Source organism: Mesoplodon bidens (genome assembly GCF_964165515.1).
Source record: "Mesoplodon bidens genome assembly, chromosome: 9".
Lineage (NCBI taxonomy): Eukaryota > Metazoa > Chordata > Mammalia > Artiodactyla > Ziphiidae > Mesoplodon > Mesoplodon bidens.
In genome coordinates, this window is record NC_138166.1 from 95,805,673 (window position 1) to 95,876,807 (window position 71,135).

General features: G+C 38.5%; 1 protein-coding gene and 2 pseudogenes across 3 annotated transcripts; all 3 read left to right on the forward strand.

Moving 5' to 3' along the window:
- Positions 1-12,728: 12,728 nt before the first annotated feature.
- On the forward strand, positions 12,729-36,589 carry LOC308622786 (olfactory receptor 2A2-like; annotated as a pseudogene). The gene is made up of 2 exons: positions 12,729-12,935; positions 35,883-36,589. The product of its transcript is annotated as an olfactory receptor 2A2-like (transcript).
- An 11,120-nt stretch (positions 36,590-47,709) lies between these two features.
- Positions 47,710-48,632, forward strand: LOC308622617 (olfactory receptor 2A7-like; the record flags this gene model as incomplete). The annotated part of the gene is given in 4 exon segments (XM_081244152.1): positions 47,710-47,808; positions 47,812-47,872; positions 47,875-48,089; positions 48,093-48,632. Coding segments are annotated over 4 exon segments (915 nt in total).
- A 10,681-nt stretch (positions 48,633-59,313) lies between these two features.
- LOC308622619 (olfactory receptor 2A1/2A42-like) lies at positions 59,314-60,449 on the forward strand (annotated as a pseudogene). Its single transcript has 2 exons — positions 59,314-59,628; positions 59,846-60,449. The product of its transcript is annotated as an olfactory receptor 2A1/2A42-like (transcript).
- The last annotated feature ends 10,686 nt before the right edge of the window (positions 60,450-71,135 follow it).

The following is a 71,135-nucleotide window of genomic DNA, read 5'->3' on the forward strand; positions in this document are numbered from 1 at the left end:
GTCTTTCAATCTGGGTAGTGAGGAACCGCTTCAACCACGGGCGGATTTAAGCAGCGGGAAAGCAGCACGAGGGTGCTGTGCTTACGGAAAAAGAAGACTGTAGGTGGGAGAGCTCTTCTAAAAAGGAGTTGTCGGGCTTCCCTGGTGGCGCAGTGGTTGAGAGTCCGCCTGCCAATGCAGGGGACGTGGGTTCGTGCCACGGTCTGGGAGGATCCCACATGCTGCGGAGCGGCTGGGCCCGTGAGCCATGGCCGCTGAGCCTGCGCGTCCGGAGCCTGTGCTCCGCAGCGGGAGAGGCTACAGCGGTGAGAGGTCCGCGTATCGCAAAAAAATAAAAAAATAAAAAAAAGGAGTCGTCATAAAAGACCATGGAACTTTGGTAGAAACATCCAGTATTTTGCTAAGCTTGCTGCCCAAAGTCACCAATGTCCTCAGTCAATTATGGCCTTTGAGAAGTACAGCAGCCGAAAACCTCAGCTTTCCCAAGTCAGCGGAGTTTCCGTTCCAGCTCTGAATCCGCAGTGGGGTGAGGGAAAGACTGAAGGTAAGTGCCTGAAACTTCTTTCACCTCCAAAATCTTCCTTTATTTTAGGGCATAGTTTGTGTTATTCAAAGGGCTACCCTAATATGGCTTCTTTATAACTGGGAGACTGCTCTTGGGCGCTTAAAGGCATCAGCGCTTGGAGGATGTCCACAAAAGGGGACAGTGGTTATTTCGTGCAAGATGAGGTTTTGTTTTTTAACTTTGCTAATGAATGGTTTGAATTTCTCCTGGAGGGAAATGGGATGCATTGATAATAACTTTGGTAATTTGTGCCATTTACATGGTGAATAGAACACAAATCTGAAACATTTGGTTAAAGTCTCTGTTTATTCATGAACTTAAAAAGTGAAATTCACTAACACACATTGTGAATAAACCCTACTTCCTTAGCTGTAGAAAAAGCTATTTCTTTTCTGAAGGCTTTCTCTTGTATAGCTGTTTTTAACTAGTTGACTCAGAGTCCTGAGAAAATTTCTTAAAAATGGGCTCCTATGGTTAGCATGTAATGCTTAAGTATTTTTCTTAATCTGTACAAACTCTTCATTCTGGAGTTAGCTTTGTATTTTCCACTAGTTAGGATGGGCAGAATTTTCCCTCAGTCTCTGGTATTCAGAAATTGTGTGTGTGTGTATTTTCCTCCAAGGCTTAAATGCTAAGTATTTTTTTTTCTTTCCCACAAAGAACATGTGGATCATTAAGGCCAGAATTATTTTCAAAATAACATCTCTATGCTTAGTTGTGATTCCCTTATAAGTCACTTGGTCTCTATTAATGTCTCTCTTATAACCTTCTTTAAATTTTTGTTTTTTTATTCATACTTGTTTTCAAAACCCTGTAAGTGATATCCAAAGTTCTAGTCCATCAAATCCAAATTCTAGTCATAGGCATTCAAATTTCATCTTCTGGTAGCACAGGTTTCATTTCTCATGACCTCCCATTAGGGTGGTCTTCTCACTGTTTAAATAGCGAGACCCCTTGTTTGTTGATTATCACTTCATGTCTTCATTCCTGTTGTTTTCCATGCTGGAGTGGTCTCCACCTCTTTCCTAATGACAACTGCCTGCCATGGCACAGGGCTGCCTGCCACCAGCCCTGTGAGGACCATTGTGGCAGTTTGACCCCCCCAAAACACCTCAACCAACCACTTGTTTCACGAAATGGAACACAAAATACTTCTCTCTAACATTGGACAACCCTTCTGCCTTTGAGTGTCCCTAAACTGCTCCCTTACCTCCTTGCAGCCAGCCAAGAGCTACCAAATGTCCTTAAAACCCAATTAGAAAGACTCTTCCTCTTAAAAAAAAAAAAAAAAAAAATTCCCACCATAGTAGAATGTTTGCCAATCAGAGACTTGTCTCAGTGTTTCCTTTTTTTACTGTATAAAACCTACTCTCGGGCTTCCCTGGTGGCGCAGTGGTTGACAGTCCGCCTGCCGATGCAGGGGACACGGGTTTGTGCCCCGGTCCGGGAGGATCCCACGTGCCGCGGAGCGGCTGGGCCCGTGAGCCATGGCCGCTGAGCCTGCGCGTCCGGAGCCTGTGCTCCGCAACGGGAGAGGCCACAACAGTGAGAGGCCCGCATACCGCAAAACAAACAAACAAAAACTTACCCTCCTTGCTAACAATTTTGTACCCCTACTGACATAAAAGCAATAGAAGATGAGTTTGAGCCTAACGTCTACAAATAAACAGCCTTTTAAAATTGTGCCCCAGACTTAATTTCGTCTTTGACACCAACCATCTAAATCCTATCAACTTTTCGGAAGCAGTTTTTGTTCTAACCTCTCTGTAGCTCTCCAGCACTCAGTTTCCCCTTTCCTGTGTTATATGCCCCACGCCCCCTCCCCACAGCCTCCCCCCACTCCCCCCGCAGGAATTGTAAAGTAATAGTGAGGAAGTGAAGGGAGAGGTGCTGTTATCTCCTCTCTTTTCCTCCCTGTGTTTTCTCTCCATCAACTCTCTCCCTCTCCCTCCCTTCTTCTCTACTTCTTTTTTCTTTTAAAATCTCCATATACCTAGAACTGAACTAAGCCTAAACACACAACGTCCTGTCAATCAATGTTTTTGAGCATGTTCATACTCATCTCCCAGGGCAGTGAGAATAAAGCCAACCAGATTACCATGTTATTTTACATATACAATATTTAGTCACAGTATAGAATTTTTAATATCACTTTGACATTATTAGGAGAAACTTCAATATTTCAAACACTCGTGTAAATAATGTTAAAAGAAACTTAAACTTTTTAAATAGTCTAAAAAAACAATATTTCTGTCCATTCTAGTAATCAATTGATCTTTACCCTTAGTGTTTGAATAGTACTATAGTGAAGTAAATATTTTTGAATGAATGCATGTATGAATAAATGACTGAATGAATGGAGGAATACCCATAGAATATGCTTATAAATGAGGAAAAGGACTTGTAGATAGGAAAGTATAGGCGTTTGGGAGGAGGAATAAAAATAGAAATTGAATAGCAATCAAGGCCAGTATGGTGTCACAGATCTGCAATTCTAACCCTCTGTTTTGATAGGCATTATAGTTAATGCTTATCAGTTGCAAAGGAGGCAACTTGATTTATATTATACTTAGCAATAGCCCTGCAAACAGTAAAATGTATCTAGTGTCCTAGAGGAAGTGACTTTATTCATGGAAATTGCTAAGAATCCTGAAGAGAGAAAGTGCAAATAACAAGAAGTTATTTTTTTAGTGTAAAACATTATCATAATAACATCTAGAAAATATTCCCTAGCCGATTATTGATTTTAAAAATAGAAACACATGGGCTTCCCTGGTGGCGCAGTGGTTGAGAGTCTGCCTGCCGATGCAGGGGACGCGGGTTCGTGCCCCGTTCCGGGAGGATCCCACGTGCCGCGGAGCGGCTGGGCCTGTGGGCCATGGCCGCTGAGCCTGCACGTCCGGAGCCTGTGCTCCACAACGGGAGAGGCCGCAACAGTGAGAGGCCCGTGTACCGCAAAAAAAAAAAAAAAATAGAAACACTGTTTCTAAATGTTTATAACCTTCGTTATTACTTTATATAATATTATACACACAGTAGGGGCTGAAACAGAAACTTTTTAAATGCTGCAGGGTAAACTGTATTAAAAGTTTCTTCCAGCTCTGATTAGTGATTGATTCTCATAACCTTCTTTGTTGAGGTTATATTCTTTACTATAATTTTCTAAAATAATTTGCCTTTCTTTCATTATATTTTAAATTGAAATATACTTGACATAGAACATTTTGTAAATTTAAGGTGTACAATTTTAATTTGTTACATTTATATGTTGTCATGTGATTGCTATTGTAGCAATAATTAGCACCTCGATCACATTACATATTTATCCTTTTTTTATAGTGGTTAGAATAATTAAATTCTAGTAGCTTAGCAAGTTCGATTATAATACAATATTGTTGTCTATATTAACTATACTGTGCATTAGATCTCTAGGGCTTAATCACTACTTGTTAAATTTGTACCCTTAAGCAACATCTGTCCTATCCCTCTGCCCCCATTCCCTGGTAACCACCATTTTACTCTCTCTTTATGAATTTGGCTTGTTCAAATTCCCATATCAGTGATATCATACTTGTTTTTCTCTGATTTATCTTACTTAGCATAATGTGCTCAAGGTCCATCCATGTGGTTGCAAATGGCAGGATGTCCTCCTTTCTCATGGCTACATAATATTCCATTGTGTATATATACCACATCTTCTTTATCCATTTATCCACTGATGAGCACTTATGTTGTTTCCATGTCTTGGCTGCGGTGAATAATGCTGCAGTAAACACGGGAGTGTGTGTATCTCTTTGAAATCCTGTTTTCATGTCCTTTGGGATTATAACCAGAAATGGAATTGCTGGATCATATTATAGTTCTATTTTTAATTTTTTGAGGAACCTCCGTATGGTTTTCCATAATGGTTGAACCAACTCCAATTCCCACCAAGAGTGTACAGAGGTTTCCTTTTTTTCCCCACATCCTCTCTAGCACTTGTTATCTCTTACCTTCTTGATGATAGCCATTCTAATGGGTGTGAGGTGATATCTCATTGTAGTAAAAATAATAATAATAATAATAAGCATTGGTCAGTAGGACTAACAGAGGAAGAACTCCCCCAGATTCTTTGCTCCATAAAAGCAAGAAAGGCACTGACAAAATTTGTCAATCAACTTTTTTAAAAGTCTAGAAATTAAGAAATGCTTGATAACAGGCAAAACAGGCACTCTTGACAAGAGAATTAAGGCATGAAGGTGACGCTTATAACTGGGGCCTTTTAAGTGGCTTTAAGGTGTAAGATTTTGAGATAGGAAGTCAGAGGACCTGCTGAGTCACGCTAATGTACAGTAGGTAAACATTCTTTGAGAAATTCATTTATGTGTTAACAGCATATAAATTGTATTGAAATCCCTTGGCCTGATGAGGATGTAAAGATGATGGATCATCTTTAGTATCATCACTCTGAATTCTTTTTCAGGTAGACTGCCTATTTCCTCTTCATTTGTTAGGTCTGGTGGGTTTTTACTTTGCTCCTTCATCTGCTGTGTGTTTTCTCTGTCTTATCATTTTGCTTAACTTACTTTGTTTGGGGTCTCCTTTTCGCAGATTGCAGGTTCGTAGTTTCCTTTGTTTTTGGTGTCTGTCCCCAGTGGCTAAGGTTGGTTCAGTGGGTTGTGTAGGCTTCCTGGTGGAGGGGACTAGTGCCTGTGTGCTGGTGGATGAGGCTGGATCTTGTCTTTCTGGTGGGCAGGTCCACGTCTGGTGGTGTGTTTTGGGGTGTCTGTTGCCTTATTATGATTTTAGGCAGCCTCTGTGCTAATGGATGGGGTTGTTTTCCTGTCTTGCTAGTTGTTTGGCATAGGGTGTCCAGCACTGTAGCTTGCTAGTCATTGAGTGGAGCTGGGTCTTGGCGTTGAGATGGAGATCTCTGGGAGATTTTCGCCATTTGATATTACGTGGAGCTGGAGGTCTGTGGTGGACCAGTGTCCTGAACTTGGCTCTCCCACCTCAGTGGCACAGCCCTGATGGCTGGCTGGAGCACCAAGAGCCTGTCCTCCACACGGCTCAGAATAAAAGGGCGAAAAAAAGAAAGAAGAAGATAAAATAAAATAAAGTTATTAAAATGAAAAAATATATATATATATATCGTTGCTCCCAAAGTCCAGCTCTCCAATTTGGGATGATTCCTTGTCTGTTCAGGTATTCCACAGATGCAGGGTACATCACGTTGATTGTGGAGATTTAATCCGCTGCTCCTGAGGCTGCTGGGAGAGATTTCCCTTTCTCTTCTGTGTTCGCAGAGCTCCCGGGGCTCAGCTTTGGATTTGGACCCGTCTCTGCGTGTAGGTCGCCTGAGGGCGTCTGTTCTTTGCTCAGACAGGACGGGGTTAAAGGAGCAGCTGCTTGGGGGCTGTGGCTCACTCAGGCCCCGGGGAAGGGAGGGGTACGGATGTGGGGCGAGCCTGCGGCGGCAGAGGCCGGCGTGACGTTGCACCAGCCTGAGGTGCCGCCGTGTGTTCTCCCGGGGAAGTTGTCCCTGGATCCCGGGACCCTGGCAGTGGCGGGCTGCACAGGCTCCCAGGATGGGAGGTGTGGACAGTGACCTGCGCTCGCACACAGGCCTATTGGCGGCGGCAGCAGCAGCCCCAGCGTCCCACGCCCGTCTCTGGGGTCCGCGCTGTTAGCCGCGGCTCGCGCCCGTCTCTGGAGCTCCTTTAAGCGGCGCTCTTAATCCCCTCTCCTCGCGCACCAGGAAACAAAGAGGGAAGAAAAAGTCTCTTGCCTCTTCGGCAGGTCCAGACTTTTCCCCGGACTCCCTCCCGGCCAGCCGTGGTGCACTAACCCCTGCAGGCTGTGTTCACACTGCCAACCCCAGTCCTCTCCCTGCGATCCGACCTCCGAAGCCCGAGCCTCAGCTCCCAGCCCCCACTCGCCCCGGCGGGGAGCAGACGAGCCTCTCGGGCTGGTGAGTGCCGGTCGGCACCGATCCTCTGTGCGGGAATCTCTCCGCTTTGCCCTCCGCACCCCTGTGGCTGCGCTCTCCTCCGCGGCTCCGAAGCTCCCCACCTCCACCACCCCCCCTCTCCGCCCGCGAAGGGGCTCCTAGTGTGTGGAAACCTTTCCTCCTTCACGCTCCCTCCCACTGGTGCAGGTCCCGTCCCTATTCTTTTGTCTGTTTATTCTTTTTTCTTTGGCCCTACCCAGGTACGTGGGGAGTTTCTTGCCTTTTGGGAGGTCTGAGGTCTTCTGCCAGCGTTCAGTAGGTGTTCTGTAGGAGCTGTTTCACATGTAGATGAATTTCTGATGTATCTGTGGGGAGGAAGGTGATCTCCGTGTCTTACTCTTCCGCCGTCTTGAAGCTCCTCTCGATGTTCATAGATTTTGAAATCAGAGAACTCTTTACGGAATTCAGTGTTGATCACACAATTTGGGGAATGTGCCTATGACTCTCATTTTTTATTTCTACAAAGTGACTTTGTAAAGAGATATTGTCCAGATTATTCTCATCAAGTGGTTTCCCAAAACTTAATTTTTCTAGGAATAAGTAAATTAAATCATACATATCTAAAACTAATTATAGGAACCCCTGAAAGAAATATTTATTTGCTCACATGGATTGTAAGTTCAAGGAAAGAGATAAGTCCATGTTTCAATCTTGTTTAATAAGCTAAGATAAATTTTTCTCTTGAAAGATAGGAAAAAAGTTATTATAATCATCTTAAGAATATTCATATACAAACTTTATATATATACAATCTTTCTATAAATCTATATATGTATATAACTTATGTATATGTATACACACATTTATTTGGATGTATCTGGAAGTAGAATCCATAGGTTATTATGCATGTGTTTAAAAACAGTGTATACTTCCAGAGTTTTCCAAAATGGTTGCGTTAAATTACATTCTCATCAGTAATGTATCCTTGGTTTGTACACTTGCCAAGGCCTTGTAGTTTCAAACTTGTGAATTTTAGCCATGCCTTGTGAGTTTTATTTTTATCTCTTTGGTGACCTAGGAAATTTAGTATCTCCTAATATCTTAATGTGCTTTGGGTCATTTAGATGATTTTTCATGTGAAATGTAAGTTCAAGTATTTTGCCCAGTTGAAATTAGATTATCTATCTTTTCATTAATGAGTTGCAGAAATTCTTTTATATTTTGAATATGAGCCTTGAATTTATTATACATGTTATATATATTTCCTTCTATTCTGTGGATTGTGTTTTCACTCTCTTATTTATGCCTCTAGATAAATAGCAGTTTATTTCTTAGTTTTATAAATCTTTTATGCTGTTTCAGTTCCACTAACTCCAAGGTCATAACTATATGCCATTGTCTAATATTCTACAAAGCCTGTTTTTGTCTTTCATACTTAGATCTATTACCTACCTGTTTTGCTTTAGTTTCTTCACTCAGATAGCCAATTGATCCAGCATTATTATTGAAAACACCAGTGCCTTTGTCTTGGTTCCAGTGTGCTTGTGGGGTGATGGCATGTGCATGTCTGTATTTCTGGTTTAACCATGCTATTTCACGAGTCTATTTATTTATCTTTGTCCCATTACAACATTGACTGACTGTATAAAGTCACTGTAACTTTATAGGTCTCAGTATTTCATAGAGTATGTCCTTCTCCTTCATTTTTCTTCAACATTGACTTGACTCTTCTCGATATTTCATAATTTCTCATGAAACTTATAAATAAGATTATTCAATTTCTGCACATAAAAATACTTCCTTAATTTCTGATTTAGATTTCATTGAACCTATAGATTAATTTGGAGAGATCTATAATCTTTACAAAATATTCATTCATTCCATAAAATGTTATGCATGTTCCAGATTTTTAGAAATTTGCTTATTTGGTAAAATAGATTATCTACAGAGATTTTAATATTTTCAACATGCACAAGTGTGTTGTCAGTAAAAAGTGAAATTTATTTTTTGAATTATTTTATTGAAGTATAGTTGATTCACAATGTTATATTAGTTTCAGGTGTACAACACAGTGATTCAATATTTTTGTAGATTATACATCATTTAAAATTATAAAATATTGGCTGTATTCCCTGTTCTGTACAATATATCCTGTAGCTTATTTATTCTACACATAGTAGTTTGGACCTATTAATTTCCTACCCCTATCTCGCCCCTCTCCCCTTCCCTAATCCATCCTTTATTTAGAATGGTCTTAAATAAAGTTTGCATGTGGCTAGAAAGGTGTACTGGTTATACCTTAATTGGCACAGAAAATGAAATTTCAGTCTTTAATGTTTGTAAACCATATACTTCAATTTTCAACCCTTTATTTTAACTTCCCACTTCAAAATGTGGAGATTAGTTTTCTTATTATTCCTTCTCATAATTCTTCTGCCATACTAGCTCACACTTGTTGAGTGCCTATTTCATCTAGAATTCTACAAGTTATTATATGAGACATAAAGCATGTACATGACATAGTACCCACTCATGAGGCTCTTACAACCATTTAAGTCATCTCACTTAAAATAAATGACAGTTGGTATTAACCCCACCTCATCTTGATTTTTTACATTGATCTTCCTAGTGAGATTATGACTCTTTTTACTGTCATAATTGTCCAAGCCTGTTACATTAATCTATGCTTCATAGTAATCTCCTCTAATTGCCTAGGAAAGAAAAAGATACTTGGTGGTAGGAAACTTTTGGAGGCAATGGATATGTTTGTAACATAGATTATGGTGATGGTTTCATTGGTAATACTTATTTCCAAGGTCAACTTGTGTACATTACATAAGTACAGCTTTTTATATGCCAATCATAACTCAAAATGTTTAAAGAAAAAGACCCTCTTAATAGACTGCTTGTCACCTAGACATTTAGTGATGAGAGGAATAAGCAAGACTGCCATCTTTGTACACTAATTGATTACAGGCATACAAGAAAATCTCTCAGATGAGGAGCCTTATGTCTTCACTGCCCTCTGGGACACTCCTTCACGCTTATATAATGAGATTAGTGAATAAGCATAGTACTTTTGAATGACCCATATGCATTTTCCAGTTCAATATATGCCTGCTTCAAAATTTACATTTGCCTAAACCTGATGTTCTTCACAGCGATATATAATTTCCAGAATATTTTAATTACTAATTACTTCCAAAATATACTTCCATAAGTCCAAAAGTATGAATTAGAACTATATGTATCATCTATCTTAAGAGATTTATGTCATATCATCTGAGAATATGTTAGTTTTGTAGAAACCATGCTTTGGCCATGAGTGATCAAAGTCACATCACAGTTTGCAATATTTTGTATTTAAAAGCCATGTTGTTAATTATATTAAAATATTATTTAACTTGTGTGACTATATTGGTAAAGACATCTCTGTGTGATGTATGGTGTAGGTCTTAAATGTCAAGTCATTCCTTCTTGTCATTCATCTAGGAAACAGGAGTATCTCTTCAAGCCCCAAAGTGAAATTAAGAAGAAACAATAGGTTAGAAGCAATGTGAGACATTTGTATGGTAGGGTTAATTCAATCAAATTATGTACAAAGATGTCTAAGGGGGAAATGCTAAATAGTGGGTGTTGGGATAGTTACTTCCACATGGAACCATTTGGATCCTGGGCAGTAAGAAACACAGACAAATATGATTTTAATCATAAATTTGTAATCAGAGTAGATAGCTCAAGGTTATATGTAGACTAAGAGGACAGATTTAACCCAGTAAACAAGAAGCTACATTTTTTGTAGTCAGATGATACTTAGACTTCATGAAATTTCACTTTCCATGAACTATTCTTGTTCTTCCTTGGTATTTGCTATGAAGCTGAGATGAGGATGAACCTAAGGAAATGCATTTTATACCAGATTTGACTAAATTGTATTAAAGTGTAAGAGTCAACATGGTAAAAGTAGAAAAGTTGAAGTGGGACAACTTCATAGGAAAGGTGAACTTGAGATTAGAGGCATGATTGTTAAATTAGAAATCCTTTACCATTTAATGGTTTCTTGCAGTGATGATATGTTTTGATTTTTTTGAGCTTGTTTGCTTTTCATAGATGGTGATGGTGGTGGATATAGATAAAAAGATGATAGGTAGAGAAAGAGAGGGAGATTTGACTGAGAACTTCCATGTCTAGGAGTATATGACAAGAAAATAATAAAAAAAACACAAAAATATATGTATAAAATTTAATCAATGGCATTACAGTACATACAACCTAGTTAGAAGGTAATGTATTAAATCAGTTAAAATATCTGTATGCAATAAAATAGTATGCGAATGTTTAAAGTATACTGTATAGAAATAGTTTGACATGGAAAATGTACATAATATGATTTAAATGAAAGAATAATGTTTATATAATTTTAATTATATGAAAATGTAAGTAGAGTGAATAATGGAAAACTATATGTACAAGTTATTAGCAATGATCACTCTTGGCCATAGATTTCACATGTGTATTATCTCTTAAGCCTTTTATTGAATATTGTGTTTTTCTAAGACTTAGGAAAATGATGTCAAAATCTCATATGAGGTAGATGCCACTTTGTTCACACAATGAACCAGACTATTGAAACTTTGTTAAGTGTAAAATTTCTAAAAGCCTATAATTATCTAAATACAAAGAAAAACAAAAAGTATAAACAAGATAATTTTGAATTCGAAATGTACTTTTGCCTAAAAAAATCTACCATATAATATTGATATCATTTTCTTTAATGGTAATGTTGTATTAGTGGTGTTTTCCAAAAGAAGTCAGTAAAGGTGTATTACGATTAAGCAAGTGAAGTTGAGAATCCATTATCCCTTTAACAACTTAGGTACTCTCCCAAATTATATACGCTCTCTATTAAATGAGGATATTAGAAATTTGGCAACAATCCTGATAAAAATATTACTTTACGTCCAATAAATCCAGATACTGTTTTGAAAATATGATTCTTCAGTAAGGAACCAAATATTTTTGGTGAAATAACTGATTCCAAGCTGAAGTGAGAAATCTACAGGATGGGTATGGATAATTTGTTAAGCCAGCAGGAAGAAAGTACTTAAAATTATGAATTAATAACTCTATAATGGAGATAACTTGGACACACCATCTTAACCAAGTAATCCACATTAGCATCACCTATATTGAGAGTAATTAACAGTATCTCTATTCATGAGAGGCTTTAAGATTAAGAAGGATATATTTTTTGCTACCAAAAATTTATAGTCTGAACTTAAAACATGGACAATCAATGGAAAACCCCAATTGAGAGACATTATACAAAACAAGAACTAATCCCCGTCAAAAATATCAGTGTTAAGGAAAGAAAGACTGAATAACTATTTCAGAGTAGAGGAGGTAAAATATTTTATTATTTTATTGGATTTCAATCTTGGACCAGAGGGGCTGAAAATGCTATACCTAGAATAGTGAATCATGTTAATATCTCCTGATTTTGGTAATTATACTGAAAATAAAGTAGGGAATATCCTTGTTCTTGGAAATAATAAACAGTTTAGGGATAAGTTGGCCTTATGGGTGCACTTAACTCTTATGTGGTCCAGAGAAAATTAACAAAATATATACAGAGAAAAAGAAATGATAAAGCAAACATGAAAAAAATTGGTAAAGTGTATATACTAGTATTGTTTATAATTCCTGATACTTATCTGAAATTTTGAATTACTTTAGAATAAGAAGTAAGAAAAACAAAAAGGCAGAGAAATATTGAAGAAAAAACTCAGTGAAGTAGGGAGAAGCATAGAAGCCTACTTCGAATTCACTTCAGATAAATAACTCCAGTTTTCATTGTTATCCAGCTCTGGCCTTTCCGCCACACTTCACTCCTTTACAGACTGTCATTAAGAATGGAGGGGGGGGCTTCCCTGGTGGCGCAGTGGTTGAGAATGTGTCTGCCAATGCAGGGGACACGGGTTTGAGCCCTGGTCTGGGAAGATCCCACATTCCGCGGAGCAACTAAGCCTGTGTGCCACAACTACTAAAGCCTGTGCACCTAGAGCTCGTGCTCTGCAACAAGAGAAGCCACCACAATAAGAAGCCCGTGCACCGCAATGATGAGTAGCCCCCGCTCACTGCAACTAGAGAAAAGCCCGCACGCAGCAATGAAGACCCAACGCAGCCATAAATAAATAAATAAATAAATAAATTTATATTTAAAAAAAAAAAAGAATGGAGGGGAACCAATCATGGGTCACAGAATTCATCCTGGTGGGATTCCAGCTCAGTGAAGACATGGAATTGTTCCTGTTTGTTATCTTCTTCCTATTTTATATCTTCAACCTGCTGGCAAATGGCATGATCTTGGGATTCATTTCCCTAGACCCCAGACTGCACTCCCCCATGTACTACTTCCTTTCTCATCTGGCCATCACTGACGTATCCTATGCTTCCAGCAATTTACCCAATATGCTGGAAAACCTAGTGAAACACAAAAAAACTATCTCTTATTTCTCATGCACTATGCAGATGGTTTTCTATCTGGCTTTTGCTTCCGTGGAGCACCTGACTTTGGTGGTGATGTCCAATGACAGGTATGTGGTGATCTGCCATTCCCTGCAATACACTGTCATCATGAACTGGAGAGTGTGCACGGTCCTGGCCATCATTTGCTGGGCACGTGGATTTCCCCTGGCCCTAGTACAAGAAAGTCTCTTTCTAAGGCTGCCCTTCTGTGGGCCCCAGAAGGTGAACCACTTCTTCTGTGAAGTCTGATCTGTCCTCAAAGTGACCTGAGGTGAAACCTGAATCAATGAAATTTTCCTCTTTGCTGATGGTGCGTTTATCTTAACTGCACTCCTTTCTCTGATGCTGGTCTCCTACGTGCGCATCCTCTGGGCTATCCTGAAGATCCAGTCAAATGAGGGCTGCAAGAAAGCCTCTTCCACCTGCTCCTCCCACCTCTGTGTGGTTGGGTTCTACTTTGGCATCGCCATGATGGTTTATGTGGTCCCTGGCAATAGTCAACGAGAGGAGCAGCTGAAGATCCTTTTCCTGTTTTACACTGTCTTCAACCCATTACTGAACACCCTTTTCTACAGTGTAAGGGATGCTCAAGTGAAGGCTGCTTTCCACAGAGTATTGCAGAAAAGTAGAACAATATGACACAAGGCACAATTATGGTTTAGTGAATTTTTACCCTAGAACTCAAGAAAATTTTCCAACAAAATACATGACTTAAGGATGAGAATTATCCAAGAGCAACATCACAAAGATGGGAGAATAGGAATCCCCAAGCCCCCCCTTCCTCCATGAAGATGACATAATATAGATCAAATTGCCTTTCTGAGAACACCAGAAACCACATAGGAGTTCGCAGCACCCCAGACTAACAGAAAGCCAAGAAGAGATAGAGTGAAGCTTTTAGGCAAATTTATGGTATTTTATTGCCATATCCACCTCGCCTCCCTGACCCACTGTGTTAGGATCTGGAGAAAATTCCCAACTCCCAGCTCTTTCTCAAGAGGGAAAGAGAAGGGTAGACCGTGCCTACTACATTCTAGCTTTTCGGGTGGTGGTGGAGCCTGCGAGCTTGTTTTCCGTCATGCCTGACTCAGAGCCCTGATGGGAATGGCAGTGGCAGTTTGGACTCCATGTTTCGACCACTGAGAAACATAGCAAGCACCCAAGTTTTTACAGTAATACAGAGATGTTTGAATTTTTACAATTCTAATAGATGTGCAGTGGTATCTCATTCTTGTTTTAATAGAAAATTCCCTGATGACATGTGATGTTGAGTGTGTTTGCAAGTGCTTCCTTGCCACCTGTATCTTTTTTGGTGAGGTATCTCTACATTTTTGCCCATTTTTATGTAATAAACTTTATTTTTTAGAGTAATTTTAGATTCACAGCAAAATTAAGTGGAAAGTACAGAGATAACCAATATACCCCCTGCCTCCACACATACAAAACCTCCCCCATTATCACCATCTCCCCACAGAGTGGCACCTTCATTATCATTCATCCACCTGCATTGACACATCATCATCACCCGAAGTCTGCACCTTACATAAGTTTTCACTCATGGTGTTGTATATTCTCTATGTTTGCACGAGTGTATAATTATGTGCATCCACCATTATACTATCATACAGAGTAGTTTCACTGCCCTAAAAAATCACCTCTTCTTCCTCCCTCATTACTAGTCCCTGGCAACCACTGATCTCTTAATTGCCTCCATAGTTTTGGTTTTTCAGAATGTCATATAGTTAGAATTATAAAGTATGTAGTTTTTTCACATTGACTCCCTTCACTCAGTCCTATGGATTTAAGTTTCTCCTATGTCTTTTTTTATACGCTTGATAGTTCATTTCTTTTTAGTGCAAAATAAGATTCTGTCGTCTTGATGCACCACAGTTTATCCATTTACCAACTGATGGACTACTTGAGTGCTTTCAAATTTAGGCAATTATGAATTTAACTGCTTTACACATCTCTGTACAGGTTTTCATGTAGACATACGTTTTCAGATCCTTTGGATAAATACCTAGTAGTGCAATTGGTAGATCATAGATTAGAGTATGTTTATTTTTTTAAGAAGTTGTCAAACTGCCTTTCAAGGTGGCTGTACCATTTTGCAATGAATGAAACTGACTTCACCCCAGCAATATATGAAAGTTCCTGTTGATTCACATCCAAATCAGTGTGTGGTGTTGTAAATATTCTGAATTTAGCCATTCTACTAGGCATATAGTGATATTTCATTGTTGTTTTAATTTGCATTTCCCTGATGACAAAGATATGTGGCATCTTTTCATATGCTTATTTGCCATCTGTTTATCTTCTTTGAATAGATGTCTGTTAGGGTTTTGACTTTAAGTGTTCCTTGTATATTTTGGAATCAAGTCATTTTTCCTATATGAGGAAAGATTGTCTCCAGTATGTGTATTGACTTTTTATATTCTTACCAGTGCTTTTCACAGAGCAACAGTTTTTAAATTTAATTAAATACAATTTATCAACTTCATTTTTAGAGTTGTTGATTTTCAGTTCAGGGTTTTCATTTTGTATTTTAGAGGGAAGAAGGGTGGATACTTGTTCTAAATCTCTTGTGGTTCACCCTGAGGCAAGACTTAACAGTGAATATGGAAAGCAGTAATCATATGAGTAAGGCTTACAGATAACTCTCCTACTCTAAAGCACAGGAGCTCGGTAGACTGACTGATGCTTTTACATCCCTTATTAACTTACACGAAATTAGTAGTTGAATCTACAGCTTGGAACAGAGAAAGGGTGAATAAATGGTCAAGTAAAGGAAATTTCTGAGAGCCTGAATTTGCCTATATTTACTGGGAAATAAGTCCAAATGAGAAATAACAGATAAGGACTGTATCCCAAGGATCCAGTAAGAGAAAAAAATAGAACCAAACAAAATTAAGTGTTTATTGCCAGTAGGTGCACTGCAAGAAACACTAAACAAAATATTTTTCCCATCTGAAAGAAACGTTCCCTGATGGTAATGGGTATAATTATTTTCTCTGAGATTTGAGAATACTTTCTCTTTGGTTTTCGAAGTGCGACTATAATATCCCCAAGCGATGTTTTGGTTACACTTATCCTGCCTCTGATTTGCTGAGCTCTCTGCATTCATGAGATCATAACTTTTATCATGCTGGGAAATACTCCAGAATAATTCCCTCAAAATTTGCATTTGTGCCATTTTATTTTTTTAATTTTAATTTTAGTTTTATTGAGATATAATTGACATACAGCTCTGTGATATAGAGCATAATGATTTGACTTACATACAAAGTGAACTTTTTAATCACATAAGTTTAGTAAACATCCATCATCTCATAGAGATAAAAAATCAAAGAAATAGAAAAAAATTTTTCCTTGTGATGGGAACTCTTAGAATTTACTCTCTAAACAACTTTCATATATAATATAGAGCAGTGTTAATTATATTTATTATATTGTACATTACATCCTTAGTACTTATTTATCCTAGAACCGGGAGTTTGTAACTTTTGACTGCCTTCACCCAATTCCCCCAGTCCCCACCAGCCCATATACGGTAACATCAAACCTGATCTCTTTTTCTATGAGTTTGGTTGGTTGGTTGTTTTTGAAGTATAATTGACCTATGACACTATGTTAGTTCCTGCTACACAACATAGAGATTTGATATTTCTATACATTTCAAAATGTTCACCAGCATAAGTCTAGTTATAATTTATCACTATACAAATATATTGTTATTGAGTATATTCCCCACACTGTACATTTCATATCATGACCCATTTATTTTGCAACTGGAAGTTTGTACCTCTTAATCCCCTCCATCACTTATTTCTTTCCTCTTCCCTCCCTCCTTCCCCTCTGGCAACCACCTGTTTTTTCTATGTATCTATATCTCTGTTTCTGTTTTATGTTTATTCATTTGTTTTGTTTTAAAAATTCCACATATAAATGAAAACATGCAATATTTGTCCTCTCTCTGACTTCTTTCACTTAGCATAACAGCTCTAGTTCCATCCATGTTGTCAAAAATGGCAAGGTTTCATTCTTTCTTATGGATGAGTAATATCCATTGTGTATATATACTATATCACCTCTATCCATTCATCTATTGATAGGCACTCAGGTTTCTTCCGTATCTTGGCTATTGTAAATAATGATGCTATGAACATTGGTGTGCATGTGTCTTTTCAAATCAGTGTTTTTGTTTTCTTTGGATAAACATCCAGAGGTGGAATTGCTGGATCATTTGGTAGTTCTATTTTTTTTAACATCTTTATTGGAGTATAATTGCTTTACAATGGTGTGTTAGTTTCTGCTTTATAACAAAGTGAGTCAGCTATACATATATGTATATCCCCATATCTCCTCCCTCTTGCATCTCCCTCCCACCCTCCCTATCCCACCCCTCTAAGTGGTCACAAAGCACTGAGCTAATCTCCCTGTGCTATGTGGCTGCTTCCCACTAGCTATCTATTTTACATTTGGTAGTGTATATAGTGTATATATGTCCATGCCACTCTCTCACTTCATCCCAGCTTACCCTCCCCCCACCCATGTCCTCAAATCCATTCTCTATGTCTGCGTCTTTATTCCTGTCCTGCCCCTAGGTTCTTCAGAACTTTTTTTTTTTTAGATTCCATATATGTGTGTTAGCATACAGTATTTATTTTTCTCTGACTTACTTCACTCTGTATGACAGTCTCTAGGTCCATCCACCTCACTACAAATAACTCAATTTCGTTTCTTTTTATGGCTGAGTAATATTCCATTGTATATATGTGCCACATCTTCTTTATCCATTCATCTGTCGATGGTCACTTAGGTTGCTTCCATGTCCTAGCTATTGTAAATAGAGCTGCAATGAACATTGTGGTACATGACTCTTTTTGAATTATGGGTTTCTCAGGGTATATGCCCAGTAATGGGATTGCTGGGTCGGGTTGTATGGTAGTTCTATTTTTAGTTTTTTAAGGAACTTCCATACTGTTATCCATAGTGGCTGTATCAATTTACATTCCCACCAACAGTGCAAGAGGGTTCCCTTTTCTCCACACCCTCTCCAGTGTTTATTGTTTGTAGATTTTTTGATGATGGCATTCTGACTGGTGTGAGATGATACCTCATTGTAGTTTTGATTTACATTTCTCTAATGATTAGTGATGTTGAGCATCCTTTAATGTGTTTGTTGGCAATCTGTATATCTTCTTTGGAGAAATGTCTATTTAGGTCTCCTGCCCATTTTTGGATTGGGTTGTTTTTTTGATATTGAGCTGCATGAGCTGCTTGTAAGTTTTGGAGATTAATCCTTTGTCAGCTGCTTCATTTGCAAATATTTTCTCCCATTCTGAGGGTTGTCTTTTCATCTTGTTTATGGTTGGTAGTTCTATTTTCAATTTTTTGAGAAGTCTCCCCATTGTTTTCCAGAGTGGATATACAAATTTACATTCCCACCAACAGTGCACAAGGGTTCCCTTTTCTCTACATCCTCGCCAACACTTGTTATTTCTTGTCATTTTTATAATAGCCGTGCTAACAGGTTTGAGATGATGTATCATTGTGGTTTTGATTTACATTTCTCTGATGATTAGTGATGTTGACCACCTTTTCATGTGCCTGTTGGCTATCTGTAGGTCTTCTTTGGAAAAAAGTCTATTCAGATCCTCTGCCTATTTTTTAGTCAGGTTGTGTGGTTTTTTGATGTTCAGTTGTATGAGTTTTTTGTATATTTTTAATATTAACCCATCATTGGATATATCATTTGAAAAATATTTTCTCCCATTTAGTACGTGGCCTTTTCATTTTGTTGATAGTTTCCTTCACTGTGCAAATGATTTTTAGTTTGGTGCATTCCCATTTGTTTATTTTTGCCTTTGCTTCCCTTGACAGAGGGGACACATCCAAAAAAATCACTAAGACCATTGTCAAAGAGAGTACTGTGTATGTTTTCTTCTAGAAGTTTTTTTTTTAACTGAAATATAGTTGATTTATAATGCAGTATTAATTTCAGGTGTAGAGCTTAGTGACTGAATATTTTTACAGATTCCATTAAAAGTTATTACAAGAAAATGGGTCTAATTACCTGTGCTATGCAATATATCCTTGTTGCCTATCTATTTTATATATAGTAGTTTGTATCTGTTAATCCCGTATTCATAATTGGCCCCCTTCCTCTTTCCTCTCCTCCTTGATAACCACTAGTTTGTGTTCTATATCAGTGAGGCTTTTTTTGTTATGCACATACAGTCATTTGTATTGTTTTTTAGATTCCATGTAAGTGATACCATACGGTATTTGTCTTTCTCTGTCTAACTTATTTAACTAAGCACAATAGCCTCTAGGTCTATTCATGACACTGCAAATGGCAGAATTTCATTCTTTTTTTATGGCTGAGTAATATACCATTGTGTGTGTGTGTGTGTGTGTGTGTGTGTGTATACCATAACTTCTCTTCATTTGTCTGTCATTGGGCACTTGTGTTGCTTCTATATTTTAGCTATTGTAAACAATGCTGCTATTGGGGTACATGTTTCTTTTTGAATTAGTGTTTTCATTTTTCCCAGATATATACCCAGCATTGGAAATGCTGGATTACATGGTAGCTCTGTTTTTAGTTTTCTGAGGAAACTCCATACAGTTTTCTATAGTGGATGTACCAATTTACATTCCCACCAACAGTGTACAAATGTTCCCTTTTCTCCACATCCCCTCCATCATTTGTTATTTGTAGACGTTTTGATAATGGCCATTCTGACTGGTGTGAGGAAGTACCTCATTTTGGTTTTAATTTGCATTTCTCTAATAATTAGCAATGCCGAGCATCTTTTCATGAGCCTGTTAGCCATCTGTATGTCTTCTTTGAAAAAAATGTCTATTCAAGGCTTCTCCCCGTTTCTTGATTGGGTTGTTGGTTTGTTTTTTTGTTTTTTTGTTTCCGGTATGCGGGCCTCTCACTGTTGTGGCCTCTCCCGTCGTGGAGCACAGGCTCTGGATGCACAGGCTCAGCGGCCATGGCTCACGGGCCCAGCCGCTCCACAGCATGTGGGATCTTCCCAGACCGGGGCACGAACCCGTGTCCCCTGCATCGGCAGGTGGACTCTCAACCACTGCGCCACCAGGGAAGCCCACAACCATTGATCTTTTAAATATCTCCATAGTTTTATATTTTCCAGAATGTCATATAGTTGAAATCATATAATATGTAACATTTTCAGATTGGCTTCTTTTACATAGCAATATTCATTTAAGTTTTCTCCACATTTTTTGTGGCAGATAGACCATTTCTTTTTATCACTGAATAATATTTTCATTGTATGGATGTTTGTTTAACTGTTCACCTGTTGAAGGACATCACTGTTACTTGCAAGTTTTGATAATTATGAATAATGTTGCTATAAGCATTTGTTTACAGGATTTTGTGTGGACATAAGTTTTCACTGCCTCTGAGTGAATACCAAGTAGTGCGATTTGTAGATTGTATAGTAAGAGTATGTTTAGTGTTTTAAGAAGCTATCAAACTGCCTTCCAAAGTGACTGTACCATGTTGCAATGAATGAAAAAGAATTCCTTCAGCAATGAAGGAAAGTTCCTTTTGGTCCACATCCTAATCAGTGTTTGACGTTGCCTGTGTTTGGATTTTAGCCATTCTACTAAGTGTATACTGATATCTCATTGTTATTTTAATTTGCATTTTCCTGATGATATAGATGTGGAGCATCTTTTCATATGCTTACTTACCACCAGAATATCTTCTTCTTCTTTTTTTTTTAATATTTCAGTAAATCTTGGATCTTGCTTTTGTGTGTGTGTGTGTGTGTGTGTGTGTGTGTTTACGTCTTTATTGGAGTATAATTGCTTTACAATGGTGTGTTAGTTTCTGCTTTGTAACAAAGTGAATCAGTTATACATATACATATGTTCCCATATCTCTTCCCTCTTGAGTCTCCCTCCCTCCCACCCTCCCTATCCCACCCCTCTAGGTGGTCACAAAGCACAGAGCTGATCTCCCAGTGCTATGCGGCTGCTTCCCACTAGCTATCTATTTTACGTTTGGTAGTGTTGAATATCTTCTTTGAAGAGCTGTCTGTCAGGGTTTTTGGCCCTTTTTAAAAAATTTTTTTTTATTAGTTTCTGCTTTTTAACAAAGTGAATCAGTCATACATATACATCTGTTCCCACATCCCTTCCCTCATGCATCTCCCTCCCTCCCACCCTCCCCATCCCACCCCTCCAGGCAGTCACAAAGCACCGAGCTGATCTACCTGTGCTCTGTGGCTGCTTCCTACTATCTATCTACCTTACGTTTGGTAGTGTATATATGTCCATGCCTCTCTTTCGCTTTGTCACAGCTTACCCTTCCCCCTCCCCATATCCTCAAGTCCATTCTCAAGTAGGTCTGTGTCTTTATTCCCGTTTTACCCCTAGGTTCTTCATGACATTTTTTTAAAATTCCATATATATGTGTTAGCATACGGTATTTGTCTTTCTCTTTCTGACTTACTTCACTCTGTATGACAGACTCTAGGTCTATCCACCTCATTACAAATAGCTCAGTTTCGTTTCTTTTTATGGCTGAGTAATATTCCATTGTATATATGTGCCACATCTTCTTTATCCATTCATCCGATGATGGACACCTAGGTTGTTTCCAGCTCCGGGCTATTGTGAATAGAGCTGCAATGAACATTTTGGTACATGTCTCTTTTGGAATTATGGTTTTCTCAGGGTATATGCCTAGTAGTGGGATTGCTGGGTCATATGGTAGTTCTATTTTTAGTTTTTTAAGGAACCTCCATACTGTTCTCCATAGTGGCTGTACCAATTCACATTCCCACCAGCAGTGCAAGAGTGTTCCCTTTTCTCCACACCCTCTCCAGCATTTATTGTTTCTAGATTTCTTGATGATGGCCATTCTGACTGGTGTGAGATGATATCTCATTGTAGTTTTGATTTGCATTTCTCTAATGATTAATGATGTTGAGCATTCTTTCATGTGTTTGTTGGCAGTCTGTATATCTTCTTTGGAGAAATGCCTATTTAAGTCTTCTGCCCATTTTTGGATTGGGTTGTTTGTTTTTTTGCTATTGAGCTGCATGAGCTGCTTATAAATTTTGGAGATTAATCCTTGGTCAGTTGCTTCATTTGCAAATATTTTCTCCCATTCTGAGGGTTGTCTTTTGGTCTTGTTTATGGTTTCCTTTGCTGTGCAAAAGCTTTGAAGTTTCATTAGGTCCCATTTGTTTATCTTTGTTTTTATTTCCATTTCTCTAGGAGGTGGGTCCAAAAGGATCTTGCTGTGATTTATGTCATAGAGTGTTCTGCCTATGTTTTCCTCTAAGAGTTTGATAGTTTCTGGCCTTACATTTAGATCTTTAATCCATTTTGGGCTTATTTTTGTGTATGGTGTTAGGGAATGATCTAATTTCATACTTTTACATGTCCCTGTCCAGTTTTCCCAGCACCACTTATTGAAGAGGCTGTCCTTTCTCCACTGTACATTCCTGCCTCCTTTATCAAAGATAAGTTGACCATATGTGCGTGGGTTTATCTCTGGGCTTTCTATCCTGTTCCATTGATCTATCTTTCTGTTTTTGTGCCAGTACCACACTGTCTTGATTACTGTAGCTTTGTAGTATAGTCTGAAGTCAGGGAGCCTGATTTCTCCAGCTCCGTTTTTCGTTCTCAAGATTGCTTTGGCTATTCGGGGTCTTTTGTTTTTCCAAACAAATTTTGAAATTTTTTGTTCTAGTTCTGTGAAAAATGCCAATGGTAGTTTGATAGGGATTGCATTGAATCTGTAGATTGCTTTGGGTAGTAGGGTCATTTTGACAATATTGATTCTTCCAATCCAGGAGCATGGTATATCTCTCCATCTATTTGTATCATTTTTAATTTCTTTCATCAGTGTCTTATAATTTTCTGCATACAGGTCTTTTGTCTCCTTAGGTAGGTTTATTCCTAGATATTTTATTCTTTTTGTTGCAATGGTAAATGGGAGTGTTTTCTTGATTTCATTTTCAGATTTTTCATCATTAGTGTACAGGAATGCCAGAGATTTCTGTGCATTAATTTTGTATCCTGCTACTTTACCAAATTCATTGATTAGCTCTCGTAGTTTATTGGTAGCATCTTTAGGATTCTCTATGTATAGTATCATGTCATCTGCAAACAGTGACAACTTTACTTCTTCTTTTCCAATTTGGATTCCTTTTATTTCCTTTTCTTCTCTGATTGCTGTGGCTAAAACTTCCAAAACTATGTTGAATAAGAGTGGTGAGAGTGGGCAGCCTTGTCTTGTTCCTGATCTTAGTGGAAATGGTTTCAGTTTTTCACCATTGAGGACAATGTTGGCTGTGGGTTTGTCATATATGGCCTTTATTATGTTTTGGAAAGTTCCCTCTATGCCTACTTTCTGCAGGGTTTTTATCATAAATGGGTGTTGAATTTTGTCGAAAGCCTTCTCTGCATCTATTGAGATGATCATATGGTTTTTCTCCTTCAACTTGTTAATATGGTGTATCACATTGATTGATTTGCGTATATTGAAGAATCCTTGCATTCCTGGAATAAACCCCACTTGATCATGGTGTATGATCCTTTTAATGTGCTGTTGGATTCTGTTTGCTAGTATTTTGTTGAGGATTTTTGCATCTATGTTCATCAGTGATATTGGCCTGTAGTTTTCTTTCTTTGTGACATCCTTGTCTGGTTTTGTTATCAAGGTGATGGTGGCCTCATAGAATGAGTTTGGGAGTGTTCCTTCCTCTGAAATTGTTTGGAAGAGTTTGAGAAGGATGGGTGTTAGCTCTTCTCTAAATGTTTGATAGAATTCACCTGTGAAGCCATCTGGTCCTGGGCTTTTGTTTGTTGGAAGATTTTTAATCACAGTTTCAATTTCAGTGCTTGTGATTGGTCTATTCATATTTTCTATTTCTTCCTGAGTCAGTCTTGGCAGGTTGTGCATTTCTAAGAATTTGTCCATTTCTTCCAGGTTGTCCATTTTATTGGCCTAGAGTTGCTTGTAGTAATCTCTCATGATCTTTTGTATTTCTGCAGTGTCAGTTGTTACTTCTCCTTTTTCATTTCTAATTCTATTGATTTGAGTCTTCTCCCTTTTTTTCTTGATGAGTCTGGCTAATGATTTGTCTATTTTGTTTATCTTCTCAAAGAACCAGCTTTTAGTTTTATTGATCTTTGCTATCGTTTCCTTCATTTCTTTTTCATTTATTTCTGATCTGATCTTTATGATTTCTTTCCTTCTGCTAGCTTTGGGGTTTTTTTGTTCTTCTTTCTGTAATTGCTTTAGGTGCAGGGTCAGGTTGTTTGCTCGAGATGTTTCCTGTTTCTTAAGGTGGGATTGTATTGCTATAAAGTTCCCCCTTAGAACTGCTTTTGCTGCATCCCATAGGTTTTGGGTTGTCGTGTCTCCATTGTCATTTGTTTCTAGGTATTTTTAAATTTCCTCTTTGATTTCTTCAGTGATCACTTCGTTATTGAGTAGTGTATTGTTTAGCCTCCATGTGTTTGTATGTTTTACAGATCTTTTCCTGTAATTGATGTCTAGTCTCATAGCATTGTGGTCGGAAAAGATACTTGATACAATTTCAGTTTTCTTAAATTTACCAAGGCTTGATTTGTGACCCAAGATATGATCTATCCTGGAGAATGTTCCATGAGCACTTGAGAAAAATGTGTATTCTGTTGTTTTTGGATGGATGTCCTATAAATATCAATTAAGTCCATCTTGGTTTTGGCCCATTATTAAATTGAGTTATTCATTTTCTTACTGTGTGTGTGAGGGTTTTTTATTTTACATCTTTATTGGAGTATAATTGCTTTACAATGTTGTGTTAGTTTCTGCTGTATACCAAAGTAAATCAGCTATACGTATACATATATCCCCATATCCCCTCTCTGTTGTGTCTCCCTCCCACATTCCCTATCCCACCCCTCTAGGTGGTCACAAAGCACCAAGCTAATCTCCCTGTGCTATGCAGCTGCTTTCCACTAGTTATCAATTTCACATTTGGTAATGTATATATGTCCGTGTCACTTTCTCACTTCGGCCCAGCTTACCCTTCCCCCTCCCCATGTCCTCAAGTCCGTTCTCTATGTCTGCATCTTTATTCCTGTCCTGCCCCTAGGTTCTTCAGAACCTTTTTTTTTTTTTTAAGATTCCATATATATGTGTTAGCATACAGTATTTGTTTTTCTCTTTCTGACTTACTACACTCTGTATGATATGACAGACTCTAGGTCCATCCACCTCACTATTTGAAATATATTTGAGTAACTCACTTCCATTTCTTTTTATGGCTGAGTAATATTCCATTGTATATATGTGCCACATCTTCTTTATTCATTCATCTGTCGATGGACATGTAGGTTGCTTCCATGTCCTCCTGGCTATTGTAAATAGAGCTGCAATGAACATTGTGATAAATGACTGGTTTTGAATTATGGTTTTCTCAGGGCATATGCCCAGTAGGGGGATTGCTGGGTTGTATGGTAGTTCTACTTTTAGTTTTTTAAGGAACCTCCATACTGTTCTCCATAGTGGCTGTATCAATTTACATTCCGACCAACAGTGCAAGAGGGTTCCCTTTTCTCCACACCCTCTCCAGCATTTATTGTTTGTAGATTTTTTGATGATGGCCATTCTCACCAGTGTGAGGTGACACCTCATTGTAGTTTTGATTTTCATTTCTCTAATGATTAGTGATGTTGAGCATCCTTTCATGTGTTTGTTGGCAGTCTGTATGTCTTCTTTGGAGAAATGCCTATTTAGGTCTTCTGCCTATTTTTGGATTGGGTTTTTTGTTTTTGTGATATTGAGCTGCATGAGCTGCTTGTAAATTTTGGAGATTAATCCTTTGTCAGTTGCTTCATTTGTAAATATACCCTCCCATTCTGAGAGTTGTCTTTTCATCTTGTTTATGTTTTCCTTTGCTGTACAAAAGCTTTTAAGTTTCATTAGGTCCCATTTGTTTGTTTTTGTTTTTATTTCCATTTCTCTAGGAGGTGGGTCAAAAAGAATCTTTCTCTGATTTATGTCATAGAGTGTTCTGCCTATGTTTTCCTCTAAGGGTTTTATAGTATCTGGCCTTACATTTAGGTCTTTAATCCATTTTGAGTTTATTTTTGTGTATGGTGTTAGGGAGTGTTCTAATTTCATTCTTTTACATGTAGCTGTCCAGTTTTCCCAGCACCACTTATTGAAGAGGCTATCTTTTCTCCATTGTATATTCTTGCCTCCTTTATCAAAAATAAGGTGACCATATGTACGTGGGTTTATCTCTGGGCTTTCTATCCTGTTCCATTGATCTATATTTCTGTTTTTGTGCCAGTACCGTACTGTCTTGATTACTGTAGCTTTGTAGTATAGTCTGAAGTCAGGGAGCCTGATTTCTCCAGCTCTGTTTTTCTTTCTCAAGATTGCTCTGGCTATTTTCAGGGTCCTTTGTGTTTCCATACAAATTGTGAAATTTTTGGTTCTAGTTCTGTGAAAAATGCCATTGGTACTTTGATAGGGATTGCATTGAATCTGTAGGTTGCTTTGGTTAGTATAGTCTTACTGTGTTTTAAGAGTTATTTGTATATTTTGGAATCAAGTCATTTCTCCAATATGTGCAAAGATTTTCTTCAGTCTTTGGCTTGACTTTCCATAGTTTTAACAGTGTCTTTCACAGAGCAAAATTGTTTTTTTTTTTTTTTTAATTTTAATAAAGTGCAAGTTTGAATGATGAAGAGTTTTTCATTTTTTAGTTCGTTTACATTTTTTCTTGTTCAAAGACATGATTGATGACTTTCAAGTTCTTTATATGCTCAGATAAAAGCCAGAAATCACCAATTTCTCTTTCAATTTTTTAGAGTGCCCACGGTAGTTAGAAGTGGACTTATTTTCATAACTGAAAATAAAGCATTATCATTCCTATGTTACGTTCTTATTCCTACTGAAACATATACAGATTTAGAGGCTTAGGACAACGAAAATGTATTATCCTATATTTCTAGAAGTCTTGTGTCTGAAATGGGTCTGCTGGTTTTTCTTCTTTCTAGAGGCTCCAGTGAATGATTTGTTTCTTTATTTTCTACATTTTACAGACTCTGCCTACATTCTTTGATTCCATTTTCAAAGTCAACTTCATGTTCCCTCCTCTCTGACCTCCTGCCCCCCTCTTACAAAGACTTTTGTGGGCCTCCCTGGTGGCGCAGTGGTTGAGAGTCCGCCTGCCGATGCAGGGGATATGGGTTCGTGCCCCGGGAGGATCCCATATGCCGCGGAGCGGCTGGGCCCATGAGCCATGGCCGCTGGGCCTGTGCATCCGGAGCCTGTGCTCCGCAACGGGAGAGGCCACAACAGTGAGAGGCCCGCGTACCGCAAAAAGAAAAAAAAAAAAAAGACTTTTGTAATTATAGTGGGCCCTTGTGGGTAATCCCTGATAATCTCTGCATTTTGAGATCTTTAACTAAATTACATCGGCAAAATTTCTTTTATCTTGTAAACTCACATACTCAGAGCTTCCTGGAACTAGGATGTCATCGTCTTGGGGGCCGGACATTATTCTGTGTAACAGATTCCCCAAAAGACGCAGCTGTTGTTAGTAAAGATGTTAACTCTCAAAACTTTAATAGTGAATTATAAAAGAATATGTTATCTCATTTGGTTCTCATTACTAAATAATGTCAACAAGATAATATGCTAACGTGTCACAGTAATTCTACAAATCTGCTTTGTCTATCTCAACTGCCAGGTCACCTGATTTACCTGCTCTGCTTTCCACTTGTAAAGCATATTTGAAAGAACTAATCTGTGTTTCTTGAATATTCATGTTTATACCTTATATGGACGTAAATGTGCTAGGAAAAATGAAAGTAATGTCGACACCTTCTTATACGACCTGCCCAGTGCAGCAGCACTTGAGAAACCATTCTACAACTACTAGATAGTAAAAAACATTTTGAAGAAATGTTTGAGAGTAAATTTATATAAGCTTACAACAAGAAACAGAAAGAGAATTTATTCTCTTCCGAGGTTATGAGTCATACCGAGGGAAATATGTGTAGGAATTCTGGAGGCTTATGAGGTTGGTGAGAGTTGGTAAGGATTGAGGAGAACAGGTGAAGCTTTTCTGAGAGGTCATTTTAAGAGCTTTTGAAAATGAGCGTACGTTCAGTAGTTAGAGCAGAGGATTTGTTATCTGCATATGTAATTCATTCTTGGCACTGGCAGTTGATAGAGTGGACAATATATTTATTTCTCTAATTTCATAATGCACACCTATAACGTGACGACAACATATTAATCAATTCACAAGATTAAATAAAATACCATGTGTGGTGTATATACCTGAGGTTCTGAAACACAGTAAACACTAATCAACACGTGTCATTATGATAATCTCACCGCTTTGCATCCCAGTCTCATTCTTCAGTAGATGAAAATATGCATCTACTTGAGGGGACTTATTCCCCTTAGAAGTGGCAACACAGGCTCTATAGGCACCTGTTTATTGGATATTAGGGAGATACAGATCTTAATAAACCACCAGAGGGATAAGAAGTTTGAATTAGCAAAGCTATTATATGGCCAAGTGTTATGTCCTCTAAACTGTGATATTTGCCTCAGGTTATAGCCTTTGAGATGTTTGAAAATATATTTACATTCTATGATAACATATCTGCTCCTGACTTTCCCCAAAACATTTTCTGCACAAACAATCAAACACAAGTGATATTTGTTTTCCTCCAGGGAGAATGTTCATCAAAACTTTTTTCCCTCAGGAAAGATGTTTATAGGTGTAATGACTAATGGGGCCTCCTTGGAAAATCTAAATTCTCAAGAGAGTTATGAGAATTGTTTGTATTGAACCAATTATAAAATACAACCTTTGGCAGATGCAAACTATTACGTTTAGAATGAGTAAACAGTAAGGTCCTACTGTATAGCACAGGGAACTATATCCAATCTCCTAGGATAAACCATAATGGAAAATAATATTTTAAAAAAAGAAGGTATATATGTGTATAACTGAGTCACTTTGTTGTACAGCAGAGACTGGCACAACACTGTAAATCAACTATGCTTCAATTTTTTTAAAAAAGAAAAAAACCCAAACTTTGCTCCCAAAAGTGGAGAGAATAACAGCTTTATTATTCTCCATCATCATCAGAAAGTGAAGTAAACATTTTCAACTCTGGGATTTCTCACTATGGAGACTACTATAAAGAGGAATAGTCTACTTTCTGTGGGACTGTCTGTAGGTTAAGGTTGAATCTTAAGGTAACAGCCAGAACTAACACTATCATATGTAGATGAGATTTATTTGCACTGGTAGGTGGTTTGGGATAAGGATTATTGCAGTAGAATGAGGAGGCAGCAGAATTCACCTGGGCTATGGTGAGAGAAAAATTATATCATGGATGTCTGTTTCTCTGAGCCAGAGTTTGTATTTAGTGCAGCTGAACTCATAAATGAAGACGTTCTCGTGGGGAGCACTTCCTAGCTGAGCTGTGAGCACAGGAATCCTGAATCTATTTCCCAACGTTCTCCACATCATCTCCAACAATGTGACTAAGAATGGAGTCCAGAACTGGCACTAATGGAAAGGAGACAAAGAAAACGAGAGCCTCCTTGTCAAGGCTGTGGCCTCTGCATGTGGCTTTCTGAACTCAGCCACAGAGATGAAAGGACTTCACACACCTAGACGAAAGTATTGATGTGCAGTTGTTAAATAACTTATCCCAAAATCACTGAATGGAAAGATAAGGATAATTGTATGTAATTATGGATACTTCCACAAGTAAAATTTTCATAACATTTGCTACTAATCTTGGTATCACTGAGTAACTAGCAATCAGCCTAAAAACAATTGTCCTAGTGATAGTGTCTATGAGCAATATTTTATTGCCTTTCATGAAACAATGAAATAGTTAAGTGTGACTTGTAGTTATTTCTGAGGTATATTCTCCCACTTTATTCATGAGTGTTGGTATATATCATACTCTGATAGCATCCATCTTTTAAGAAAATGTTTTTCTGGTTCCATAATAGGATAGGATGAAAGCCAGTGCTTCTGGATTTTCTAAATCGACCATTGAGGTGGAGATATATAGTAAAATTCTTTAGTGCAAGAAACATTTTTCAGAGTTTCCTGTGTTGTATGTTCAGTGGAAACCACTGCCCAGGTGAGGAAGTGATCTTACTGTTTTTTATTTCCATGAGTTGATGCACTTAAATTGCATCAGTTAACAAATTGCACTGTCATTCAGCCATCAGTGCTTTTATGTTTTCTTCTCTCTCCCATTGCTGTAACGGTATCAGTGTTCTGTGATATCTTAACTTTTATTTTTAGCTTTAATTTCAATTTGAATTTAAAAAGTAATATTAATATAATGTTAATAAAAATGAGGAATAGGGCTTCCCTCGTGGTGCAGTGGTTGAGAGTCTGCCTGCCGATGCAGGGGACACGGGTTCGTGCCCCGGTCCGGGAAGATCCCATGTCACGGAGCAGCTGGGCCCGTGAGCCATGGCCGCTGAGCCTGCGCGTCCGGAGCCTGTGCTCCGCAACGGGAGAGGCCACAACAGTGAGAGGCCCGCGTACCGCAAAAAAAAAAAAAAAAAAAAGAGGAATAAATGATTAATAATTCAAAGTAGAAAATAACCACAATTGAAAGAAAAATGGGAAGTAAGATGGTGATGTATGACGCAAATGTTCCTCATCAGTAGAAATAGGTCATCTTTATTTAAATTAACAAGTTTTCAGTTTAGAGATTAAATATATTTTAATTATTGCTGATTGCTTTCAATAGTGTCTCAAAACATTATATATTCCTGTTGTTTCTTACTCAGTTCTAAGCTCTAGAAAATTAGTTTTGTAGCTAAATTTAGTATCACATACTTAATACACTGTTACATGGAATCCTCCATCACTTGATTGTATGTATGGAAAATAAAATGTCGAGGACTTCATGTGAGCTTTTGCTCATAAAAGGACACCACCCCATCTTAACTGATGCTTCTCTCAGTTTCTTAGTTTAAAACCTTCAAAGCTCTGCCATACATTGAAACTGAGATTTCAAACGTACTTAAACAGTTCTTCCTCTTTTAATTAATAGAACTCCCTCTTTAGATTTCTCCAAATTGTAAATACAAAGCAGTTATTACCTATAAGATGCATTTAAGTGTTATATAATTTTTCTGTAGGTTTCCAGTACTCCAATATTACAGACTGATTCCAGTTTACCCTTAGAAAACAATATATTCAAACTGATTAGTTGAATTATTATAGTTTTTCAAATAAAATTATTGTCAAATTATTAACACCTAATGGTAAAAACTTTCTTTAAAGCAAAAATCACAACTTTGCAAAACAGGATTTACATATCAGCCTTCAGTGTATGTGTTCTTCATTGAATCGACCCTCATTCATTTAAGAAAAACAGTGTCTTTTACATCATAGTGAACTATGGTGACCGCTCAAAAAGACAAAATGATGTATATGATAATACATATTCCCAGGATATATTTTATATGGTAAATACAACATGTGAATTCAACTGAGTGGCTTTTTTTTTAAATCACACTTCTCACTATTTCATCTTTGACTATGTCCTAAAAAATAACCAGACATTTATAGTGATAATGTAATTATTTTTACAGATATCTTTGACCAATATTGCACATTTAATAGCAGTTCATAGCAACTCCTCATTCATAAAGAGCTAGTGCACAGAGCAGCCTTGAATCCACCAGTGCAGAAAGGACCATGTCATCTTTACCCAGACTTTTACATGAGCCTACCTAGAAAGGATGAGCTGGCTGCCTGCCTTGTTCCTTATGGTAATTCTTTTTGTGTAAGCAAAGAGAGCTGTTTAACCAAGCAAGAAGTCAAGGCTCAGAACATCACAGGACTGTCCTGCATTTCAAGGCATCCCTTTGATCTTCTGTAAGTAAGACAGTTGTCATTCATTGGATAGTGAGCATCTACGCATGTGTCCAAAATGGCTCTCACCATATTCTCCAATCGATAGATGCCTTTATTACATCCAGAAAAAAATATACAATCATTGCCAATACAGTTTCAGTACTCAGATCATACTACTTGCATGGGTTTTAGAAAACTAAGACAATCATATATCGGAAGAAGAATAATTTTAGTACAAGTGAGTTTAACTCACAATGTACTATTTACAGGTATACTTCATTTTATCATGATTTGCTTTATTGTACTTCACACATACTGTGTTTTTACAAATTGAAAGTCTGTGGCAACACTCCATTGTCAGATGATGGTTAGAATTTTTTAGCAATAAAGTATTTTTAAATTAAGGTATATACATTTTTAGACATAATGTTATTTTGCACTTCATAGACTATAGTATAGTGTAAACATAACTTTCATATGCACTGAGAAACCAAAAAAAGAATGTCTGACTCGCTTTATTGTGATATTTGCTTTATTGCATTGGTCTGGGACTGAACCCACAATATATCTGAGGTATGAACTGAACCCATAGTATAACCAAGGTATGCCTGTATTATCTATGTGGAAAATTTGCTGTGACTATGCAAAGTAAAATGACATCTACCATGGGTGTTTAAATGCTATGTTGCTATGCTAAATAACAGAACATGATAAATTTATTCTCTTCTGTGTAGCTGATAAGGTCCAGCTGAAAAGTCTTTTTTAAAATAGATCTTTATTGGAGTATAACTGCCTCACAATACTCTGTTAGTCTCTGCCGTACACCAAAGTGAATCAGCCACACGCACACACATGTCCCCATATCCCCTCCCTCTTGAGCCTCCCTCCCACCCTCCCTCTCCCACCCGTCTAGGTATTCGCAAAGCACCGAGCCGATCTGCCTGTGCTACGCTGCTGCTTCCCCACTGGCTAAGAATAGTCTTCCTTTTGATGTCAGTTACATAAGGAAAAATTCTTAGATTAGACCCTAAAATTGAGAGGAAAATCACTACATTGGATAGAGTTTTAAAATAGTTTTATGTATGAGCAATGGTAAATGTTTCATAACAAACTTTCTAAAGGGGGAGGAGGGAGCCTTACTTACAGTTTCAAGCCATCAGTGTGTCGTCACCATGCACAGAGTGGGAAAGGCAAGAGAACAGTCAGTGCTTGTCAGCCAGAATAAAACAGTTCCATCAAATGTTGGAGCTACAGAGGTCATCAAATATCCCAGGAATTCCCCATATTTACTAGCTCTCTTTAAAATTAGAATGACTACATATGACTGTTTCTGGCCTAAAAAGTGAGCAAAAGTAACATCAGTCCTTTCCAAGCTAAAGGAGTTAGGAGCAGATATGCATCTTCATCTGTTTCCCTACTGTGATCCATTATGTTCCACAAGGCACAGCTGCAAGATCAGAGCGGGCTGCCTTGACCACAGCTGAAGTTGCTTGAGTGTAAAATACATATTGCTATACAAGACATTGACGACTCAAGGAGTATCTGTTGTGTTGTGGCAGCTGGGTATCATGTAGGAGGATTAAAATGCAGTGTATATGAAGGAGTTGCCGTTTGGAAAACGTCAAAAGCCTAGAAAGTAAGCTGTGAAAACGGGATGTATCTGATGTATGTCAACCCTTTGGGATTTGAGGACAGTTAAATCAAGGCTCAAGGCAGAGGGTAGAATGACACAAGGTCTCAAGGTTGGTGATTATGGGAGGATCAAGGTCTGCATATTGTTAGTCAGATTGTCCCCTGTGGGATCCTGCAGAAGCAGACACCACGATGGAGTTTGGCATGCGGGATATTTATCAGGGAGTGACATTGGAGAATGCAGGGGAGGCAGGAAACCTGCAGTGTCGGTGCAACAGAGGCTCGTTCAACCCCACAGCCAACTGTGAAACACATTTTTCCCACGTTGGCCCAGATGGTGGGGCCATTAAATCCCCACCACCATCAGCCACGGGTTGTGGGCAGCACCAGAAGCACATGCACAGACTGTGATGGGATGAGGCATCTCTGCAGTCTAGGTAGCCCTGAGGGAGCTGATTGCTGGAGGCAACCTACTGGCACCCGGGGCAAAACAGTCCTCTCTTGAAGTCACGGCTCTCCTTCTCCACCACACAGGTTGAATTCAAGTTCAAGGAGTCTCTATTTTTCTTTTGTTGTTGTTGTTGTTTTCTTATTTACCACTTATCAAGTAATTGTAAGAAAACCCCCAAAGTAGCAGATTATTCCCCATTTGAACCAGAGGTTTAAAGAGAATGCCTCTTAGGAGTCAGCATGATAGAAATGCCCTTCAGGTAGGGCAACTACCAGGGAAGGATGAATTAAGCTTTCCAAACTGCTGTCAGTCACATTTCCCACTGAGGGTTTCTTGCCCAGGTGAGGCTTTAGATTATCTAACTGCTTGGCTTGCTTTTACTTCTTTCTTAACAAGCAAATAAAGCATCCTTTGCATCATCAGTTCCTCTCCTAGGAATATATCCTAAGCTTTTAATTTAAAGGACGAATAGATAGATAGATAGATAGACATACATACATACACATTTTGTATATATACACACATATATCGCACACATACACACATGCATGTACATTTTTTGCCCCATAACACATCATGGCGAATAAAATGGACATAGTCCATAACTTAATTGTCAAAAAATGAGATTCACTAAGTTACATTGTATGTATGAATGAAAAAAAAAACCACTCCACTGTTAAATAAATGTCATAGAAGATTTTTCACATGAGAAAGTGTTCATAAATGTTATTGCCAAAGGAAAAACAAAGGATAGGTATAATATTTGTTTCTTATCACTTTTTAAAATGTCTAATATATAGCTGGTAGATATACATGTATTACAAAGACTACATATTCACATATCAAAATAATTAAAATGCTTACCTTTACATCATAGATTTCTTAGTCATTTATATGACATTTTATTTTTCTGTTTCTAGAAAGTAGAAAATTGAATATTGTATCATCAGATATGACATGGATCTTCTTATTTTCACTATGACTCAGTCTTTTGAAACTGTGACCTGTGACCTAAAATCGTGAGGTGTCAGCAAATTTTTCATACAGAAAGAAAAATAAGTAAAGGTACTAAGTGAATAACTAAAATAAAATTCTAGAATTGTAAGTTTTTTTTTTTTTTTTTTTTTCTGGTACGCGGGCCTCTCACTGTTGTGGCCTCTCCTGTTGCGGAGCACAGGCTCCGGACGTGCAGGCTCAGCAGCCATGGCTCACGGGCCCAGCCACTCCACGGCATGTGGGATCCTCTTGGACCAGGGCACGAACCCGTGTCCCCTGCATTGGCAGGCGGACTCTCAACCACTGCGCCACCAGGGAAGCCCTAAAATTGTAAGATTTTTTAAGCTAAAAATAAATCACCAGTTCATGTAAATATTGTTAAAATGCTGAAATAATTAGTTTCTCTATCAGGAAACAGAAAAGCTGAAGTAGAGTATCAAGAATAAAGTTACTGACTCTATTACCCCACAATATTATTTTTACACTATGGTAAATCCTTTGTTCTTCCTTTATAAATGTGGTTCTGAAATATTTGCTACATTAAGACTGAAAATAATTGAAACAGAACAGAAATTAGTATGTGTTTCCTCTGAATTCTTTTGAATTAAATGACTTCAGTTTTTATTCTTTAATCTTTCTGTCATCCTTCTGTCCTTGGCAGACTATCTTTAAATGTGACATGGGTCACATCTTGATAGGATTTCCACTCAGTGCAGAGATGGAAGTGTTCCTCTTCTGGATGTTCTCTCTATTTTCTGCCTTCAGCCTGTTGGGGAATGGCTTGATCTCTGGACTCATCTGTCTGCATCCCAGACTGCACACCCTAGTGTAATTCTTCCTCTTTTACCTGTCATCATTGACATGTCCTATGCTTCCAACCGTGTCCCTGAGATGTTGGTAAACTTAGCAGACCTGGATAGAACCCTCTCCTTTGTTCCATGCATAATGCAGACATTTTTGTATTTGACTTTTGCTCATGTGGCGTGCCTGACGTTCGTGGTGATGTTCTATGATAGGTCTGTGGTGATTTGTCGTCCCCTCCAGTACACTGGCGACATGAACTGGAGAGCGTGCACGGTCCTGACCATCACTTCCTGGACATGTGGATTGATTCTGGCTCTGGTACATGCAGTTCTCCTTCTAAGGTTTTCCTTTTGTGAGCCCTAGGAAGTGGACCATGTCTTCTATGAAATCCTACCTGTCCTCAAACTGGCCTGTGCTGACCCATGGATCAGTGAAGCTGTCATCTTTGCTGCCTGTGTATTTGTCTTAGGTCCCTTTGCTTGGTGCTGGTCTCCTATTCTAGCAGCCTCTGGACCATCCTGAGGATCCAGTCAGGAGAGGGCTGAAGAAAAGCCTTCTTTCTTCACCTGCTCCTCCCACCATGGTGTGGTTGGGCTTTTCTTTGGCACTGACATGGCACTGATATGGTCCCCGTACTCTAGTCAAAGAGGAAATAAGAGAAAAAGCTGTTATTGTTTCACAGTCTCTTCAGTCCAATGCTGAACCCCCTCATCTACAGCCGCAGGAATGCTAAGGTGAAGGGTGCTTCATGGAGGGAACGGTAGAAGAGGTCCATGTGAGGGGTAGATAGAACTTTTGGCTAAGTAGAGCCTTCTTCCTTTGGGATGTGGTCGGAGGATGACTTCAAGGTCAGAAAAATTTCCTAACAGCAAAATTTGATAAGAGAATCTGAATTGTCCAAGACACTACCTGAAGATAGGAAAAATTTTGATGTGTAAGTTTCATCTCTGGTGTTAAGCATTTTTGTTCAGAGATGAGACATCTGGATTATCAATATGCTTAAAGCCATAAAAATCTAAAGATCACAATTTTTTCAAGAAATGGATTAATAGCTTATTTTTAAAATTCTTGTTGTTTAGTTATTGAAACAATGTCATTACACAAAGTAACCAATTCAATCATAAGCATTCACATCACCTGGTAATGAGTGTTATTTTTCAGGGAAATGAACACCCAGAAGGAAAATTCCTGGCTGCAGAATGTTGCTCAATACATACAATCATTGCAGAACTAAATGTCTCTACAATACCAGTTATGAGTCAAGTGAAGACAGGACTGGGATTCACTGTTGAATAGCAAATAATTTCCGAGTCCTCTGACAAGAGTTGAAAAATACTTAGTATTGACCAAAAAAAGATAACACTGTCTCATAACCCATTATAGAAATGTTTCCATCCCTGCTTTACTTCTGCTTTCATTTTTACCTCTCACCTACATTCTCTTTTAGTCTCCCATTTATGTTTTACAACATGCATAATTAAATGCAGATTTATTCTCTAATTACCTCACTTTCCTACTATTTTTATATCTCTTAACAAGGTTTCCCCTGAAGCTTCTGCCTTTTTATTTTACAGACTAGCAGAGTATTTTCAGGCAATAATATTTCACCTTATTATGTCTCTCAACCATTAAAAAAATAAAAAGTTAAATAGTAAACAAATATATAGTGGAATATAGTAACATATTAGAGGTACGCGGGCCTTACTGTTGTGGCCGCTCCCATTGCAGAGCACAGGCTCCGGACGCGCAGGCTCAACGGCCATGGCTCACGGGCACAGCCGCTCCGTGGCATGTGGGATCTTCCTGCACCGGGGCACGAACCCGTGTCCCCTGCATCGGCAGGCGGACTCTCAACCACTGCGCCACCAGGGAAGCCCTAGAGACTTGACTTCTTAATGGGCAAAGATAAACCACGCTAATGATTATGCATGGAGTGGGACTTCCAGAAAATGTCATGCGAAATGACCATTACTTCTAAAACAAATTTTCCACTCCTGGATGAGATTTTCCCTCATGAAACCAAATTATTAAAACCCCCTTTTTTCAGTAATTTTGTAACTACTATATTTTAATTAAAATTTTAAGTGCAGGGTAAAGATTTTCTAGATTCACATTAAAAATAAATTAGTATGTGTCTTGACTCTACCAAAATAGCTGGTATTAGATTTACCCTCCCACCATATATAGCTATACAATCTCAACAACATATAGAAAACAACTTTTGTCAATTGTTGAAGAAATGGAGGGGATGCATATGCGGTGAATACATTGGGCCAAACTCTCCCAGGAAGGCATTTTCCTGGACTTTGTACAGGAATATGGAACCCAAGGAGGGATCAGTGGTCTTGGTGACCAGAGGAAGCAGTGATTAGAGTTCAAGGCTGCTAGATCAGTTAGGAATTGGGGTCAACGTCCAATACGAGGAGAGCAATAGAGAATCCTAGAAATAATCATGTTAAAATGTCATTTGTTTCCTGAGTTAACTCCCTAGCTATATGAAAATGGGCTAAGGAGAGACCTAGCAGAAAGCAGCAGCAGCAGCTGGAAGACTGAAAGAAGAAAAAAAACTCACAAATTCCTGGGAAGATGTTAGAGTTCAGATCCAGCCAGAATGGGAAGAGATTGGTCAAAAGCAAACAGAACAAAACAAAACTTAGAAACTCAGATGGGGCTCTAGAAATTCCATGTCTTAGGAGAATTCCCATGTCCTGGGACTAGGGGCTATGTTACTTACCATAACACAGCTTAAAACTGAACCTTAAGAGGAGCAAGGTGATCTTCAAGTAGTCTAACTGCTCTCCAGAAAAAAAAAAAATCTCAAAACTCTTGAGAGTTTCTATAGCATATTATCCATAACTTCAGCATTTAGGAAAATCCCTAAACGTGCAAAAAATGATTGACAAGAGATAATAAGTTACTAGGAAAAGACTCACAGATCGTTCAGATATTGGAGTTAATAGAAAAGGATATTAAAATATCTATAATTGATATAAAGGAAATAAAGGAGAGAATAGATGACAACATGTAGTATTTCGATTGAAAATAAGAATCTGATTTTAAAAGTCTAGTTACCATTCTAAATCTTTCCATAAAAGAAACCTGGCAAATAACTCATTAGATGTATTTTACAGAAGACAGGCTACAACTGATGTCAAGATTAGTGAAGTTAAGAACAGTTCAATATATATTGCCAAAACTAAAGGGAGAAAAAAATAAAGAACTCAAGAGGGCAAAATGAAGTTGTAAGAAAGAGTCAAAAGGTCTAACATACTTGTAATTGGAGTCCCATAAGGAAAAAAGAGGAAAAAATGGGACAGGTGAATTACTTGAAAAAAAATAATGACAAGGAGTTCTAAAATCTGATAGGCAATATCGACACACCGATTTAAGAAGCTCAGGAGAACTCAAACAGGATAAATATAAGTAAAACCTCACTGAGAAATATATTAGTCAAACTGCTGAAAATGAAAGGTAAAGAAAAAACATTACAACTGGCCAGGAAAAAAAAAAAGTCCATTACTTTCAAGGGAACAACAATAAGATTTAGCTGACTTCTTAACAAACATCATGGAAGACAAAATAAAATGGAATACCATCTTAAATTCCTGAAATTAAAAACTGTCAACATAGAATTCTATACACAACAAAGATGATCTTTAAAAATGAATTCTCTAAACAGAAAAAAAGGAAACTTGGAATATTAGGAAGAAAGAACATGGTAAGAAAAATTATGAGTAAATTCCATAGGCTTTCCTTATCCTCATGAGTTTCTCAATTATGTTTGATGGTTCAAGCCAAAATTATAGCCTTTTTTGGTACTTTTCTAAATTTATGTAGAGGAAATATTGAAGAAAATTATAAATTGGAGAGAGTAAAGAGAGGCAAAAGGAGATAATATTTCTATACTTCATTCAAGCTGGTAAAAAAATGACATCAATTAACTGTTATTTTATATATATATACATACATACACACACATATATATAAAATAATATCTAGACCAAGCACTAAACTATAAAAAGCAACCAAAAAGCTATACAAAGAAATACACTAAAAACACTATAGATAAATCAAAATGGAATTCTAAAACAATATTCAAGTAACCCACAGGAAAAATAAAAAATAGAGAGTTGAGACTGAAAACAAAACAATAAGTAAGACTTAAGCCCTAAAGTATCAATAATTAGATTTAATATAAATGGTCTAGATGCATCAATTTAAAGACAGAGAATGACAGTGTATTAAAAAGCATGACCCTTACTTCTATCTGTTTCTTGAATGCTGTCTATGAGAAACTCACTTCAAGTTTAACAACATAGGTGGGTGGACTTAAAGAATGGAAAAAGATATATCATGTAAACATTAATGGAAGGAAAGCAGGAGCAGCTATATTAATATGAGATAAAGCAAAGAAAAATTTAAGAAACAAAGAGGAACTTTACGTAATAAAAACTTTAATCCAACAAGTAGACATAGCAATCCTAAATGTGTATCACCAAACAAAAGAGCGTCAAAATATATGATGCAAAAATGTAGACAAATCCACACATGGTTAGAGACTTCAGCACTGCCATTTCAAAAACTGCTAGAACTAGAGAGAAAATCAGCAAGAATATGGAAGAACTCAACAGCTCCATCAACAAAAAGAATCTAATAGTCATTTATAGAACATTCCATAAAATTTATAGAACAGCAGAATGCACATTCTTTTCAAGTGCTGACAGAACAGATAGATCTATTCTAGCCTGTAAAAACACCTCACCAAATTTAAAAGAAATAATCATATGGAGTAAATTCTTCAACCACAGTGGAATCAAACTAGAAGTCAATATAGAAAGACAGAAAAATCTCCAACACTTGGAAAATTTAAAATACACTTTTAAAAAACTTGTAAGTCAAAGAAGAAGTCTCAAGAGAAATAAAGAATATATATTGAACTGAATGAAAATAAAAACACAACATTTCAAAGTTCAGAGAGGGAAACATACCAATAAATGTGTACATTAGGAAAGAGGAAAAGTTTCAGATCAGTAATAGATGTCTTTACCTCAAGAACCTAGAAAAAGGGCTTCCCTGGTGGCGCAGTGGTTGGGAGTCTGCCTGCTAATGCAGGGGACACGGGTTCGAGCCTTGGTCTGGGAAGATCCCACATGCCACGGAGCGGCTGGGCCCGTGAGCCACAACTACTGAGCCTGCGCGTCTGGAGCCTGTGCTCTGCAACAAGAGGTCGCCATAGTGAGAGGCCTGCGCACCGCAACGAAGAGTGGCCCCCGCTTGCCACAACTAGAGAAAGCCCTCGCACAGAAACGAAGATGCAACACAGCAAAAATAAATAAAAATTAAAAATTAAAAAAAAAAAAAGAACCTAGAAAAAGAAGAGCAAAATAAATTCAAATCAAGCAGAGGGTGGGAATTAATGAAGATTAGAACAGAAAACACTGAAAAAGCAAAAAAAAAATCGGTAAATCAGTGAAGCAAAGAGCTGTTTCTTTTAACGAATCAATAAAATTTAGAAACCTCTAGCAGGATTTATAAGGAAAAGACACAACCTAAAAATATCAGAATGAAACAGGGTATCACTGCAGACATCAAAGGATAATAAAGGAAATTATAAACAACACATATAAATTTGACCACTTAGACAAAATGGAACACTTCCTCAAAAAAATCAATCACAACTCACCCAATATGAATAGACAATTTTCATAGCACTATAACCATGTAATATGAATTAAGAAAATTTAATTCATAATTTTAAAATTACCAAAAATCAAATTCAGGAAAGCGAAGACTTATGTTTACACAAATACACGCCGCCGCCCTAAAAAGACCCTGTACGGGTATGTTTATAGCAGCTTTTTTTGTAATAGCTCAAAACGGAAACAATCCAGTGTCCATCAACAGGTGAATAAACTGGGATACATAGAATACTGTTCAGTAATACAAAGGAGCAGACCACTGATACATGTATCAACCTGGTTGAATCTCCAGAGAATTATGCTAAGCGGGGGGTAGGGGGGGAAGCCAAGCACAAAAGATTATATACTAATCACACTGTATTATTACATTTATGTAATAATTTTGAAATATCAGAATTATAGAAATATAGAACAGATTTGTGGTTAAGGACAGAGTGGGTATGGGAGGGAAGTCCATGTGGCTAGAAAAAGGCAACATGAGAGATTCTTGTGCTGATGAAAATGTTATGCACCTTGACAATATAGTGATTATGATATTGTATCATAGTTTTGAGAGATGTTACCAGTGGGGAACCCACATTCTGGAAAAAGATATCCTCAGTACCTATATTCAACAAAATGCTTACGTCCAGACTCTTTAAAAAATGCTTACAAATCAACAAGAGGGAAAAAAAAAAACCCTCAAAAATTCGGCAAAAGATTTGAACAGGCACTTCATACAAAAGGATATCTAAAAGTCAATGAGCATATGATCATGTGTTCAATACAATTACTCATCAATAAAATATAAATAAAATCACAGAGAAATACCACAGTGGTTAAAATTACAAAATTAATATCAAGTGCTAGTAGGAATGTAAAATTATAAATGCACACTAGAAAACTGTTTGGCAATACATACTAAAAATAAATCTGTGCTTATCCTATGGTTTGGTAATGCTATTCCTTGGTATATACCCAGGGAAAACATGTATAAGAATATTCATAGAAACTTAAGTTACAATAGCCCAAAACTAGAAATAACCTAAATGTCCATGAACAGTAGGATAGATGAATGAATTTTGGAACGTTCGTATTGAATATTACGCAGAATCAAAAAGAATGAACTTCTGATACCCAAACAACGTGGGTGAATCTCAAAAACATTATATTGGGTCAAAGAAGCCAGAGACAAAAGCATCCATAGTGTGTAACATATTTATATGAGATTCAAAAACAGGCAAAACTAATCTATGTGATGGAAGTCAGAATAGTGGTTACCTTGGATTAGGAAAGTGATTTCTAGCTATGAGGTGGTCACAGGAATTTTCTCTTGTGATGGAGATGCTCTATACTTTTGTCTGGATGGTGCTTACACACGTGTATTGATATATGAAAATTCATTGAACTATACATTTAATATTTATAGCTCTAGCACTTGGAACTTTTGACTGGCAGACCACGTGGATCTGAAGGTATCTCTGGTAGATAAAGAAGTCTCTGGTAAGCCCCAATGGGTGAATCATGGGACAGGCCACAGGGACTCTGCATCAAGGCTTTCCATCTCCAGCAGCAGACAATACACCTTTCTCAACACCATTCCTCACATATTGCTGAGACTTGGGAGAGACTAATCATAGAGTATCAAGCTACTATAAATCCAGAGTTGCCTGTCTTGAACTGAGATGCTATCAGACTCACCAAATCATAGGAGAGAGTGATCACAGCAATCATGCATCATATACTGAATGTGGTATAACTTAGGACAAGAGTGTGTGCAGAAGACAAAGTAACTTGGATGGACAGTTGGCCCAGATCCCTATATCACCTATATCACTGATGCTTCTCTCTAATGTATGAATGTATTTTTGTGTGTGTGTGTGTGCACACGTGTGTATTATCTCCAAGAGATTTCCTACAGCCAGTTGACAATTTAGGAAGAAAGGCTTGATAAAGGATGATTTGGCTCGATATATTGGTGCAATATATGTAACACTCAGGTGGGGGGCCTTAAAGGTAATTAATGAGGGTAAACTTGTCATTGCCCATAGCTAGCCATTCAACTATTCCTCTACCTTGTGGAGAGAAGAGTTTCCTGAGATAAGAATATTCATGGACTCCTGAAAAATGTCAAATGGGTTGATTGGCTGATATGGATCTGGAAGGAAGACAGTTGGAATACTGGCTGAATGGAGGTATGGGAAGAAGATGTGGGATGGTACCCAAAGTATATGAATCCATACATCCCATATTCATGCCAACCAGAGACATCATTGCAGAAGAGGCATTAAACAACCAGGTATAGCCAGTAAGTGTCAGGCAGCCTCTGCTTTCAGCCACTCCAGTGATTACACAGTGAGCACACAAATGCATTAGGCATGGTACCAGAGGTGGGGGCTTTGCACCAGCACAGTCTGCACCTCACCAAGGCTGCTTTACTGTGCTGAGTATCTGTTCTGTTAGCAGCAAAGACCAATGCTGGGCCCTCAATATGGTACCTTCCTCTTAAGGAGACCAATACGTCAGTTGGTGGCATGCTGATTCCTTCTACCCTACAAAGGGCAACGATTCACTGTGAGTGCAGATGATACACATCACAAGTATGACTTTCCCTTTCTTGTGTGCAGTATCTTGATTAGTACCTCTATTGGAGGGCCATTAGATTATCTGATTTCTGATATGGCTTCCCACATAGTATCACCTCAGTCCAATAGGCCCATTTCACAGCAAAGGAAGTGACAAAGGGCAAATGACCAAGGGATTCACTGGTTCCAACACATATCGTATTGCTCAGAACTTGTAGACCTGATAGAAATTGTAACCTGACACACAGATTTAAGGCAGTGGATTGTTGATAACACCCTGAAGAATTGGAATACTCTATTCCTCCAGTATAGACTGTGATAGTAGTATTTGCCTACTCTGATAGGTAGAATACATATAACCAGCCCCACCATAAGGGTAGAGGACAGGAGTTGGCCCTCTGCTTTTACAGAGCTCTATCTTTCCCATAAGGGCAGGTCCAGAAATTATCAAAAAGGGAAATTTTTCAAAAGTAAGCTTCACTCAGCCCTTGTGCCTTATTCATTCATCCTCCAGACAGATCAACAAGCTGCAGGGCATGTCCAACATGAAACCCTAACAGGGGTGTCCACACATTTCCAGATCTGTGCTCAAGGATGTAGCTTCTGAGTTGCTATCTAAAATGATTTAATGGTTATTACCTTTGAATACAAGTTTATTCTCCTATAAGGTTCACGGCAGCTGGGAAACAAGACTATGTACACTAAAAGAAATATGGCTTTGGGAATTAATGTCAAGTTTCTATTTCACTGTCAGACAATAACCAGGGATGAATCTCTGCATCTCCTGAGTGCCTCTTGAAAGTTTGGGAGCTGGAACAACATAAAAATTCATGAAACTATAATAAATTCCTATATTTGGGTACCTGTAATATTCATGGGGTCACCAGAGTATAACTTAATATGTGTGTATCCTTTTAATTATGAAGGTATTTCCTGTTCTTATCTTAACCTCTAAAGATCTCGCTATTTCTCTGGCTTCTTCAGAGACAGAGACAGCCAATCCTCTTCAGTCTCAGAAGGGGAACAGTGGTTGGTTTCTTTACGTCTCTATAGGGAGCACACTGGTGTAAGAGAGACCTACCGTCTCATGACAACTGAGAAGGTGCCCTGTGGAGATAATAAATGAATAAAGCCTTCTCTTCTCTTAGGCAACATGAAAAGCCAGTATCCTTCCTTGGCACTTCTCAGAGGAGGAGCAAGCCTTCCAGCACCATCAGGAAATTTAGCCACACCAGGTATGTTTGCTTTTTCTGCATGAAGATTTTGTGGGGTCCTTACACAAAAATCATCCCTAGATACACAAGTGTCTTAATTACTTTTGTGAGTTCTGGTCAAATATATTTTAACATCATTTTCATTGCCTGTTAGCTTTCACTGTCACTCTTCAATATCATGCAAAAGTATATTTTTATTAATGCTCAAATTTTTCTCATTGATAGTATAAATAGTAGGCTGAGTAAAAGATACTATTAAGCAATATATCAATATGTTAGTATAATCAATATATGAATGGTTATTTTTTACTGGTAGCTAGTTTTAAGGTAACGAGATAAGTGTGTATGACTTTCTGGTAAATGTTTAATATTAATCAAAAAAGTCCAGTACCTTTTTATTTAAAAAACTAGGCTTAAAGTACCACATATAGAGGGAAGTCAAATATCTAAATAATAAGGACAAATATTCAGTTATTGGATAAGTGTACAAATAGTTATGTATTTATGTACAGTATTATGAGACCAGAGTCTAAGCAGTTAGTATGAGTTCAGAGTTCCTATCATTGATAGCTCCACCCTCAGTACAATGGTAGGTATGTAATAGGAAATCAATAAATACCAAATTATTTTATTTTCAAACTTCTGGACCTGACACTTGTCACTGGAATAGCAATAGGGGAGTAACAAGGCAAATGGGATGATTTTTTTTTTTTTTTTTTTTTTTTTTGCGGTACGCACGCCTCTCACTGTTGTGGCCTCTCCTATTGTGGAGCACAGGCTCCGGACGTGCAGGCTCAGCGGCCATGGCTCACAGGCCCAGCCGCTCCGCGGCATGTGGGATCTTACCGGACCAGGGCACGAACCCCTGTCCCCTGCATCGGCAGGCGGACTCTCAACCACTGCGCCACCAGGGAAGCCCAAATGGGATGATTTTTAAATGGGTTGATAATTTTATAGCCATTTAAATTGAGAATTACTGCTCACTCTTGCTCTCTTCAAGACAAGATGATTTTACATTAAAAATGGGAATAAAATTTAAGCAAGAAGGGCAATATCATGTTTATACGTACATCCTAATTGTGGAATCATAGAGTAAGAAAGATGATTTAGTTCAATCTCTCAAGGAATTTAAAGACCCCTTTGCAGCATCCCTCACAGAAGTCCTCTAGCTATTGCCAATCACGTGCAGAGACAGTATCTAAAACTGGGTATTTCTAGAGTGTTTATCAACATCGAGTCAAAATCTAACAAAGTTACTGAATCTGTTTTTGTGTTTAGATAAACAACACAGTACAAATCTATTCAGTCATTCATATAAATGTTCATCTAAGTATTTTGAAAAGCTAAATATGAAAAAATAGATTTTAGGCTGAAAAGAAGTCATTATATTTGAACAAGAAGAGATTTTGTGCAATATTAGTTGTGGAGGGGACAACAGATGCAGGAGTAGAAAGTGTGTTTCGACAGGTGAGAGGTTAGTGGCTAATGGTGTATCTGGGAAATGGTACATCTACCTTTAGTATACCCTGTCCTTGATGAGCCCTTCCAAGTCGAGATTAGACATATTGCAGCTTAAGGACTTTAGCATGTGTATCAGTTAAGGGTCATAGTTTTTGAAAAAAAAAACCACAGAAGTAACTCTAATATGAGCAAAGAAAAGCAGAATTTATTTGAAGGATGTGAGATATCTCACTGATGAAGCAAAAACTATGTATTCTATTAACATGTGGCAACATAGTCATTGGGTTGGCCAAAAACTCTGTTCGGATTTTTCATACCGTCTTAACATCTTACGGAAAACCCCGAACGAACTTTTTGGCCAAACCAATATTTTGAAAAGTTAGCCTCTGCTAAAAACTTAACAACAAGAAAGGAAATATATTTATATATGTGTTTATTTGTATGTATGTATGTATATATTTTAAGGTTACCAAATAAATTCTTTTTTAAAGAATTTTATTTGTTTTATTTATTTATTTTTAGCTGCGTTGGGTCTTCGCTGCTACCTGTAGGCTTTCTCTAGTTGCGGCAAGGCAAGCAGGGGCTACTCTTCATTGTGGTGCACAGGCTTCTTATTGCGGTGGCTTCTCTTTTTGCGGAGCACGGGCTCTAGGTGCGCAGGCTCAGCAGTTGTGGCTTGAGGGCTTAGCTGCTCGCGGCATGTGGGATCTTCATGCACGAGGGCTCGAACCCATGTCCCCTGCATTGGCAGGCGGATTCTTAACCACTGCGCCACCACGGAAGCCCCAAATTAATTCTTTAAACGTTCATTTAAAAACACAACAATTCACTGAAACTGTTTCTGAACACTTTTTTATACCACAGAAAGGTATAGTTGACATAAATCTATTTTCAAAGACTTCTCTTTAACCATGGACATTAACTGAATTTCCTGTGTCATAGGGATATGGGAGACAATGTGACGTGTATCACAGAGTTCACCCTACTGGGATTTCCCCTTGATGCAATGATTCAGATGCTTCTCTTTGGGCTCTTCTCTCTGTTCTAGGTCTTCACCCTGCTGGGGAACGGGGTCATCCTGGGGCTTATCTCACTGGACTCCAGGCTGCACTGTACTTCTTCCCCTCACACCTGGCCATCGTTGACATAGCCTATGCCTGCAACACGGTGCCCCAGATGCTGGGAGACCTCCTGAGTCCAGCCAAGCCTATCTCCTTTGCTGGCTGCATGACACAAAGCTTTCTCTTTTTGACATTTGCTGTCACAGAATGTCTTCTCCTGGTGGTGATGTCCTATGATCACTCTGTAGCCAGCTCCCAGCCCCTCTGATACTCTGCCATCATGATCTGGAGAGTCTGCATCATGCTGGTGGTGATTTCCTGGACCATTGGAGTCCTTCTGTCTTTGATTCATCTAGTGTTACTTTTACCCTTACGCTTCTGTATATCCCAGAAAATCAATCACTTTTTCTGTGAAATCATGGCTGTTCTCAAACTTGCTTGTATAGATACACATATCCATGACACTGTGGTACTGGCTGGCATGATTTCTGTGCTAGGGGCACGCTTCTCAATTGTAATCTCCTATACATGTGTCCTCTGTGCTATCTTCAGGATCCAGTCTGGGGAACGTCAAAGAAAAGCCTTGTCCACCTGCTCATCTCACCTCTGTGTGGTTGGACTCTTTCACGGCATAGCCATTGTCATGTATGTTGGACCCAGATATGGGAACCCCAAGGAACAGAATAAATATCTCTTCCTGTTTCACAGACTTTTCAATCCAGTGCTCAACCCCCTTATCTATACTCTTAGGAATTCAGAAGTAAAGAATGCCTTGAAGAGAGTGCTGGGAATAGAGAGAGCTTTATGAAAAGATAGTGGTATCAGGGTTGACAGTGACCTAGGAGGATATTATCTTAAGAGGTCCCAAACCCAACTCAACATAAGATTATCTAAGACTCTTATTAAAAATAGAACTGTCGGGGCTTCACTGGTGGCGCAGTGGTTGAGAGTCTGCCTGCCAATGCAGGGGACACGGGTTCGGGCCCTGGTCTGGGAGGATCCCACATGCCGCGGAGCAGCTGGGCCCGTGAGCCATAGCCGCTGAGCCTGCGCGTCTGGAGCCTGTGCTCCGCAACAAGAGAGGCCGCAATAGTGAGAGGCCCGCGCACCGCGATGAAGAGTGGCCCCTGCTCGCCTCAACTAGAGAAAGCCCTCGCACAGAAACGAAGACCCAACGCAGCCATAAATAAATAAATAAATAGAACTGTCTCCTGACCCACCATTAGATCACTGATTGAGTAGATGTAGGAAGTATTTTATAGAAATCTATGCCTTTATTATCATTGTCCAAATATTATCTATAGCAAACTGTGATGCTATTGGATGTTATAGACCGGTATTTGGAAGCCACAGATCTAGAATAATACTATTTATAATTTCTTCATCAAGCTATGTTCCAGCCCCATATCTCCCAATATGTTTTCCTCAAATCTCTAGCCCCTTAAGAGGGCTTTAAAAATAAATTCTGTGGTCAAATAAGTTTGAGAATTATTACATAATAAATGTCTCATTTTAGGGGACTCACAATTCATATTATCATACAGTAAAAACTGTAAAAATTCCTATGGTAAATAAAGAATTCTATTGCAATTTTTAGCCAGTGTTTTCCAAACTTATTTGGTCACATGAAATTATTTCCATAACACTTAATTAGAAGTTTACTAGAACAGGAGATCTTGATACTGATTGACTCATTGTGAATATTTCCTGTAACCATCCTCTAGGCAAAATGATTTTTTGTTCCTGCAAAGTGAGCCTCTAAAGAGGATGTAGGTCTAAACACAGTACCTAGATCAGCCTGTGAGGGTCTGTGCTCTCTTTGGATACAGAAAGTGAGGGTCACTATCCCTACTCTTCAATGTTGGATCATCTGGAGAAAATAAATCCAACTCTCTGCTTTGTCTTGGATAAGTATTCCAAGATACATCTCAGGGGATGACCTCATTCAATTTAAAAAATTTATTCTGTATACATTTTTCTACTTACCCACTGCATGAAATCAATCTATTTTTCTGTCTCAAGGCTTTAAAGAGAAAACCAGGTTTCTCAAGGGAATCTAGAAGAATTTGCAAAGTCGATCACCTACATAGTATATAAGCTTTAGAAAAGTTTAATCGTTGTGTTTAGAAAATAGAGACACGGGAGAAATTCTGTAAGAGAATGTTCACAGGAAAAGGTGCACGATGAATATGATGGATAAAAAGGAAATGAATAAAAGATAGAATGCCCAAGGGGCTAGTTGATCCTTTGGAGATTAAGAACAAAACAAAATAGGGAAAGTACATGATTTATTATTCATTGGTTATTCTTGCAATGAAAAAATCTCAAATTATAGCCACACAAACAAGAATTTCCTGACACTCTATATAGAATGCCATATACATTACTAGAATCTCAAAAGACAGAGGGTTAAGTGAGGTGTTTATGCAGTTACGAAAATTTCCTCCTAATGAAAAATATTCTATGTATTTTGTGGCTAAATACATAGACAGAACTTTAAGAATTTTTTTTCTACTTCTGGAAGAAAATAACACTGTTTTTAAGGGGTATAAAGTAAATTATATCTTTTGCAAATTATGTTTTTTTAAATGTTATCTTGGGATATAGTCAGGTCTCAACTACTTGAAAAGCAATAAGGCTTGGCGATAAGTAAAGGCTTCTAAGCACAGCTATAAACATGTTTTGGTTGTAAATTAAGCCCTGGAGTAAATTGAAGAAGTAAGTTCTATCAAAAGGTTTAATGGAGTTAAGCCCTGATGAACAATTAAGAATTTGGGGGATTAAGAGAAACTACTTAATTGCACCAGAGTGTTTTATATTATTGAACAAATATCATCATTTCTTTTTAAAAAATTTTAAAAATTAATTAGTTAATTAATTTTTAGCTGCATTGGGTCTTCGTTGCTACGCAAGGGTTTTCTCTAGTTGTGGTGAGCAGGGGCTACTCTTCCTTTCGGTGCATGGGCTTCTCATTGCAGTGGCTTCTCTTGCTGTGGAGCACAGGCTCTAGGCATGCAGGCTTCAGTAGTTGTGGCACGCAGGCTTCAGTAGTTGTGGCACGTGGGCTTAGTTGCTCCATGGCATGTGGGATCTTCCCAGACCAGGGCTCGAACCTGTGTCCCCTGGGAAGCTCTCATCATTTCAATAAAGGGATCAGTGTTCTTGTTTAATGTTTAATGGGGTTAATATTTAGTCCTTAATAAAGTTTATACTTAATTAAGTCAGAAAATAGTGTTCTAACCTCTCTTAGTTAACCATTTCTATGGGAATCCTGATGATCAGACTATGAAATCACAATTTGAGCATCAGTGTTTATCTGATGTGGGGCTTCTTCATTGGGAGTTATGGTCACTGAAGAACTGACTAACCCTCACAAAACCCACGAGATAATCATGGTTAACCTGGATGCCAATTTGAACCTTATAATGGAGGATATTTCTTCTCAGGAAAAGGAGTACCTATACCCATTATCCAAGATTCCCCAATTTTCCTTTCAAAAATCTGAGAAATGAATAAAAAATAAGGACATGGCTCAATGAGCCTAGAATCAGAGCAAATGCAATTGAATAACATTGAAGGGTATTTTCTAAAACTAGAATAAATTTCCCCCCAATAGATCACAATTCTCATAATCAGAAACCAGGTGTCTACTAAATGAAGTTTCTATGTCTTGGGCTGTGCTCAGTAAGCAAATTCTGCCTCTTTAATTTCCCAGTTTTCAGGATTCCAAATCAAACATTGAACTTCTGACCTTTTAACACATAATTACTCCAGAAATACAGTTGTTAATATCTTACAATTGTAATTTTCCATAAATTCCAAGCCTGTCATGACTTTCTGAAGACAGGTTCATCCTTGACTTGCATATTTATTTCATCAATTAAAAGCCACCAATTTGCAAACCAATCATTAAGATAATTTAATCTGGGAGCTGTTTATATTATCAATGTGTTGATTTTTATTTATTCTACTTTCAAATGGAAATTATGTTCAAATCCTAGTGGACCTTGCTATAACCATAATGGTTATAGATGCAGGTTAAAAGAAAATCAGTGATTACAGAAAATGCCCAGTGCTGACAAAAAATGTCCAATGCTGACAGATAATATAAATATTTGAGAACATACTTACTGCAATTAAAAGCTGACTGTATTATGTATGTTATTTTCCTTCATATACATTTATGTTTTATATATGTTTATGTTTTACTCTGACCACTTTTAGAAGTTGTCCACAAGTTAAGAGCTATGTCACCTTGATATGTGACAAAAAAAAAACACCATGTAATTTTGAAATGATGCATTTCCCTACGGTTAAGTTGTTTGGTATCATAAATGTTTATATTTAATTTATTATTGTCTTTGTTCAAATTTTTTTACTTTTTATGACCTATGGTCAAATGAACATAGAAAACTATGTTTTAGGGGCTTCCCTGGTGGCGCAGTGGTTGGGAGTCCACCTGCCGATGCAGGGGACACGGGTTCGTGCCCTGGTCTGGGAAGATCCCACATGCCGCGGAGCGGCTGGGCCCGTGAGCCATGGCCGCTGAGCCTGTTCGTCCAGAGCCTGTGCTCCGCAATGGGAGAGGCCACAACAGTGAGAGGCCTGCGTACCGCAAAAAAAAAAAAAAGAAAACTATGTTTTAGTTTTGAAACTAAACATATGAAAACAATAGTCCTAAACTATTGTTTTCACAGTATTTCAGTTTTTCTTTTATGTGTTAGTTTCCTGATTTCCACATTTTCTGCAGGTCACATGGAACATGAAGGAGAGAGAGAGAGAGAGAGAGAGAGAGAGAGAGAAAGGAAGGAAGGAAGGAAGGAGAGAAAGAGAGCAAAAGGAAGGAAGGAAGGAAGGAAGGAAGGAAAGGAGAAAGAAAGAAAGGAGAGAGAAAGAAAAGAAAAAAGAAAGAAAGAAAAAGGGTCCCAGTATTTATGGATTGCCTAATATGCACCTGGCATTTCATACGATTAGGAGCCAACTTTGTGTGTTTCTTCTCACAGTGGATGTGCACAGTAGGAGCACAGGTGGAAGTGTTCTCAAAACTTGGTAACTGTGCCCAGTTTCCCCCAAGTTTATGTCACAACCCCAGTAAGTCAGGAATCACACTCTAATGAACTAACTAGTTCTTAAGTTGCATGATTGATTGATGTGAGATTTCCAAAATAGCATTTTAACCCTTTTATGTTCAGTAAAAGAACACAGCAAAATACAAATAAATATGACAACATCTGAGGTAGCAAATCTTCTCCCAATCCCAGTAGAGGCAGGAAGCCTCTAGGGGCAGCTGTCTTGGAGAGTGTCGTTTCCTCCCCTCCCCTGAGGGACTGGCCTCAGAATGGAGATTAGAGATTCTTCTAATGGTCAACCTACTTTGGTGGTTTGCATCCTAGAAAACCCTCCTTTAGGCAGGATCTAATAAGCCCCCCGGGACACCTTTTGCCCTGTTGGACCCCCAGTCCACTCCCTGCGTCCATAACCAGCTCTCTGCAGCATCTTCACACCTGGAGCTGTTACTTGGAATCAGCTGCTTTTTCAAGGTGTTTTATGCCCAACTCTGCTGCAACACAAGGGACCCAGTCACTGGGGAGAAGCTGAACTACAGATGTTAATGCCAGGAATTTATTCCTTGTCACACTGGGTCTGCTTCCTTACAGGTTCACCTGAACCATCTGGAGATTTTGGAACTAGGGCAGTGCTGGGGATTCATGAAATCCAAATAATGCCAAATATTAAGGGACTGCAATGAGTGATGTTGTCTCAGGGGTGTGCTCTGGGGCTGTCTGTGTTTCCTGATCGTGTGTCCTGCTGGGGATGGGAACAGAAATAGAAAAAGAGAATTGCTTTGCCTCTCCTCCCCAGTGGAGGTGGGTATGCACTGCATCTCACAGCACACCCCTTCCAGTGAACTCTCAAGAGCTGCCAGCTAGCTTGAGCCCCTCGGAGAATAAAACCTCCTTTTCTGAAGATCTGGTCCCATTTTCAATCAGGGACAGAAGTGAGGGCTCTGCAGCTCCCACAGAAGCCCCCCAAAGCAGGACTCCATCCAACCTTCAGGTGCTTTCCTCTTCTGAGGTCTTGAGTCCAAATGTGGATGCTAACAAGATTGTCTTATTATTATTATTATTTTTTACTCTCACTTCCTCTTATATATGTTGTAGCATCTGGTCTTTTGCTTTTGTATTTTTAATTTAATTTTTATTTTATATTAGTGTATAGTTGACTTACAATGTGTTAGTTTCAGGTGTACAGCAAAGTAGTTCAGTTATACATATATCCATTCTTTTTCAGATTCTTTTCCCATATAGCTTATGACAGAATATTGAGTAGAGTTCCCTGTGGTGTACAGTAGGTCCTTGTTCATTATCTGTTTTATATATAGTAGTGTGTATACGTTAGTCCCAAACTCCTGACTCTCACTTTTATTGTGCTGTTCGTCTTAAGCACAGGTAAGGAAATTCAGTCCCCTATAAATGTGAACTGATGGTTGTTCTGCTATGGGGACAGTTTGAGGAAAAGTTAATGCTAACTTTTTGAACACATTCCTCACAAATAGTGTACGTATGTGTAGAATTTGGTTAATTTTATTCTATACAGTGGTTAAGTAGCTGCATGAAAACAATAACCTTGTGAACATTGACGCTAGATAAAAAAATAAGAAAAGCCTGTGTGATGGATTTAAGTTAAATATATGGAATCATTTTCGCAAACCAAGGAAGATTATACTGGGATGTATTATGGAGTGATCTTTCATTTCAGGGGAAAATGACATTAGTTCAGTCCTTGTGTTTATGTCTCATCCACAAAACCACAATATATAATCTATGAAGCCCATACACATCTTATCCAATACCCATAACTTGGAGGACAGTGTCAGACACACAGAAAATACTTTAAATGTTAGACGTTCCCAAACCTGGAATGTACATGAATGTGTGTGTGTGTGTGTGTGTGTTGTAGAGGGAAGTGAAGAAAAGGTAAGGAGTTGCTACTTAAAGGATAATCTCTTTAGTTTTTAATAGAATTGTCACAGTTTTGTGCTCTTTTTAATCCCTAATATCTCTTCAACTAATCATGCACTTTCCCAAGAAAAACATTGAAAGGTCAGAAGCCAAAACCTGCTTTCCTGATCCTTCAACTGTATATTATCCACAAAATCACATTGTTGACTTACATTGTAATACTTACAATTCCTGTGTGGCAGGAATATGCTCAGTTTTTTGTCTCAGTTAAATCATTTAACTATTTAACACGTATTATCTCAGTCTTCACAACAACCTCATGAAATAGGTACTATCACTTTTCTCCTTTCAAAAAAGTTAATACAGGGCTTCCCTGGTGGCGCAGTGGTTGAGAGTCCGCCTGCCGATGCAGGGGACACGGGTTCGTGCCCTGGTCTGGGAAGATCCCACATGCCGCGGAGCGGCTGGGCCCTTGAACCATGGCCGCTGAGCCTGTGCTCCGCAGTGGGAGAGGCCACAACAGTGAGAGGCTCGCGTACCGCAAAAAAAAAAAAAAAAAAAAAAAAAGTTAATACTAGGACTAAGGGGTTAAGAACTATACTCAGTCATACAAGTAGTAAATGTGTGTCTGGTCCTTAAGCTTATGACCTTTAATTAGTACTCTGTAGTGCCACACTATCATACATGAACAATCCAGCAGGCAGAAAATCAATAAGGATATAGCTAAACAACACCATCCATCAACTGGATATAATGGACACCTATAGACCACTTCATCCAACAGCAAAATACACATTTTTCTCAAGCTCACATGTAACATTCACCAAGATACACCACATTTGGGGCCATAAAACACACCTGAACAAATGTAAAAGAATAGAAATCATACAATGTCTGTTCTTAGATCATAATGGAATTAAAGTAGAAATCAATAACAGAGAGATAGCTGGAAAATCCCCCAAATATTTGGAGATTTAACATCATCCTTCTAACTAACACATGGGTCAAGGAAAAAAACTCAAGAGAAATGTTAAAATATTTTGATCTAGAAAAGAATCAGAGAAGGGTTCTATTGAGTATATTAATTGTAACAAATACTTCTTATAACTGGAAAGTAAAACATGCAGTACTTAAGTTGAATTGAGGATTTAAAAGTAGCTTTCATTTTTAGGAATGCTGTGTGACTCATGCCCACAACATTGGAAAGGAGTTTGTCAGTGCATCAGGTCTTCAATTTTACTTTTTGAAACATAGGCCGCATCCAGTGCTGACAGGTTTGTTCGTGTATAAAGAAATGATTTCAGTCTTAGATATTTACTTTGAAACCACAGAGATCATGGATAACATATTAGTCATAAAACAATTTACCAATTTTTAAAATGCTAACTTGTACATACATATAAGATGTATCATTTATAGCATCCAACAATGCTTGAATGTTGCATTCGGAACTGCAATATATTTAATTCCTCTCTTAGTCTTTCACATCTGTTAGTCCTTTAGCAAATTTAATCCATTTGAGTTCAGGTAAGATGCTTTTAATAACATGTAGAATGAAATAAAATACGAGGGAAAAAAGAAAGAAAATAGAAGTGTCTTTCAAGTGTTCAGGGCTTAAACATTTTGAGATTCTACAGTTGTTATTATCAAACTTCAGTCAGTGTTCTTTTTGGCTTTGGGATGAATGTCCTTAATTGGGTATGATTATGGTCAAGAAGATTTAAGCAAGTCAGAAATTACAGACCTAGTCCAAGAATGGTCCAGACTTTCAATATTTAGGCATTCACTCATTTATGTGTATTCATTCATTCATTTGTTCACTCAGTAAACATTTGCTAAGTGCCAAAATTACAAAACTAGATACACCTGTTCCTTGTTCACAAGGAGTGGGTTACAATCCAGTTGTCAATATGTCAACTGTTTTTGTAAAGACTTCATGTACTTGTTAGGACCTTCTTTCTCTTTTCTCTCCCTTTAGGCTTCCAAGAGATTCATACTTTGTAAGTAGTGTTTCTTTTTCCTTTATCTAATCATTTTGGAAGTTACAGAAGGAAATAAAGGAGGACCGAATAAAGAGATTAAGCATTTCATAAGATGCAGATTCAAGCTCATTTTCACAACTAAATATTTTAATATGTTTTCCAAATAAATTTAAAAGGTTGTCCCAGCACAGTAGTTTTTTATATACTCCTGAAAAAAAAAATAAGCCTTAGTTGCATGTTAGGAGCTCATAGTATGGTAGATTCTATTGTGTCTTGGTAATATAATAATTTATTGCTAATACTTATTTAAAAAACAGTCATTTGTTGCTTCTAGAGAGGGATCTAGTGGGGATGTCCTTCAGGATTTCAATTAACTTCTCAGAAAAGCTTTCCTTGGGTTGTATTTCTATGTGATTATCTCTGTCTAGGGCCTGGCCCTCACTTTGTAGATCTAGCTTCGGAAATTTTATTCATTTCTCATCTGTATCATACTACTCAAAATCAAAAAATGAACCATGAATAACCCTGAATGGAATTATTTATTACAAAAAAATTGGCAAGAACTTTGCTTACAAGCACTTTCCCTCTTTGTCAAAATATCTGCATAAGAAGGTAAATGAATACTTCCCAGTTGATTGGTGAGCATGGAATCGGGGCAGGGGGAGCTAACTGGAGATTTTACCAGCGAGGGTTATTGATCCCTGATCACTCAAGCTATCTGAGCTGTAGACATAGACCTGCCAGGAGGACAGCACTCTCATACCATCAGCCCAGACTCCCCTGGACAGTGCTGAAGACGTGCTGATAGCCACTGGCCCCATGGGTAACCCTCATTTTTACTCCTCAGTCTCACTGTAGACAAGTATCTCACGCAACCGTCACATTTGGATTCCTGAGTCACGCTCAGATCCTCCTTGGCCTCTTCCGTGAGATAGCATCAGAGCTCCTTGAGTGGAGTTTTCGGATGCACTCAGAACTCTCCAGTTATACGTCTACACAGGTTTTCTTGTTTTCATGCTCCAGTTCTTCCCATCCATTATGAGTGGATTTTACAAGTTTTCCTTCTCAAAAATCAGTATTGTTTCTCTTATTTCCAAGGTCCTCAGGGAGCATCTCATTAATGTCTCCATTGGTATAACGACAACTGGACCAGGATCTTATCAACAAAAGCACCTTTCCATACATTAACCCTGGAGAAGTCTTTTCTTTAGCAGCAAGCAGGCACAAATTCAGTAGCTCAGCCCCAGGTTACTTTTGCCTAGCAAAGGTGCAACTAAGTGTTTGCACCAGCAAAGATGCTAGATTTCTACATGGTATTTGGATGCAGCTGTTATCCAGGACTTAAGGACAAGCCAACTATTGTTTGGTACATCACCAATTCACAGAAGCATCAAATACTGGGCCACCAATTTAATGCTATATAAATCTGTAAAATGACAAATTCACTAAATTTTCTCTTTACCGAAAAGAAATTAGCTATCTGTAAAGCAGATATCAATTCTTGTGTTGCTGAAGTAGGGCAGAGTTGATTTTTTAATGAATTGTCATTTCTTGTCTTTCTGAATTTCACAAATGAAACGTGATGCAAATGTTAAGCCGTCACACAAGTGGGGAGGCCTGCAACACACTGTTGTTCCAGGTATGGCCTTTCCCAGTTAGATTATGACCTAGACTTTCTCTTTTGATAGGAGTAGAGTAGTGGGGTTACAAGTAGCACATGGGGAACTACATCTTGAAGTGTTTTCACCTGCATTCACACTCACCACAGCCTTCAACACGATGTGTGAATGCCTGACTTCAGACTCACACCCCTGCACCCAAGTCTAGATGCACAATACATGAACACTGGGCAGCCCCCAAAATCCAATTCCTACAAATTGTAAGGATTGTTTTTCAAAAAAGTTATTTGATAAATCAGTAACTGTGAGCCCATCAGTACATTAATTGCCAAATGCCCAGTGGTTGGTTTGATTTAATCACTCATTAGAGCTCACATGGAGCATATCCACTGATTCCTTCTTAGCAACTTAAACAATCACATTGTCATAAAAGTTTTGTTTTATCTTTTTCTTCCTCCTGTTATCATGTAAGCTGCTTTAGAGAGCAAAGGTTGATTTCAGCTGCTGAAAGTGATGCAGTTGATATTTCTCTTGAGGAACTGGAATTACATCTCTTTTCTAGGATGACTCTAATTCTCATATTTGGAGTTCTTCCATTACTGATGACTTCTGCATCCCAGAAATTCTCTTTGTGATGTTGACACGTGCAGCTCCAAGATCATCCCTATTTCATGGTTATTTTATTTCCTCTTTTGATTGGACCGTCTCTCCCCATCACAAGTGTCAGTGGCTCTAGGTAACCTATCATGGGTGACATAATCCCCTTCCTATAAAACTGGATGTTAGATTAAGTGATTAACTTAATGAAAAACTAGTCGTCACCCTAAAATTTTGTCCTTTAAAAATGGCTATTTTTATGAAATAATGTCTAGATGTTTTCGATAACTCTGTCCCAAGCAATCCCATTTTATCCTTTTCATAGTGAAATGGGGGAAAATCAGACAGTGGTTACAGAATTCATTCTCCTGGGATTTTGTCTTGGCCCAAGGATTCAGATGCTTCTCTTTGGGCTCCTCTCTGTTCTGTGTCTTCACCCTGCTGGAGAACAGGGTCATCCTGGGGCTCATCTCACTGGACTCCAGGCTGCACTGTACTTCTTCCTCTCACACCTGGCCATCGTTGACGTAGCCTATGCCTGCAACACGGTGCCCCAGATGCTGGGAGACCTCCTGAGTCCAGCCAAGCCCATCTCCTTTGCTGGCTGCATGACACAGACCTTTCTCTTTTTGACTTTTTTTTTTTTTTCTTTTTGCGGTATGCGGGCCTCTCACTGTTGTGGCTTCTCCCGTTGCGGAGCACAGGCTCCGGATGCGCAGGCCCAGCGGCCATGGCTCACGGGCCCAGCCGCTCCGCGGCATATGGGATCCTCCCAGACCGGGGCACGAACCCGTATCCCCTGCATCGGCAGGCGGACTCTCAACCACTGCGCCACCAGGGAGGCCCTTGACTTTTGCTTAGGCTGAGTGTCTTCTCCTGGCGGTAACGTCCTATGAGCAGTATGTGGCCATCTTCCACCCCCTCCAATATTGTCATTGTAAGCTGGAGCATCTGCATCACCCTGGTGGTGATTTCCTGGGCATGTGGCTCCCTCCTGGCCCTGGTCCATGTGGGTCTCATCCTGAGACTGCTCTTCTGTAGGCTTCATGAAATCAACCACTTCTGAGAAATCCTGTCTGTCCTCAAAATGGCATGTGCTGATACCTGGTTCAACCAAGTTGTCATCTTTGTTGCTTCTGTGTTTGTCTTAGTTGGGCCCCTCTGCTTGGTGCTGGTCTCCTCCACACGCATCCTGGTTGCCATCCTGAGGATGCAGTCAGGTGAGGGCCTCAGAAAGGCCTTCTGCACCTGCTGCTCCCACCTCTGTGTGGTCGGGCTCTTCTTTGGCAGTGCCATCGTCATGCACACGGCCCCCAAATCCAGCCACCCAGCAGAAGATCCTTTTCCTGTTTTACAGTTTTTTCAACCTATGCTGAACCCACTGATCTATAGCCTGAGGAACACAGAGGTCAAGGGTGCCCTGCGGAGAGCCCTGTTCAAGGAAAGTCATTTCCAGTTGGAGTGACATTTGAATCACCGCCCTCAGTAGTCTACTTGGAGCCTTGGGTACTGAATACCACCTAAGCTCATCACTTTCTTTACGTCTGAGACTAAATATCCAAGACACTCTGTAAAGCATTCTCTTTTCCTCCCCATAAAGTATTTAAGTTTTGCTGCATTCGTTATATTTAATTCTATCAAACATATTTATTTTTTCATTTAACTGCTTGGTGCATTAAGACTATCTAGAGGTAAAAATTTACTCCATCCACTACTAAGGGGCCGAGAAGGTTAAAATAGACGCTCTACCTCTGACTTCATCAGGTGTGTGCAGTAATAGCAGAATGGCAGGCATTACTGATGTAGCCACATCAATAACAATTTTTTAAAATACTGTAGCTACAGGTAGAGACCCAGAATCCATTAATAACTTTGTCCATTTTTACCCCACATTCGGATGTTTCCTCTCAGTTGTAAATCCTCTTACAAATAGTAAATGTACCTAAATGCCTACTTAGGCTTAGGGGAAATGGATTTTGTTTATTTAATCCTATCATCTGTCTTAAAATTTTTGAGATCAGAGAGTGAGTCCACACACATTCAGCTGGCATCCCAGGGAATTACCCAACAAAATCCACTGTCCAGCCTGCCCTGGGCTTTTGACGGCCACTTGTTTCCAAACTCTTTTCATCTTCTCAAGAAAAATATTTATGATTCTCTCTGAATAAACATACACTCTTCACTTAGGAGGAGCTAGCAAGTGCTACAGCCCGACTTTCAATCGCTGGGTATGAATGGAAAGCCCTAAGCAGAGGCAACTGAATGGAAAAAGGGGTGTTAATAATAATAATAGTTAATAGTACTGTTAATTACTCTGTGCCACCCATTGCACATTGATAGCTAGTTTACAGAGATCAACACATTTCATCATCATAACAAATCCATTTCTCATTATCCCATTTTATAGATGCAAATATTAAGCAGATGGCAAATGTGAGACTCATACCCCAACAATCTGACTCCCAAGCCTTTTCTACTTAACAGGACAATGTAGTACATCACTATCAATGTTATTAAATTAAGAATAAGGCTAACCTATCCCAACATAAGATATGTTAGGAGAGTGTGGGTTCCTTCTCAGTCTAATAAATGCCACAGTGAGGCTGGGAGAGCCAGATATTACTTATTGAAGCCTTCTGGTCCTGGTCAGTGAGTCTTGTGGGCATGGTCACTAAAGGTGTTCAGAGTTTTGGAGCAGCACAGAGAGGGTGGGAATGGAGGCTGTTCTCATTGAAATTAGAGGTTTGGTTTAGACCTGAGTATGGTGTTAAGACCCAGAACTAGGACATCTCTGTTTTTACATATATCACTCACGTGTTCATACACATGCATGTGCACATGTGCACACATATTTACTGAGTACTCACTATGGTGGGGCACTCTTCTAAGCATCTTATAAGTATTAGCTTTTCAAATCTTTGTAACAGCCCTATGAGAAAACAGAAGCACAAAGAGATTAAGTAACTTAACCAAAGCCTCATAGATAATGAGTACCTAGTCCGGGATCAAACAAAGGCAATCTAATTACCAAGACACAACCAATATATAAAAATCAAAAAGATTGTGATGTTTCAGGAGAAGGAAGAGGAGAGAAGAAAAAACTTTCAATGTCCAGCCAAAGATAGGCCTTGAGCTCCATATAGAAATAGTACTTAAATTTGCTGAAGAAAGAAGTTTCACTTTATACTGGCGTGACAATGAGAGTGAGGTAGCAAGAAAGGACTGTGACTCCAAGGGTCAGGGATGGAGGAAGAGCCTCTCAACTAGCAGGATAGTGAAACTGAAAACAATGTAAGAAAGAGTCTTGCATTGAGATCTTGGAAGATCCCACATGCCGCAGAGGAACTAAGCCCATGCACCACAACTACTGAGCCCATGTGCTACAACTATTGAAGCCCGCGTGCCTAGAGCCGGTGCTCCACAACAAGAGAAGCCACCACACTGAGAAGCCCGCGCACTGCAATGAAGAGTAGCCCCTGCTCGCCACAACTAGAGAAAGCCCGTGTGCAGCAATGAAGACCAAACACAGCCAAAAATAAATAAATAAATTTATAAAAAACAAAAAACTAAAAACCTGGCAAGAGGGTGGAGAGAATTATGGGTAGAAGCTCCCAGAAATGATAGGAACGGGAATCCACGTGTGGCAGCAGGTTCACTTGCTGCCTGATATTGGCACCTGTAGCATCTTTGGCATGTGGACAAGGGATTGCCAACCACAGACCTGTAGGATTGTTGTTTACCATTTACTGTGAATGTAGAGTGTCATTGTTAAATATGGGTTGTTGCGAGGGGGCAAAAACAAATGAAAGGAGAATTGGAATGCTGTCCCACTGGGTGAAAATGTAGCTATGTTTTCCCAACCAGCGGGGAAGTGTCTTATACTTCCTGCTTTCTTGACAAACTTTGAAGAGCTTTGACTCATTTTGATCTTTTTTTAACCTGTGCTTCTCTTTGTTTGTTTCTAATTTTTGAAATCATGTGGGGCCAAAAGAAGAGGTGGATCCTTGAGCACAGCGTGATTCAGTCAATAGAGTGCTGGCTTAGATTTGGAATATCTGGGTTCCCATCCCAATATCCCCACTAAATCACTATATGACCTTAGAAAAGTTGTTTTACTCCTCTGGCCTACAGTTTTCTCATCTATAAAATGAGAAGTCCAACTAGACAATCTTCAAGGTTCTTTCTTAATTTTCTAATTTTCTGTCTGCTGGTTTCCTCACATTTCACTGGAATTTGGATTTTCACTTTTTCCAAAGAAATATAGAATAAGTTCCAGGCAGAGAAAATGAAATGGATTCTTAAAATAATTGAATATCTTGGTCTTTAAACATGGTAGGAACACAAGAGTAATGGCTGAATTAATAAATGAATTGAATATTTTAGTGCTCCAGGAAATAGGAATTCCATAAGGCTGGCTGAAACATAAGGTAAAATGCCCACTCTAAGAAAAGTTAAGTTTTATTAGCCTTCTTGGAGCTTGTTAAGAGTAACTTCACTGGGATAGGTTCTAGGACCTGGAATAAAACTTAAAAGTCCAATTCTGTGTCTCTATTGCCCACATTATAAATAATAACTTACTATCTAATATTTATTGAGCACTTAAGTTTCAGGCATTGTGGTGAGATACATGCATTATTATCTTGTCTAAGCTTCATAACAATTCTATGAGTCTAGTACTTTTACTGAAGTCATTTTTAAAAAGAAGAAATGGAGGCATAGAGATGATAAGAACTTTCCTGTGGTTACAGGAAAGTGTATGACACAACCTAGGTTCTAATCCAGGTCAGCCTGACACCAAAGACCATACCCATAATCACTAAGCATACCTCCTCTCTGTAGCCAGGACTTCTGGAATCTTTTTCTGCCTACAGTTAAGTAAGACTCAAAAAAATCAGCCTGAATATTCTGAAAATCCATTTTAAGAAAAAGATAAAAATATAGCTAACAGAGTTTCAATAGATGTATAATGAAAAAAATAGTAATACAAAAACCAGTTTTTTAACTGAGCAAAAATTCCTAGATACAGTAGAGATAAATGAACCCCACACAGTAGAACAAGTAAAAGCCACAAATGAACATGATGAGAGATGTATAGACTCTCTAATGATTAGAGAAATTAATTTTAAAGCATGAGATACCATTTTTTGCCCCTCAAGTGGACAAAAATAAAAAGATTGATACTTTCTAGCATGGCTGATCATGTGGGCAAATAGGAATTTCCTCACAGTCTTGGTGGAAATATAAATTGATTTCATGGTTATTTGGGAATATCTCTTCCAAAATTAAAATGTGCATACCTTTGATGCAGCAATTCCAATTCTAGGAACACATCCTATAGAAATATTCACATATATATATGTAAAAAATATGTATGTGTAAATTTATTTTAAATTGAAACATTTGCAATAGCAAAATGTCACAAATAACCTAATATCCTTCAATAGTGGGGTTGTTAAATAAAACATAAATCTGTATTCTGGAATATAATGCAACTATTATAATAAACAAGTTTTATCTATGTAATGTTTGGAAGATTCTAGTAAGGAAAAAAAAGTCATATTGATATAGTACTTTCTCATTCTTATAGAGAAAAGCCTATGTGTGTGCATGCATGTGTTTGTATGTGTGTGCAGACATATATTAAGGTATAGGAAAATACTCAAAATGATAAACATTAAAGGCTTAAAAAGATGACTCTCAAAATGGAAAGTGTACTGCAAAAAATAATACTGCATTTTTAGAAAATTTTAAAGTAAACAAGGGTCAGTATTGCCATTTAAAAACGAAAAGAAAAAGTTCATTTAGGTTACCTTATTCTGATCTCCTCTTGACCATCTGCCTCTTAAATACATATCAGCACACATTTGCTCACACACTACAGTTGAACCCAGGACAAAATAAGCAAAGATTAATATCATTTAGGATTTTGTTAGACTGTTTTAAATTGTACCAAGGTATTTTTTTCAACATAATACAATTTTTTTTTTCTTGCTCAGGGAAGGAGTTCCCAACCAGTAAGCAATTAGCCATCAACTGATGATTCGGAGACACAGGATCCTCACACCTTGTCGATCTGTCACCATGTCCATGTGGTTCCCAAGGTTGTCATGTATGTTGGAAGGAGGAAAAGCATGGAGGCTTTAGTGGGCCTGGCCTAAAAGTGATTGGCACTTCTGCTCACATCTCATTGGCTAAAACTTGGTCACATGGTCATACAAAACCACAAGGAAATCTGGGATATGTGGCCTATATATGTTATTTCCCAGGAATAATAGGAAACAGTTTTGTTAAACATCTAGCAGTCTCTGCCACAAGTAATCAGAGGCTCGGAGTTCCCTAGCTCTCTGGCTCTTCAGGACAGCAGTGAAACTCGAGAGAACTGGTGGTACTAAGGGGTGGAATAGAGAGACTTGAGCCCCCTCCCAGACCCTCAGCAGCAGCACTCCCACTGATACATACGATGGATTTGTGTTCAATTTTATGTGAAATACAATCCAAATAAAGCTTCAAGACAAATCCTCTAGGCCCCACTACAGCAGAGATATTCTGAACTGCTAACACTCCCCAATCACTTCCTGAGAGACCCAGCCAGTGTCAGCCCTGATCATCAAATCTCTAGATAGGAGGGGATCCCAGGGACCTGAGTTCAGGTATGTCATGATCAGTCTTTTTGCTTTGTTTTGCTTCCCCATGTATAAAATGATGATAAGATGCCACCCACCCTATCTGTTCCAAAGGGGTGCTGGGAGTTTCAAGATGGTAATATACATATCAACAATTTTTAAGCTGAAAAGTACTGAACATTATTTTTAGTACTACAGCATAGAGATTCATCATTTCTCTTCTCTCACCTTTCTTTACTCCTCCCCTACTTTCTCTATGTATATTTTACCTGACTCCTTATAAAACAGAGAGGATTTGAAACATGCTCTCTTTAACTAAAACCCACTACAATTCAGTTCTAAGGAAGACAGATATTAGGGAAGAGCAAAAGAAAATTGTCTGAACAAAAGTTATAACTGGGCAAAGGGTTAGATTTGGGGTGACCTGTTAGACAGGTATGTGATCCTTTCTTCCCAGAAAGTAGGATGTAATAGGAGATTGAACAGCTGATACCAGAGGGTAAAAAGGCTGGATTTCCAGTTATCCAAAATGATATTCCCATGTTGTTTGTACTGAACTGGAAGAGAGAAAGGAAGTAGTGGCTGAAGTCGGTGAAGAGTCAAGATAGTAAGTGATTGAATCTTCCGGTGTGCGGCAGACGTCCAGCGCTCCATGCCTGGGTTATTTGACCCTTCTCCATCATCTAGCAGAACAAATTGTTATTGTGTGTGCAATGGGAATCTTTCTGTGGGCTGCAGCAATGTTACTGATAGAGTATTACTGACCTCATGGGCTATTTGTCCTTTTGTGAAGTCAACGCCTACCCAGTATGATTTCAGAGGCACCCTAGGCTTACAATTATCTCTTCCTCTTGTCTTCAGATACTCAGAATTTCTTTAGCAAAACCATCCTTTGTTTCACAATCATAAATAAGCATGCAGATGCACATATTCATGCTCAGTTGTGAATAGTAGGTACTAGGGGACCTGTTTGGATAAGAGTTACAGTCCTAGATACCTAACGAGGCTGGCACTCCCTCTGCCAATTTCACCTATTTTAATCCTTACCTCTTCTGAAACCGGTGGCCACCGAAGATTTTTAGCTACCATCTAAGTCTCTGAAACCCTCCAGGAGACAAGAAAATGGCAAAAACAATACCAACTAAGAAAAATACACACTAAGTTCCACCAGTGGGGGCTGACTGAGTGAAGAGCAGTACCTCTGTGCAATGGAATGTCATGAAGTTAGCAACGAACAAACAAAAAACGATATGGATGTTCTTCTATATCTTACATAGAAAGTTTCCGAGTTACATTGAGAAAAGCAAGTATAATGGAAGAAGGTGTGGATAATCTATATCTGTATATGCTCATATGTACATAAAATAATTCTGGAGGGATACATAAGGAACCAAAGAGAGAAGCTGGAGACTGGGATGATGATGACAAGCAACAGCAAAACTAGGCTGAAGCTTATAAAACTTTGGGCAGCTTCTTTAAGAAAAAGAATGTGAATTTATGACTATAAGATTAGTCCTGGCCTTGGAAGGGGCCCTTGGTAGGGGCTCTGAAGCTTAAGCTTCACCAACATTGTGGTAAATCTACCTCTTGGGACAAGCAGGGGAAAGAGAATGTGAATGAAAACTTTTGAATGTTAGACGTTTGAGCCATTTTTAACTACTAAAAATCGAATTTAACAAAATCTAATAAAACAATCTATATTTCCAGGCATTTTTTTAGTGGACCCAATAAAATTTCTAGAAAATGATTCTGTAAGGTCCTGGAAGGTGTGAATTTTTCCCTGAGCTCCCCATTACAGTGTTTTAGCTCCTTAAATATAAAGGACCTCGTTTTCTCAACTGCTCTGGTAAGAGCCATGACAGCCAGTGTTTCTTCCTTTATTTTCCTTTATTTTCATTGGGGATTTAGAGTTGCTTTGCTACTTCAAAGAAGATGGGGTCCCTTGGGACATGGTTAAAACCCAAACCTGAGGACACAGAGCCTAAAAGAAATAATCCTAAAGTGAGAGAATATTGGATCCTAAGTGTACGGGATTATTCTGAAAATAAGAAAGCTGCCACTGATTGAGAGCTGCTAACTCAGCCATCAAGATTTAGAATCTATGAGAAACCTTTTGTTACTTGTAAATTGTGTGTTCCAAGCATGATTTAGAGCCAAGAACACATTTCAAGATTGATTTTTGCAAAGACGACTACTCTTTTCAGGACAAAAAGGCTTGTGACTTAAAGCGTTTATTTCCACAAGATGGTGCTATAGCTTCTGCCAGCAGAAAACTCACATTTGCTTCAGAAACTAAAAATCCAAAACACGCTTTGACTGGAGACCAGATTTGTGGATGATTCTTTCAAAGAAGCACTTTGTGCAAAAACGTTCTGGTGGAGGTTGATGTGGACCATGCGGGTGAAGGTTATTTCAGGTGATAATGGTTCAACCACCTCCACACATACCCAAGTTGACATCTCAAGGCTTCACGCTCACCTTGCTGCCCACTCCTCCAAAATGTTGCTTTTACCACTGTCAGGCACGTGTCAGGAATGGAACCTGGGTATTCAGGAGTGGCGCAGAGTGTCAGCCATCATGGTAATGTATCTCCCACACCTGCCCACACTTTCTACCCAGGGGCACCTCAAGACTCACGTCTTCAGGGGAGCCATTCCTGACCACTTTAATCACACCTTCCTTTAACTTTCCCTGGCATTGATGTTTACCTCTCTTTAGGCTTCTCAGAGCCTGCTTTAGAATGTTACCATTTGCACCTACATTTTCCAAATTCTTCAGGGACACAGTCCATGTCATCATTGCCATTGTATATCCCACCACAATGAGCACCCTACCTTGAATTTATGCAGTCATGATACCACGAACACAGACAATCTAGAGTAAGGGCTCAGTAACCTTGGTAGCCTGAGCAATCAAGAGGATGCTAACCCCACTTGGCCACTACCTAGGAGCTAGGGGTCTGATCTTTTAAATCACAACCTCTCTGGAACTCTTTGAACATCAAAAAAGGATAGGATTGAACTGTCCTCCTAACTCTTTTAAATATTTTGCTTCTATTTCTTTAATGGCTCCAGTATCCCTGTCTTGAGGGAGCCACGGAAGCAGGAATATTTGTATCATAAGGAACTAGAACGATGTTTCTGCTGAAGTGAATGGCATCTCTCTCTCTCTCTCTGTTCATCTTTATTTTTGTCTCCATTTTTCTGTCTCCTATTCTGTGCCTTGACAATCAAAACTGTGACATGGCAATACATGACTGGTCACTCCCTCTCCCTTTGCTGCCACAACCTCTCAGGACACGGTGACACCAGGGTACGATGGGCCTGCTCTTAGGAGTAGGACAGAAGCCCTGCTGTGCAGCTGTGAGAGTTGTGGCTGCATTTGGAAGAAGAATGGGATAATATGGATTAGGGTGGAAGAGGTACACTTGTACCTAAGGACAATCCTGGGGACTTTGAGAGGTGGAACAAGATACTTCCAGAATTAGACATCAAGGGCTTGAGATTAGGAATAAGGTCAATGACTTTCTACTAGCACAAGGGAAAGACAGTGTTTAATAAGTTCAGAACTAAGATCATCTCTGTGTTCAAAATAACCAGCACGTGGTTATCAGTTTTTGCCTTTTATCATGGCCATCAGAAGGAGAGGCAATACACAAAGACCCAACTTTTTCTTTCAATAATATGATGAGATGTTAGGCTAAGAAAGACAAAATACACACACACAAAAGACATAATGCACTTTTCCAGCTTCTCCTAAATAAGAGAAAAAAAGTACATATATATATAAATGATAGAAGAAATATTTGACTTTAAGCCCCCATCAGAGTAATTCTTGGGACCCTAACTCCCTCTTCCTGCTAATGTAAGAGCTGGTATAAACATTTATGTATATATCAGTATGTATCTCTGTGTGTGTACTTCTCATACCAAAAAGAATATAATATGGCTCATAAATATATATTTGCACAGACATATTCACACATAAGATAAAACTAAAGGAGGAGAGAAGAAGAAAATAGGGCAAAAGGAAAATAAAAATAGAAGGGATAAGGGTTCACACAAAAAAATGACTAGACCTTCAAAATTTATTCTGATTGGAAAAAGTGAAAATCATAAGATTGATAGCACAGCAGCATTTATGTAAATTAAATTAAAAATATGCCCATGCAAACAATACAGAGTTTTTTTCTTAATAGTACAAAAGGAGTAAATGAGCAAAACAAAGGAGGAAACTTGAACAAACCAAAGGAACCAGAGACAACAGTGTGCCATGAAGATTGTAATCAATCCAACTTTCTGTACCTGCCCTCCCCAAATAAAAATCAAGCAGGTAAATTATAATAAAACCTAGGAAGTGCCATTATGGAGATTAGCTCCAAATGGTGAGCAGGTTTGGACTAGAGAAGCGGGAAGGCTTCACCAAGGAAGTAACCTCACTGTTGGATCTTGAAGGCTGTGTAAAAGTTTGCAGAAAGTAGGAACAGGGAAAATATAAGCCAAGGGCAATGGAAAAGCAGAGGTTTCTAAATACAGTCAAAAGATAAGAAGGGAAAGATTACAGATAATTTATTATATTCTTAAGTGATCATTTTGAGATGCACATCTAGCCCTGTCACCTCCCTGCTTTAGATCCTTCCATGGCTTCCCTTGCCCTCAGGATAAAGACTCAAATCTTTAATGTGGTCACCTAGGCCCCCAGAATTTCTGGTCTCCACTCACATCATCAGTTCCGTTTTGTGCCTAGGTCCCTCCCTCCACCCTGACCCCTAGATCTGAAACGCTCTAGCTTTCGTTCAGTTCCTGAAATGAGCCCATGACCTTCCTGCCTCAGGGTTTTCAAATCCTTCACCTCCTCCTGAAACCCTATTTCCCATCCTCTTTTCCTAGTTCATTTGTATTCATCCTTCAGAGTTCAGCTGAAAATATTACTTCCAAACTATTGATTTCTCCAACTCTCCAGATAAAGTTATTCTCTTAGGTTAAATATATATACTTTCTGTACCCATTACAACTATAATAACATAATTATTAAGTAATCACTTGTCTAATGTTTATGTGTTGTTGTAATATAAGCTGACATTACAAGGACCACGTGGACCACGATATCCCCAGTCTCTCATTCAATACCTTTCACATAATGGGAACACAAGAAATATATGTTGGATGACTGACTGAATGAAATAATTGAGTGAGAGTGCCTTACTTGGGTTGGGCAGGGGTGATTTTACTTCTAGACAGCTACAGGAGATGATAAAATCTAAATAAGAGTTGAGGTCCAGTTAAGGAAACACTGATCCCATTCTTTCTATCAGGGGTCCACACAACAGGATGCTCAGTGGATCTATTGGGAGAATGGGATGAAAATATTAGAACTTTTCATTATATTTGTTTTCATCTCATTATTGTAAATGTCTGTTTCACATTAATATAAAGAAGTACATGTATATTGTTTACAAATGAATAAAACACATATTGGGGATACTTGTTGAAATATTTTTATTGATAGAAAGTCAGATAAAAACTGTT